This window comes from Perognathus longimembris, chromosome 25 (genome assembly GCF_023159225.1).
Source record: "Perognathus longimembris pacificus isolate PPM17 chromosome 25, ASM2315922v1, whole genome shotgun sequence".
NCBI classification, from domain to species: Eukaryota; Metazoa; Chordata; class Mammalia; order Rodentia; family Heteromyidae; genus Perognathus; species Perognathus longimembris.
The window spans coordinates 7,333,207-7,404,186 of NC_063185.1; the positions used below are offsets into that span (position 1 = coordinate 7,333,207).

Below are 70,980 nucleotides of genomic sequence, written 5' to 3' on the forward strand. Positions count from 1 at the left end.
AAAATCATGGCTCAAACCTGTAATCCTACCAGCTCAGGTCACTGAAATCTGAGGATTGCGGTTTGAAGCCAGCCTGGGCAGGAAAGTCCATAAGACAATTTTTAGTGAGTGCCGGGGGTGGGCTTGGACTTAGGGTGCTATGCTCATGAGTAAAGCTCTACTACTTTCTGTGTTGTTGGTGGTTAGAGATAAGAGTCTCATGGACTTTCCTGCACAGGCTGGCTTTGAACCACAATCCTCAGATTTCAAGCCTGTCCCTAGTGCCCGAGGCTTTCCTTGGAACTCTTATCTCCTTTTAACCACCAAAAAAAAAAAAAAAAAAACCCAGACAGAAGTTGAGCTATGACTCAAGTAGTAGAACCTGTTAACCTTGTGGGGGGAAGAAAGAAACTGAAACAAAGTAGCCATGCCCTGAGTTCAAGCCCCAGAGCTTCCACAAAAGAGAAAGAGAGAGGGAGAGAAAGGAAGAAAGACACAAAGGCAGAAAGAAAGAAAGAAAGAAAGAAAGAAAGAAAGAAAGAAAGAAAGAAAGAAAGAAAGAAAGAAAGAAAGAAAGGAAGGAAGGAAGGAAGGAAGGAAGGAACGACGGAAAGAAGGAAGAGAGAAAGGAAAAAAGGGGAACAAGGTCAAATCACCAAAGCCCCAGAAGCAATAGTAGAGGGCATCTATGGAAAACATGTGTCTTTTCTATCCAACTAATTGGATTCCTTTCTATTAATCTTGTGGGAATTGTTAAGTTTATTTTCTAAAAAGTTTGGCTAGGTGGTTTGGCCCTTGGTAGTTACATTTTGGTTACATCTCTTTAAAGGTGCACATTAAAGAAGACATCCTGTTTGAATCTCCTTGAGTTTTTGTGGCCTACTCTTATTTGAGGCATAGCATCCTTTACAGATGGAGCTGAGCTCAACCAATCTGAGCAGAGGGGCAGGCCCTGCTGTATTAGGCCCACTGTGTTAGGTTCACTTGCCAGATTTGGAGCCGATGGTGCATCCTTCTGTAGATTTGGAACTGATGGTGCATCCTTCTGTAGAAGTGGAGTCCCTTTTCAGTGCTTTATTCCTAGGCTACACTCCAAACACGCTGAGCTACTTCTAACAAAGGCTAACACTTTTTATGGTTATTCTATCTGAAAACATTTGAGTGAAAATGATGAAACTCTTGGCTGGGAGTGTAGCTTAGTGGTAGAGTGCTTGCCTAGCATGCATAAAGCCCTGGGTTCGATTCCTCAGTACCACACACACAGAATAGGCTAGAAGTAGTGCTATGGCTCAAGTGGCAGAGCACTCCTAGTAGGAGCCTTGAGCAAAAGCAGCTCAGGGACAGTGCCCAGGCCCAGAGTTCAAGACCCAGGACTGGCAAACAACAACAAAAAGATAAAACACTTAACATGACATAAGAACAAGACTTTTTTTCAAGTGAAAAGGCCTCTTAATGTGATCCGGACCTCATATCTTCAATTTTCTTTGCACTAATTAGAAGAGGATTGTATGACAAGATTCCTAATGCTCTTACCATAGTAAATGTACAATCGTTCTTATTCTTATATATTATGTTAATGAAAACATTTAAAATATGGTAGTAACATTCGTATCTCAAGCTAAGAGAGGTCATCTTACCTCTCCCTGTTGGATTGCTGATTCTTCTTTAGGAAGAACTAGAACACAAAACAGGCATGCTCTGTTGTGTCCAAAGTCTCAAAATGACCCCTCCCTCTGTATCCATACCAATTTGCTGAAATTAATTATTGCAATTTATGGAATCTAAATTATGTGGACGCCTGCATTACAAAAGGCTATTTCCAGGTGCTAGTGGCCTAGACATCTGTAAACCTAGCTACTGAGGAGGCTGTTCTAAGGATCATGGTTTGAAGCCAGTCTCAGTAAGGTCTGTAAGACTCTTGTCACCAATAAACTACCAAAAAGCCAGCAATGTAGCTGTAGCTCAATTGATAGAGCACCAGCCTTGAGCAAAAGCAGCACAAGGACAGCACCCAGTCCCTGAGCAGCACAAAATAAAGTAGTTTGTCATTTTTACTTTTTGAAATATTTGGGAAAACTTCACTAGTGCAGTTTGTATTGGGAATTAATATATATTATTAATGAAGAAATGATTAAAGACAAGGTATTGGATAGAAGATTCAAATACATGAACTGAATAATGAAATAATACTAAAATACAATTTTAACTTTCTGTTATAATTCAGAGAAACTTTTTAGAGTATTATTTTGAGACAATAACTAATCCAATTGAAGGGACAACACTGAATGGGAAATACTGATATACCATTTCCGCAGCAAATTAAGTTTCCTATAGTGAAATTATGGCAATGAAACCAATCTGCTACAAAAAAGTCTCTGCTACTTGAGGTTTAACAACTCAACAGAAACAGTGACATTCAGTACCAGGAAAATATGTATATGATCACATCACCATAGTAACAGTATGTCACAGAACTTTCAGATTAGATCACAATTCATGCTGTTGGGCCTAACACTGTATACACAGTATACACAAACTATACACAGTATAGTTTAGCAACGAAAGAATCTCTTTTAAGGCTGGGAATGTGGCTTAGCAGTAGAATGCTTACATGAAGTCCTGAATTCGATTCTTCAGCACCACATAAACAGAACAAGCCGGAAGTGGCGCTGTGGCTCAAGTGGTAGAGTGCTAGCCTTGAGCAAGAAGAAGCCAGGGACAGTGCACAAGCCCTGAGTTCAAGCCCCAGGATGGGCAAACATAAAAAAAGTATAAGAAGAGTGAGAGGAAGGGTGAGTAGAGGAGGGATGGGTCAGAATATTGAAAGGGGTGGCATTGAAAATATTGGTATTGTATTCATAAACTTCTTGATCAAATGGAAAATCCTTTGCCCCACTACTTAATGATACTCCTCCTCCTAATAATAATCATAATGATAATAAAATAAAGTTTTCATTGGTACATATTCCACAAGTGTTTAGAATTTTCTCTCTCCCAAAGATGTAATTTGGTTATTATATGCTAGATGAAATATACTCCTGACTTCTCAGATTCTCATTGTAAATCTGGACCTGAGCCAGTAAAGATGAGGGTATAATTATGAAAGGAAATGTGAGGGGATCCTAGAACCTGTTCTTCTCCAACAGATTAAAGGAAACATGAAGGGACAATCTGGATCATTGGCAGCTGCCTGAAGCTATAGGGGCTTCTGGGGCTATTTTATTTCTGTCATGGTCATGCAGACTAAAGTTTTGTCCAGGAAAACAGCTTAAGGCTGGTGCTTAAAGGAGGATCCGGTTGAGCTGACCAAACGCTATTGTTTCAGTCTTATTCTACAAAGCAAATTCTTGATTTCAGAGTCTTTTTGATTGCTCAATATAGAAATCAGACCAGGTTTCTAGTTTGTGGAATCCACAATATTAAAATCCCAGTGAGGCTGGGGATATGGCCTAGTGGCAAGAGTGAGTCAAAAGAATCTATTCAATTACTTGAGGGTATAAAGGACAGGAAATGAAGTGATGGGTTTTTCTGGACTGAAGAGGGCAAAGTCTTTCCTGGAGCTAAAATGTCTCATCCCAATAAAAGGGTGAGACTCTCTAGTATGTCACGAAGACATGAGTTGGTCCTGGGGCTTGAACTCTGTATCTATGTGTCTGATAATTCAGATTTGAATCAAAACCTGTACTGCCCTATGGCCAGCTGCCGTGTGTCAGCGGCTGATGGTGAGCATTCTACGAGGGCCTGTCACCGTAGGGATGTGGGGATGCCTTCCAACCCAACTGTCAGTCTGCTTTGAGCTTCCTAGCAGAGGCAGAGTTGAGGTGCTCTCAGAGGGATACCTACACTACTGTGAGATGGGAAACCTGAACTGTTGCTACAGAAGTATGTACATGCTGACTTTCTCAATGCTGCCCTTTGAATGGTCTAGTTCCAATTTACTTACCACATAGTCTTAGTGTGTTTTCATCCTCCCCAATACCAATTTCTCTAATGATTTTTTTTTCTTTGGCCAGTCCTGGGGCTTGAACTCAGGGCTTGAGCACTGACCCTGGCTTTTTGCTCAAGACTAGCACTCTACCACTTGAGTCACAGTGCCATTTCCAGCTTTTTCTGTGTATGTGGTACTGAGGAATTGAACCCAGGACTTCATGCATGCTAGGCAAGCACTCTACCGTTAAGCCACATTCCCAGTCCTCTCTAATGGTTTTTAAGTATATTTCTTACATTTATAATATCGCTCAATTTTTATGTTGATTCCTCTTTGATGGCAGCTGTCCTAAAATGATGTACATTTAGAAAAATGAACATTTTCTAATATCGATATTGCAGATTTTCTTTTGGAGAATAAACACAAAGGTGCACAACCATACTGCTTTCATCAACTCAAGAGAAGGTTGACAATAAATGTAGAAATAGATAATCCACGAGAGGAGAATCACTGGCCAAACTCTTCTGAATGCCAAGGTCAAAACCCAAATCTAGCAAGGTTTAGTGAATCAAGACTGTCACATTAACCACATGGGAAGTAGATTTGGGAGATTGTGTTTCAAGACCTGCTCACACCCTAGTGTCTGTCTGGAAACTGCTTCAATCCAGAGGGACATGCTGTGTTCTCAGTAACAGAAGCAAGGACAAACAGGAGGATCTAGGCCAGCTCATGTACAAGAGAGGCCCTCTCTCAAAAATAACCAAGCCTGGTAGATAACCTGATTCACAAACCTGGGCCACTGAGTTTAAAATCCCTAAGCTTCAGCAGTTACTTTTCACAATTCTTTTTAATTTAAATTTATTTATTATTATTTTTTTGCCAGTCCTGGGGCTTGAACTCAGGACCTGAGCACTGTCCCTGGCTTCTTTTTGCTCAAGGCTAGCACTCTGCCACTTGAGCCACAGCACCACTTCTGGCCATTTTCTATGTATGTGGTGCTGGGGAATCAGACCCAGGGCTTCATGTATAGGAGGCAAGAGCTCTTGCCACTAGGCCATATTCCCAGCCCTTTATTTTAATTTTTTATTTTTGTCAGTCACAGGCTTGAACTCTGAGCCTGGGTACTGTCCCTGAGCTCTTCAGCTCAAGTCTAGTGATCTACCTCTTGAACCACAGCACCACTTCTGGTTTTCTTGAGTTTCCTTGGAGATAGTCTCTCAGACTTTCCTGTCCGGGCTGGCTTGGAACCCTGATCCTCAGATCTCAAGCTCCTGAGTAGCTGGGATTACAGGTGTGATCCACCAGGGCCCAGCGCAACATCTACTCTTTTGTTTTTTTGGGTTTTTTTTGGTGTTTTTTTTTTTGGCCAGTCCTGGGCCTTGGACTCAGAGCCTGAGCACCATCCCTGGCTTCTTCCCACTCATGGCTAGCACTCTGCCACCTGAGCCACAGCACCCCTTCTGGCCATTTTCCATACATGTGGTGCTGGGGAATCTAACCGAGAGCTTCATGTGTAGGAGGCAAGCAATCTTGCCACTAGGCCATATTCCCAGCCCGCAACATCTACTCTTAATGGCACATCTGAACACATTTTCATTGTGTAGATTATATATTTCACTTTTTAGAAAACAATTTCATATTCCCAGTATGGTAATCTATGTATCTGATAAATTCAATTTTGAATCAAAACCTGTACTGTCCTATGGCCATGTGTCAGAGGCTGATGGTGAGCATTCTACGAGGGCCTGTCACCCTGGGGATGTGGGGATGCCTTCCAACCTAACTGTCACTCCACATTGAGCATCCTAGCAGAGGCAGTTGAGGTGCTCTCAGAGTGATACCTACACTGCTGCGAGATGGGAAACTTGAACAGTTGCTGCAAAAGTATGTACATGCTGACTTTCTCAATGCTGCCCTTTGAATGGTCTAGTTCCAATTTACTTACCACATTGTCCTAGTGTGTTTTCATCCTCCCCAATACCAATTTCTCTAATGATTTTTTTTCTTTGGCCAGTCCTGGGGCTTAAACTCAGGGCCTGAGCACTGTCCCTGGCTTCTTTTTGCTCAAGGCTAGCACTCTGCCACTTGAGCCACAGCACCACTTCTGGCTGTTTTCTATTTGCGTGGTGCTTAGGAATCGAGCCTAGGGCTCCATGTATATGAGGCGAGTACGAGCAGGACTGTGGTAAAGAAAAAAACAAAACTTCTGGCCATCTCCATTTTTTCCCTCAATGCAGCTAGGTCATTTTGGTGTATGGTTGGTTGTAAATGGAAAGCTTGTCAATATATTTTTGAGGGTTCATTTCACTATAAAATCCACATCCACAGGCAATACCAATGTAAAGTTTTACAAAGTAATCCGTTACCAATGCATTCTTTGTTTGTTTGGTTGGTTGGTTTTTGGTCGGTCATAGGGCTTGAACTCAGGGCCTAGTCACTGTTCCTGAGCTCTTCAGCTCAAGACTAGCACTCTACCACTGGAGTCAAAGCACCACTTCTGGCTTTTCCTGTGTATGTGGTGCTGAGGAATTGAATCCAGGGCTTCATGCATGCTAGGCAAGCACTCTACCATGGAGCCACATTCCCAGCACACACTGACACGTGTTACAGTGACAAGTAACACAAGATTCATCTTTTTTTTTTTTTTGCCAGTCCTGGGGCTTGAGCTCAGGGCCTGAGCACTGTCCCTGGCTTCTTTTTGCTCAAGGATAGCACTCTACCATTTGAGCCACAGCACCACTTCTGGCCGTTTCCTATATATGTGGTGCTGGGGAATCGAACCCAGGTCTTCATGTATATGAGGCAAGCACTCTTGCCAGTAGGCCATATTCCCATCCCCACAAGGTTCATCTTGATTGCAATTTCTGTGTATAGCCCCCAAACTTCCAGTCTCTAGGACACCTGGGTTAGATGGCATTCCTATCTACCTCCTGCCCAATCCCAGGAAGACTTGTGAGTTTGGAGGCTACTTGCTTGAAGTACATGTACACCCCCCCACACACACACATTTTCCACATCAGTAACCAAATGACATGGTAGTAAATTTTGCTAATGGCATCAGTTCATTGTTTTTGTTTTTTTTATTTGCTGTTTACCCACTGAGAATGGATTAGGAGGTATAGGGAAGAGAAAGACTATTGAGGTTTAAAACGGGTCTCCTAATAACTGTTGTCTTCGATACAAAGAATTCCAAATGAGTAGACAGATATGACAGTACCAAGCTAGTAGAAATTGGTTTCAGCTTCTGAAAGGGAAGGTGTTCATTGAAGCAGAGCATGCATTCTTTCCCTGCCCCATACCTTTTGTTTTGTCCATTGTTGGATTTGAACCCCAGGTCTGGACACTGTTGCTGAGCTCTTTTTTTTCTGCTCGAGGCTATCAATCTACCACTTTGAGTTACACAGCTCTACTTCCAGTTTTGTGATGGTTAATTCAAGGAAATAATCTCAAGGACTTTCCTGCCCTGGCTGGCTTTGAACTAGAATCCTAAGATCTCAGCCTCCTCAATATCTAGGACTAGAGGCATGAGCCACTAGTGCCCAGCTAGTGTGTTCTCACACTCGAACCCATTTTTCACCGATGAGGTTTCTTTGCTCTTCTCCTCAACCATCTTTCTATTCTTGACTCAAGTTAACGCAACTAATGATAATTGAATAATTTCAAGCAACGCTGTCATTGTACTGACCATCCACCTGTGTCTTCCTAGTAGCCTCTGAAACCACTCAGAATTCTCTTCCTCGACTGGGGACAAACGAGGATGAGCAGACAAAATCTGCAGTAAGTGTCGTGTCTTTGTGGGGAATAAAAGCATTGCTTCCTGATTTTTCTTTTTCTGTGGTAAAATTGTTTGTTTTTTGCCAGTCCTGGGCCTTGGACTCAGGGCCTGAGCAGTCCCTGGCTTCGTTTTGCTCAAGGCTAACACTCTGCCACTTTAGCCAAATAGGGAGAGTTGAATAGGTATCTTATGGAAGAGTAGGTGAATTATGGATGACATTTTCCTTACACACACACACACACACACACACAATGGAATAGCAATGGAGAGGTATTTTCCAACTGAGATCTGATTGGAGACAGCATTCAAAATTGGCCTCCATCATTTACAATGTATGTCACTATGAACTTTAATTAGAGAAGCATTTTTCTTCCAAACAAAGAAAGTGTTATCCATGGGCTGGGAAGGTGGCTTAGTGGTAGAGAGCTTGCCTAGCAGGCATGAAGTCCTAGGTTTGATTCCTCAGCACCACATATACAGACAAGGCTGGAAGTGGTGCTGTGGCTCATGGTAGAGTGCTAGTCTTCAATAAAAGAAGCTCAGGGTCAGTGCTCAGGTCCTGAGCTCAAGCCTCCTAATACTCTCACTTTGCCTAGGTCAAGGATATCTTGTGCTTCTTTGCAGCAGTTGTTTTACTGTGAAATTTTGGGTTGTCCTGCCTTGATCTCTTTCTCATCTGCTCTTTGATGTCACCAAATGCACACACCTGTGCACAGGAGACAGCGCAGTCTTGTGCTCACAGGCACGGCTTTCTTGCCATTGCAGGACGACGCAGGAGGAAGTGGAAGTGACAGTGAGGATGGACTGAGTCATGTTCAAAAGGAGGACATGGATGGTGAGAGACGTAGAAGTGTCTGGTCTCTTGGTGCGCCTAGCCATGCTGATCCCAGATATTTTTAGCCATATATTGTTGCATATTAGGGAGAGAGAGGTGACATGAACTCGGAGGACGTGCTATGGATTTAGAGGCTTTCTTGTAATTAGTGTGCATCATACTCTGGAGAATGAATAAACACCTGGTCAAAGGACATAAATCACCCAGGTGACAATCCCACATGGCACTAAGAACTGTGTGAGGCCTTACTCGTGAAAGGTCTCTCCAACTCCCAACATTGTTAACTCTCAGGAAGAAGACCCCAAAATGTGCCAGTTTGGGCCCAAACCACATCCAAACAACATAGGGCACATATACTATAAGGTGGTCTAATGTAGAATCAGCGATTGACTTAGTGTCTCTAATAAATTTCTACCAACCGTTTGGGTCTCCAAAGCCTGGGATATGCAGGAATATGACTGGACTAGTGACGAGGAAGACTATTCAGGTAGGGAAACTCCTTAACAAAAGACCCAATGGTAAAAGTTCCTAGGAAGTATATGGTTTGCAACTGCTCTGAAGACCAAAGCAGGTAGAATGGAATGAAAACAAGAAGTGTGTACCCCCTTCATAATTAGTGACATAGTAATAACTACCAGATGATTACAGGTATCCAACATTCTTTCTCAATGCTTCTCTCTACACAATCATGTTCTCCACAGCTTTCCTCTTCCTGCCTCCTCTGCCTCTGGCAAACATGACAGCATTTGGATCGACATAGCTTGGGATATTCTTCCCATGATGGGATGAGTCTAGTGGAGCAGGCTTAGTTCTAAGATTCAGGGCCACCAGAAGTTTTCTTCAGTTCTGTCAGAAAATTGAGTAACAAGTCCATTTTTGTCCTCTGCATTTTCAGGCCTCAGAGCATCACTTCCTGTTCATTTTTTTGGGTGGGGGTCAATTGTGGGGGTTGAACCCAGGGCCTGGGTGCTGTTCCTGAGTTTTTTCACTCAAGGCTAGGACTCTACCACTTTGAGCCTCAGCACCACTTCATTTTCTGGTGGTCAATCAGAGGTAAGAATCTCCTGGGTACTTTTCTACCCAGGCTGGTTGAACCATAACCCTCAGATCTCAGGGTCCCGAGTAGCTAGGATTATAATTGTGAGCCGTCGGCGCACTGCTTAGAACATCCCTTTTGCTTCCACATTCTCTGATTGAAAAGACAGTACCCAGGTGCAATGAGATAGAGACCACTCCTAAGGGGCACCTGGCCACTTTGAGGGCCCCTTGGGAGGGGAATGGTGACACATGTGTTCTCCATTTACTTCCACTCTTGAGCCAAACCCCATCTCCTGGGACCAGGTGTAACCCCAAGGACAGGTAGGGAATTGTGATGATCTAATGTCTCCCCAGTCACTAGCCTCATCTCACACCCGAGAAAACTCATGCTACCTATGGTGAATGTAATTCCCCCCAAGAGAACAAAGTGAACCCAAGTCAATGGCAGTTACCCTGGGGCAAAAAGAATCTGAATAATTACAAAAGGAGGCATTATATCCTTCATTTTTCACTGTGTAAGTGAAACCTAGGAAGGTTCAGGATTGTAGAAGGAAATTCGTTAGGAAGGAGGAGAAAAGAGATAAGTATCCTTGGGGAGTGATGGACGGAAGTGAGTCACATCAAGATAAGTCCATAGAGTGTCTGCTTCTTCAAGCAAAAGAAAAACTTGCACACTTCCTACTCTGGTGGCAGAGTCTTACACTGGAAAAGAACCAGAAGATGCTAGACAATTTCCTTACTGCCATATAACCCAACTATGGCCTAGTGGCAAGAGTGCTTGTGTCGTATATATGAGGCCCTGGGTTCGATTCCTCAGCACCACATATACAGAAAATGGCCAGAAGTGGCGCTGTGGCTCAAGTGGCAGAGTGCTAGCCTTGAGCAAAAAAGAAGCCAGGGACAGTGCTCAGGCCCTGAGTTCACGGCCTAGGACTGGCCAAAAAAACAAAACAAACCAAAAAAAAGTAATTTGACAAAATTTAAATAAGATTTGATATAGTCATTTAGTAACATGCAATTGATATATTAAATAGAATTAAACAATGTTAGATTAAAATGCCAATACTAAAATTGTATTAACCTACATGATTAAATAAGTTAAATATAACATAAATATAACTTAATATAATTAAATGACCAAGTATAAATGATGCTATTAAAATATTACAACTTTGCTAATACTGAATTAAGAGTAATATTAGATATAGTAGAAATATAATTTAATAATATAAATATATATTTTATATATAAGTATATATAAATATATATTAAAATAATAAATAATGTAATAGTCTTTTTCTGGGTCAGTCAGGAGCCTTGAACTCAGGGTCTGGGTGTTGTCTCTGAGCCTCTTTCTGCTCAAGACTAGCAAATTACTAACTCAGCCACATCTCCACTTCCACATTTTTGAATGGTTATTTGAAGATGAGTCTCATGGGGACTTTTCTGCCCAGACCAGCTTCAAACTAAAATCCTCAAGATCTCAGCCTCCTGAGTATTTTGGCATGAGCCACCAGCATCCAGCTTAGCCATTCTTTTTAATCTTATACATCTGTTCATACATTATTATATTAAGTAGTATTCACTTAGTATATTTTCCTATTAAGATCTATTTTATAATATACAGTGGATCATAGGACAAATCTTAAATAGAACTTAGTTCATCACCCGAGTGGTGCCCAATGCCACCCAGGTTCTTCCACTCATTCTTTGTCTTCACTGAACATAGTAACTGTGTAGCTGGTACTATCATCTCTCCCCATGTCAGTGCTTTTCTAGGTGTCTTGTTAACTGAAATCTGTTTTCCAGTGGAAGCCTTCTTAGGATTAATATTCCCAAAGGTCTTGATGCAGTGTATTTCATGACCTTAGTATCTGACGCCAGCTCAGCTGATATCAAATCCTGATCACTTTGTCTTTTTTTGGGGGGCGGGGGGTGTCTCCTAAGTCCCTTCACCACCTAGCTGTTTTTTCTGAATGCGAGCAATCACTTTCCATCTTCTAGTCATTTGCTCTTGTGTTCTGACATCACAGGTTCTTTTAAGAGTATATGACTTTCTAGTATCTAACTTAGTAGATAGGATGTGTTATTCTTAAGAATTTGTTATTCATTTGTTACTCATTAGAATTATATTTGAAGATAACAGAAATATCCCAAAGATTAAAAAATATATATAAAAAACTTCAACCATTGGAACAACTGTAGAAATGGAGATATGTGTCTTGACACTATTAAAGTATAATTGAGATTTGTCCCATAGTTTCATAAGATTTACAAATTTACCTAAGATCTATTTGCATTATTTCTTATAACCACGTATGCATATACTATTATTTAAAAAAAAAAACAACCTAAAAGTATAATTGAAATAAAAAACCCTAACAACTCAAATCTTTTTTTTTTTTTTTTTTTTGTTGCCAGTCCTGGGCCTTGGACTCAGGGCCTGAGCACTGTCCCTGGCTTCTTCCCGCTCAAGGCTAGCACTCTGCCACTTGAGCCGCAGCGCCCCTTCTGGCCGTTTTCTGTATATGTGGTGCTGGGGAATCGAACCTAGGGCCTCGTGTATCCGAGGCAGGCACTCTTGCCACTAGGCTATATCCCCAGCCCCAACTCAAATCTTTTGTTTGGACATACTACCTTCTCTTTCAGTGGACAACCCTTCACCAATTCTTTCATTACTGTATTTGTAAAATATGTGCTTGCCATCTCCTGTTGTCATATTTTACTTGATGAAGTCCTTCCATGCCTTGGCTCATTTTCTGTAGGGTGTTTTCCTTATTTAAGAAAAAGCATATTTTCTAGAAATATACCTCACATCAAATCTCAAGTGCTCTCATGATTTCAGTGGCATTGCTCTATCCTTATGGTTTTCTGTTCCATTTTTGACATGAAATCCATCAGAGCTTTTCATAATGAGAACTTGTGCAGCTTCTTTTCTTTCTGTGCAATGATTCCACTTTTTTTTCCTGCAGTTTTGTCTGTGAATGTATCCCACTGTTTACTAAAACATCTCTCTCATCAGAACTTGTATCTTGTACGTATCATTTTACCCTTTTCTCATATCTTGTCCTTCTGCCCTGATATTTATTTGCTCCTTTACATCAGGCATCTCTTTAAGGAAACAACTACCACTGCAGTGGGGCGGCGTGGACAGCGCGGTGGGGGGGGGGGTGGACCGGCAGCGTGGACAGCGCGGAGTCAGCACGCGTGGCACCTGCGCGCGGCCATGGTGTCTCCAAAGGCCGGTATCCTACGGCGGCCGGCGTGACCGTGGGGTGCGTTCTTTCCTTTCCTGCGCAAAGCCCGGTGTGCACGCGCCCCACGCACGCGCACTTGCCTGAGAACACAGGAGAGGAAGCACTCATCCCTCCCTCCTTCCAGGCTCCACCCTGGCGTCTGGGGAAGACCCAGCCCCTGCTCCATCCTGGCCTCTGGGGAGGATCCAGCAGCTGCTCCGTCGTGGCCTCTGGGGAGGATCCAGCAGCGCTCCTGTCCCTGGGCACCTTGGCTGGGCTTGAACTCTGGCCCCGAGCTCCTGCTGAGCTGGGTGCGCCGCTGGCTGAGGCTCTCGTGGACCTTCCTGCCGGGGTTGGCTTCGAACCAAGACCCTCTGATCTCCGCCTCCCCGTCCATGCCATCTCATGGGCGGCCCGGCACGTGGCTTTGCCCAGTGGTCCACGCTTGCGTCCCCGCGCCTCAGAACGTAGAGGAGAATTCCGTGTGTCCCCCCCCCCCACCCCAGCACAGCCCAGGCCGCCCGGCCGCCCGCCCGTCCTCCCGGGTTTGAACACGAGCTCCACAAATCTCAGCTACCACCTCATTCCCGGTGAAGGCCATCGCTCTCCTCCATGCTCTGAGTTACTTGGTTCGACCCCAAGGCATTCTGCATGGAGAAGCCAGCATGAGGCAAGCCGAGCATGCAAACTGCGCGAAAATGAAAGATCACATTTTATGACACTCGCCTAGAGGCTACCCAGGCCTCCAGTCTTAAAGGAATTTGCTCAGGTTTTGTGCTAAGCTTGGTATTGGGGGTGGCGGGGGAGTCCTCCAGAGAACTGCTGAAAAAATGGAAGGCTTTCACTAAAAATCCCCTTTTACTTCAATCAAATCATACAGAATGGACATGTTGTTCTGCATCCGAATGTGTAACCTGAATGGCAGTTAAAAATAAGTTGCAATTATTGTGATTCCTCATTAATCAAAGACCAGATGTATATCATGTCTCTGCCATGCAAGCAATAACAAAAATATCAACATAGTTAATATACCCAGCATCAATAAATACAACTGGTGTCCTATTTTACAGAGTGAAAACATACTGCTTAATAGGAGTTTCTAGTATTTAGGCTTTATAAAAGTTTTGCTATCATTCTTATTGGGAACCCAGCAGTGTGTGTTAGCATAAGCCAGCCTTTGGATTCATCTGAGTTTTACTTTCGTGGCAGGTGTAACGTTCGCTGTTCCTGTGTATGCAATGCTTTAAACAGCACATAAAAGTTGTATGGTACTCTCCTGGTCAAGTTCACTTCACATTAAATACAGACTATTTTGATTGAAAGTGTGGTCTTAAATTTGCTTTTTAATGAGGAATTTTTTTAAAAAAAATCTCTTGTCTTCCTCTTCAGTTACTTCACTTTTCTGTCTCTTCAAGAGACCTGCTGAATAGAAATTATTAGTTCTAGTTTTGTTCTAGAATGTTTTACTCTCACCGTGTGCATCACCCTGTCCATTCCAATCCAACAGCTGGACATTCATGGCACAAAACTTTAATCCTAGTTATTTGGGAAGCTGAGATCTGAGGATTGCAGTTAAAAGACAGCTTGGGCGGGAAAGTCAACGAGACTCTTATCACCATGCAACCGGCAAAACCCCAGAGCTGGAAGTGTGGCTCATGGCTAGAGTGCCAAGGGAGGGACTGAGGCCTTGAGATCAAGCTCCTGCAACAACACCACGAAAAGGTAATAGAAGATCAAGACTGCTAAACCGTCTTCTTCTCCCAGCCTGTCACCACCCATCCTGTGCATTTTCTCTTCGCTAAAAATTTTTATGTCAGAGAGCTGAACCTTAGCTAACCAACATGGACATCAATAATGCATCGTGGGTGATGGATGTCATGCAAACAAAAACTTTCCATTAAATGAAGAGTTTTATTTTCTTGTTATTTCACTTGGGCTATGGCAATGGGCAGAAAGTGGGGCTCTGCAGCTTAGGTTTGGGGGTTCCTGATCTCCCGGGGCAAGCCGGGGATGGCAGGGGAACCCTATCACGTAGCCAAGCCTGTAAGGTTTGCACTAGGATTTACCTGGGCCCGGGACTCCCCCCGCCCCCGCCACTGGGCAATTCCCTGGCACACCCCCCGACGTTGCAGCTCTGCGCCATCTTCTCTAGAGCCCCCCCCCCCCAATACGTGCACGTGTCTGCTTCAGCAGCATCTCGTAGCGGTTGGAGGGCGGGTACGGGATGATGACGCCGTAATTCTTACACTCGGCCCGGAAGCGTTTGTCCAAGAGGACGCTGGAAAGGACCAGGGTGAAACAGACCCACTGAACACCCTGGTAGATAGCACCCCCCTTGCCTGGCCCCACACGGGGTTCTATCCACTGCCTTCTCTCTCCGCAGACCCTTAGATCCCGCCAGGAGCTCAGAACAGAAAAAAAAAAACAAAAAAGAATGTCCAGGTTACAGATGGGCCACTTGCCTCTTTTATTTATTTATATATCGTAACATGATGGAGTCTATGCTTAGTAACACCCCGGGAACATTCTAGATGCAGAGGGGCGGGCGCCGGTGGCTTACACCTGTCATCCTAGCGACTCACGGGGCCGAGATCGGAGCATGGTGGCTTGAAGCCACCCTGGGGGACACAGCTCCAGGAGACTTGCATTTACAGCTCCTCAGCAAAAAGCCGGGGGTGGAGGTGTGGCTCAAGTGGTCGAGCGCCAGTCCCGAGCGAAAGAGCTGAGCCAGAGTGTGAGGCTCCGAGGGTGTACATACACACAACGTTCACACACACACACACGTGTGCACACACGCACGGCACGGCATTTCCCATTCGCATTGTCTGTGTGCGCACGCACAGCTGGTGGCATTCACCCGCACTTCGGTGCTGACGGAAAAAATGTGAATTTGTCCTCAGGGTTCTTAAATCCCGGGAATTCACCGGGCGGCGGTGGCTCACGCCTGTCATCCTAGCTACTCAGGAGGCTGCGATCGGAGGATCGTGGTTTGAAGCCAGCCTGGGCAGAAAAGTCCTCGTGAGACTCTTAATCTCCAACAAACCACCGTGCTGTGGCTCAAAGTGGAAGAGCAACGGCCTTGAGCTAAAGAGCTCAGGGACAGCGCCCAGGCCCTGAGTTCAAGCCCCACAAGCAATGACAAAGAAAAAAAAAAAGGTCAGCAAATTACCTTGCAGTTACCTTGAAACCCTTCCTTCCTCCCTCCCCCTCGCCCTCCCTCCTTTCCTTCCTCCCTTTCTCCCTTCCTTTCCTTCCTCCCAGGCTAAATAGCTAAATGCATCATCAGTGCTGATCTCTTCCCCTCCCATCTCCTCGCAGTGCCCTCTTGTGGCTGCGGGCGGGACAACAACCGACACGAACCCCCCCAAACCAGGCAGGCAGGCAGGCTCTACAATTTTTGTTATTTCTGCCAGTGACTTTGCACAGGAAATCGCTTCTGCCTGCAGTTTCCTGGACCATACTGCTTTCTTTTCACACTGCCTTTCCAGCTCCGCTCCCCGTAATCACCTATTTACTGTTTCCCATAAGCCTTTCTTCATGAGACACTACAGAAACTTCCTTGCCTCTGCGTATCTTTGCTCTTGTCCGCTTCTCTCTGCCCCATGAAGTGAGCACCATTTCTGCCCCCTTTTCCTCGCCAAGGGGGGAGCAGGGAGCCATGCCTTCTAGACACGGTGTTGGGAAAGATGGCTGCCTTCAGCCTGGCTCTCCTACCTGCCTGCCATGGCCTTGTAGTAGGCAAAGATCTGGTCCGCCAGCTTGTAGACAAACTGATCAAAACACAGGTTCACCTGCGGAGGGAAGCAGGGAATGTCAACACGGCAGCGCCCGGCCTGCTGTCACACTCACTCGAGGGCCGGGGATTGGGCAGCTTGGGCCGGCATACCCCAAGAGTGTTCTGGGCTCCATGACAGCTTTGATAGAGAAAAGGGGAAAAAAGAAAAGAAAGAGAGAAAGGAGAGGGGAGGAGAAGAGAGGGAGGGAGGAAGGGAGGAAAGAAGGAAGGAGGAGGGAAGGAAGGGAAGGAGAGGAAAGAAGGAGGGAAGGGGGGGAAGGAAGGGAGGGAGGAAGGAAAGGAAAGAGGGAGGGAGTCTGTGTCCAGGCAAGTCCGTTTACCCCTTGTAATCACGGTGCTCAGTTAACAGATAGAGCAAAGTTCACGCCTGTCACCTTAGCTACTCAGGAGGCTGAGATCTGAGGATTGTGGTTCAAAGCCAGCCCAGGCAGGACTAAGTCTGTGAGACTCTTATGTCCAACAAACCACTCAAAAGCCAGAAGGAAAGTAAGTTAGGATTCAAGTGGCAGCACACCAGCCTTGAGTGAAAAGGCAAATAATGAGAGCGTGATGGAGTCCCTGAGTTCAAGCCCCAGGACTGGTGTGCACACACCAAGTCATGCAGAGCTCAATAAGGAACCAGCCCCTCCCCCTCCCCCGTCCCCCCCCAACCTCCCCCCTCGCCCTGGGTTCTGCTCTTCAGCTGACCCCTGACTCGCAGCCTGTGCGGGAAGGGATGGGAAGCTTCCCGGGCTGTGTACTCACTCACTGGGCTCGTCCCCTCCAGCTACCGCCTCCATCACTGCCCATAGACCATCTTGGTTTTTTTTTTTTCAACCCTGTTCTTTGATATTTGCTTTTTTTTTTTCACTTTGCTTTGCAAATCTGATTATAATGACATAGTTAGAAATATAAAGGCTCCTTTGGCCGCCCTCCCCATCAGAAAAAAACCCACCTTAGATTAAATAAACCGCTCTGGCTTGTTAACACCGGAGGTTTGCGTGGCGATCGCCGCTGCCTCCGACGCAGTGACCAAAGCCAGAGAGAGACAGTGGTAAGCTTTCCACAGACGGGGCCGCGGCTGCAGGGGGATGCAAAGGCACACTTGGGGGGGCGGGGGGTGAGATGGGGAGGGTAGGGGGAGGGTTCACCCCTGATTCTTTCCCTGTCAGGCCCTCAGCCCCAGAGTGATCGCCTTATGCAAACAGCACGAGGCCCTGGTGTGTGTGTGTGTGTGTGTGTGTGTGTGTGTGTGTGCATGTGTGTGTGTTTGTCTGTCTGTGATAATCATAATGATGATGATAATGATAACAGTGATGATGATGATGACAGCGATGACAAGGGGGCGTGGCTCGTCACTCGCCTCGGCCTCGATCACGTCGTACAGGAACTGCTTCTTGAACTTGGTCAGTGCGTAATAGGCGCTGTCGTTGTACAGGTCCAGCAGGTAGAGGACGTACCTGAGGGGGAGAGGGGGGCGGCAGTGACCCCACGGGACCCCCCGCCCCCCACGGCCCCCCTGGGCCCCGCCTCCGGGTCGCGAGGAATGACTCCAGAGACCCAAGGCGCCCAGCCAAACCACAGCCTGCAAAAATGGGCCTGGGATGGAAGGCTCAGGTCGGGGTCCTGCCTTCCTCCCCCGGGGGCTGACTATGTCCCCCGCGTGGCTGCCGGAGTGGCTGCCCGCAGAGCTGCAGACGGGCACCCGACCAGCGGGCAGACCCCAGTCCCGGAGCCTCGCTGGCCAAGGCGGAGGCAAAGGAGCCCGTTCTTCCTCTGCAGCCCAGGCCCTGCCCCAGCGGCCTGGGCCCCGCCCCCGTGGACCAGGCCACGCCCCTGCAGACCAGGCCACGCCCCTGTGCCAGGCCCAGCTCCTGCATCTTAGGTCCCGCCCCCAAGAGACAGGCCCCGCCCCCAAGGGCCAGGCCCCGCCTCCTGCATTTCAGACCTGCCCCGCCCCCGCAGCCCAGGCCCCCGCCCCCCGCAGCCCAGGTCCCGCCTCTCACTCCATCATGGAAGGCTCCTTGGTCTCCAGGATGTGGTCTGTCAGAATCCAAGGCATGGACATTTCGATGGGGAACTGGATGCGCCGGCCCATGGTGAGCTCCAGGAAGAACTCTCGGAACCAGAGCTGGGAGAGGTCACAGCACTGCTGCAGCGCTTCTGGAACACAGGGAGGGGTGGGGTGCGGGGTCACCTCGGGGAGGGCACTGGAGCCATGGCTCCCGCCCGCCATGGGGTGCTGGGTCCGCAGGCTCTTCTCAGATCCCGGTCACTGGTGCTTGAAGGCACAGGGCAAGCCTAGCACCCTCAGGGGGCACCCTGCACTTCCGAGGTGGCAACAGGGCCTGGGGGGGAGGGGGGCGAGGAGGGGGGGGCTTGTGGGATCATTCCCCCCCTCCCTTGTGTATAAAATGCATCTAGAGCCAGGCGTGGTAGGCCACGGCTGTAATCTCAGCTCCTCACGGAGGCCGAGATGGGGCCAGATGAGGAATCAAGGCCGAGGCCCAGGCCCAGGTGAGCAAGACCTCATCTCAACCAGGAAGCCGGGGGTGCTGGCTTCCACCCAAGCACGAGGCATAGAGGACGGCGGTGGGAGCCGGCCTGGGGAAAAACGGCGAGGCGCCTGGGTGGTTAGTCAGCCCACTCTGCCCTGCTTGACCTCTAGCTTGGTCCCCCGTTCCATCCCTCCTCCCTGAGGACTTCCGGATCCGTTCGCCATAAATGACTCCCGGACAGATCCAGCCCCAAGGTCCAGATTCCACCTAGGACCTCGGGGGTGTGCGGGCGTGTTTTCTGGGACTCACCGCTGATGTTGAGCAGATGGGTGAAGAAGAAGGACTGCTTGTGGAAATCCTCGATGGCCAGCACAATGGGGCCGTCCAGGCTGCTCCGCAGGGTCTTCTTGGAGCCGCTCTTGTCCACGATGAGCGACTCGAGCATGGTGCGCACCATGTACAGCTTGAAAGAGAGAGAGAGAGGACAAGGTCAACGTCAAGGTCGAGGCCCAAGGCTGGGCCTCCACCCTGGGGAAAGGTTTTTTTTTTTCAAGGTTATTTGTATGATCTGACGTCCTGTCTTTCCTTCCTTCCTAAGAACTGTCTAGGTGGAGAAGTGATCTGGACGTGTGTGTGTGTGTGTGTCCACGCGCGCTGTCCGGGGCCTGGCGCCATGGGGGATGGGCGCCACACCGCAGCCCTTGTGAAAACCTCCAGGAGGGCCACTGGCCAGCTGGGAAGGAAGTTCTTCTTGATGCCCACGCAGCTCGAGGCAACACTGCCCGGCTTGGCCCCGTGGTGGAATCAGGGGAGACCCCCCGTGGTCTGTCACTGTGGTCACCCCTTCCTTCCCTGGGGTGACCCCATGGGGTGGAACACTGTGCTGGGAATCAGAAGACCTGGGTTCAAGGCCAGGTGGTCTTCCCGACTTGCTGTGTGACCTTAGAGGAGTACAGGCCTCTCTCGGGGCTCCAGTTGTGTCAGCTAACGAGCAAGGAGGTGGACCAGACGCCATCTCAGATTTTCCCCGATGGGGTAAGATCACAGCAAGAGTGGCACCCCTCCCCCCTTCAGCCTCCCTCCCCTCCACAACCGACCAACCACCGCCGGTTGCCAATCCTGCTTCCTGAATGGGCACGTGAGTGACAGCGCCCCCCGGTGGCCTGGAGCCACAGGGCACGGCCTGCCTCCCCGGTGTTCAATTGACACCAGTACTTAGCACCAGTACTTACACAGGACACTACTAGACAGACAGGGAACTCCCGCTTTCATACAGCACGCCCGGCGTGCTCGGGGCACGGGCGCAGCGGGAGACTGTTCTCTCTGCTATGATCTACACCTTTCCACACACCATTGAATCTGAGGGCCGGAGGGGGGGGGCGGGAGGGGGCTCCATTCTGCTGCCCCCCCCCCAGTGGGGACCCGACCCAACCCCGCCAGCAGGCCGTAATACCAGGGATCGGCAGCCTCTTCGGCCCTGTGTGCCACCAGTGGGGTGAAACAAAGCCCTCGGGGACCACTGGCAGGCCTAAGACACAACGGGAGAGGAGGAAGGGGGGGTGGGAGGAAGGGCAGGAGAGACAGGGACGAGGGAGAGAGAGAAAGAGAAGAGAGAGAGAGAGAAAACCAAGAGGCATTGTATACAACGGGAAGACGTCGCCATGCGGGTGGCCCGAGACTCTCCAGCCGCCCAGCGCTCCTGCACCGCACCGTCCTGCCTGCCATCTCTCCATGACGCCCGGGGGGGGGGGGGACACGCTGCCCGGGTGGGGGGCTCCTCACCGCGGGGAGAGCCCACCCACTGGGCCTGTGGAGCGAACCCCTGTGCTAACGACGGAAACGCTGGCTCTAACCTGCTGCGAGCACTGACCGACTGGGACCAGGGCGGGGTCGGCCTCTCCCCCTCCACCTGTGCGCCAGGGCAGAAGGCAGGGAGCCCCCGGGGAGTGGGGGGGGGGAGAGGGCGGAGCCCCGGGCGGGAGTCAGGAGACCTGGGTTCTTGTCCCACTCCGTCCGGACTCACCTGTGACTCGGACAAGTCACCTGCCCTATCTGGGCCTCGGTTTTCCCATCTGAGAAATGGGGTGACTGTACGCTCTCTCTCTCTCTCTCTCGGGGCAACTCCCGGTGTGGCAGAGCTCATGGAGCACATCTGTGCCTTCCTAACCTGTGGGGGGGGGTGCTCCCCAAATGGACCTTCCCCACTGGCAGCGTCCTTACAGATCTCCCCCCCCCCTTTTCTCTCCCTTGCCATCCTCTCCTCCTTCCTCCCACCCTCCTCCTCCTCCTCCTCCTCCTCCTCTGCCTCCTCTCCCTCCCAAGATGCTCTGATTCTAGGATCCCCACAGGACTTGGGGTTCAGGCTATACTGGTTCACACTGGCTGGAGGCTGGACGCCAAGGAAAGCTACGCCAAACCTGCCCACCGCACCCGCCCTGCCTGACACGAGCACACACACACACACGGGGGGGGGGAGCACCAGACAGGCTCACAGAGAGAGGCTTAGAGGTGTCATCAAGTGGGGTCCCCCCGCACACGACCCGGGGCCTGCACAGCCGGAAGTCCCTGCTTCCCCAAGCCCCACAGAGAGCGCAGGGACCCTGGACCCCCAGACGAGGAAGGAATTCAGCTTTCCTCCTTGGAGGATGAGAGACTTCAGTGGACGTGTGTGTGTGTGTGTGTGTGCGCACGTGTGTGTGTGTGACAGTCCTGGGGCTTGAACTCAGGGCCTGGGCGCTGCCCCACCGCTGTTTTCGTCCAGGGCTAGCGCCCTACCAACCCGAGCCACAGCTCTGCTTCCGGCTTTGTGGTGGTTGCATTGGAGATAAAGAGTCTCATGAGGCTTTCCTGCGGAGGGGGTGGCTTTGAACCCTGATCTGCTGCAGATCTCGGCCTCCTGAGTATGCAGGGCTACACCTGGCTGATCATGTGACTTTCTTGGTGGGGTGAAGGGCTGCGTGTCCCTGTGGCTGAGGGGAAGTTGGGGGGGGGAAGGCAGCAGCAAGCTGGTAACCAACGAAGACAGAGCCCAGAGAGGCCCGGGCGTTCGCCCGAGACCACACAGCGCCTCCGGGCCACGCAGGGAGAGGGGCACATGGAGATTCCCCGGGGCGGTGGGGGAGGGCGGGGGGGGGTGGGCCTGTCAGATGTAACACTGGAAGCGGTGTAAACCCCATGGGTCAGACCGGACAACTGAGGCCCGGAGAGGTTGTGCAACATGGCCAAGGTCACACAGGAGGTCGGGGACTAGAACCCAGGTCTCCTGAATCTCAGAGCAGCGGCGTCCTTTCCTCTATGGAATCCAGCATTGGTGGAAGGGAACTGGTGGGGCGGGCCAGCCGGAGCTGCTCACCTGGGTGCTGGAGGGCCCGACGGCTCGGCGGGGCACCTTGATGTCGAAGCCCCCTTTGGGGTCCTTCTCTCCTCGCAGGCAGGGGTCGTTGGGGGGTTCACGCCCGCCCTCCCAATCGCAGATGGTCTTGCGGATGGCCTGCAGAACGCTGGGGGGCGGGGGGAGGGGTCTCAGCACCCGAAGGAGGCTGGGCGGGTGGGGCAACTTCCTGTCCCCTCTCTCCAGAGATGCTGCCCCCCACAGGGGCCCCTGGGCGTCGGGGGCGGAAGGCGCTGCGGGGAGCCCGGTAAAATGTGTGGCACTGGTGTTTCAATGGCGCCCATGACCCCTCCATCAAGCCCCGGGGTGATGGGGGACCGTGGGGAGGGAGGGTGGGGGCAGGGGTGCCATCATATCCATTTTTTTTATTAGTGGGGGGGCTCGAACTCAGGACCTGGGCTCTGTCCCTCAAGGCTAATAATGCTGTTATTTGAGCCACAGCTCCACTGATGGCTTTTCTTGGGGGGGGGGTTAGTTAATTGGGGATCAGAGTCTCGTGGGGTCCCCTATGCAGGCCGCCTTGGAACCGCGATCTTCGGATCCCCGCCTCCTGAGCGGTGAGGATTCCAGGCCTGAGCCACCAGTGCCTGGCTTCATTGTACCCATTTTACAGACGAGGGAAACCGAGGCCTGGTGGCGGGGGGGCACCTGACTCACGCGCACGCAAGCCAGCGCTGGGAGCGGGGCTGTGTGGGGGCGCAGGTCGGCCGGGACGCTGGCTGTCTGGCGCGCCCCCTCGGTGGAGGGGTCCCCGAGACCCACCTGATAAGGACGTTCTTCTTCTTGCGCACGGCTTGCCTGAGCGGCTCCCGCAGGGTCACCTGCGCGAAGTCCCGCAGGGCGGCGTAGATGGTGTTCCGGATTGCCTGGTTGAACACGCTCTCCATGCGGCCCATGAGCACCTGCAGGCCTTTGATCATGGCGATCACCTGCACGGGCACGGAGCGGGGTGAGGCCCGCCGGATCCCCGGCACCCTGGCCAGCCGCTGCCCACCACCAGGCCCCCAGGCGGGGACAAAAGGAGAATTGGCGTTCTGCTCCCTTCTCTCCACCTCCATCTCCACCACCATCACCACCACCATCACCATCACCACCATCTCCATCAATACCACCACCACCACCATCACCATCATCACCACCACCACCACCATCACCATCACCACCACCATCACCACCACCATTACCATCACCACCACCATCACCACCACCACCATCACCACCACCATCACCATCACCACCACCACCACCATCAACACCACTACCACTATCACCACTACCATCACCCCCATCACCATCAACACCGTCACCACCACCACCATCACCACCACCATCACCATCACCATCATCTCCATCAATACCACCACCATCCTCAATACCATCACCACCATCACCACCATCACCATCATCACCACCACCACCACCATTACCACCACCATCACCACCACCATCACCACCATCAACACCATCACCACCACCACCGTCATCACCACCACCATCACTGTCAACACCATCACCACCACCACCATCACCACCACCACCACCATCACCACCACCATCACCACCACCCACCACCATCATCCACCACCATCACCACCATCACCATCAACACCATTATCACCACCACCACCATCACCATCATCACCATCACCACCATCACAATCAATACCATCACCACCATCACAATCAATACCATCACCACCATCACCACCACTATCACTATCACCACCACCACCACCACCACATCACCACCACCATCATCACCACCACCACATCACCATCACACCACCATCACCATACCACCATCACCACCACCACCATCACCACCACCACCATCACCACCACCACCACCATCACCACCATCACCATCACCACCACCATCACCACCATCATCATCACCACCATCACCATCAACACCATTATCACCACCACCACCATCACCATATCACCATCACCACCATCACAATCAATACCATTACCACCATCACAATCAATACCATTACCACCATCACAATCAATACCATCACCACCATCACCATCAACACCATTATCACCACCACCACCATCACCATCACCACCATCACCATCAACCACCATCATCACCACCACCACCATCACCATCACTACCACCATCACCATCATCACCACCATCATCACACCATACCACCACCACCATCATCACCACCACACCACTATCACCACCACCATCATCATCACCACTACCACCATCACCACCACCATCACCACCACCACCAACACCACCATCAACACCATCATCACCACCACCACCACCATCCCAACATCACCACACCATCATCATCACCATCACCACCACTACCACATTCACCACCATAATCAACACCATCATCACCACCACCACCCTCACCATCATCATCACCACCATCACAATCAATACCATCACCACCACCACCATCAACACCACCACAACCATCATCACCACCACCACCACTACCACTATCACCACCACCATCACCACCAACACCACCACCAACAACAACACTGCATCACTTCAAAAGCGCTACTTGGGGGCTGGGGATATGGCCTAGTGGCAAGAGTGCTTGCCTCGTATACTTGAAGCCCTGGGTTCGATTCCCCAGCACCACATATACAGAAAACGGCCAGAAATGGCGCTGTGGCTCAAGTGGCAGAGTGCTAGCCTTGAGCAAAAAGAAGCCAGGGACAGTGCTCAGGCCCTGAGTTCAAGCCCCAGGACTGGCAAAAAAAAAAAAAAGCTACTTGAGAGGACTCCAATACACCCAAGAGGCCACAAGTGTTCCATGCGCCCCGTCTTAGCATCTTATCACTATCTTATTATTATGCACTGGGTGGACCCCATAAATACGTGCAACTGCTTGTGTCAAGGAATAGGAAGATTGGGTGCCAGGCGCCGGTGGCTCATGCCTGTAATCCCAGAGACTCAGAAAGCGGAAGTCTGGAGGATCACAGTTCAATGTCCAGCCGGGCAGGGAAGTCCACGAACCTCTCACCGAGCCACGAATCTCCCAGCGAACCAGCACAAAGCCAGAGGAGAAGGGGTGGCAAATGTGTCTTTGCCTGAGGAGTTCAGATCTGCTTCAGCTACTCGGTGTTTCTTTTTGCTGCTGGTTTTCTTTCAGCCCATTTTTCCAGTAGAGTAAATAACATCTATTGGGTTTTTGAGGACCAGATGAATCTCTAATTGTTTCTGAATAACAACTCTGTGTGTGTGTGTGTGTGTGTGTGTGTGTGTGTGTGTGTGTCCTGAGGTTTGAACTCAGATCCTGGGCACTGTCCCTGAGCTTTTTGTTTTGTTTTTTGCTCTACTACTTGAGCCACAGCTCCACTTCTGGCTTTACTGGTGTTTCATTGGAGGTAGGAGTCTCAGGGACTTTCCTGGGCAGGACTGGTTTTGAACTGTGATCCTCAGATCTCAGCATCCTCAGTAGCTTAGAGGACAGGCGGGAGCCACCGGCGCCCGGCTTGAGTGACGGCTTTTGACCAAAAGAGATGACGCTTGATGGACAGGGGACAATGCCGTCGCGGTGGGCGGAGCACCGAGGGCCGTGGCCTGTGGCCAGGGTTCGGGGCCGGGTCGGCGCCTACCTCCACGAAGGCGAACTTCTCCTCACTGGTGTAGTTGTAGCGCGTGGCTCTCTCGTATTCCTCCGCCGTGCCCGGGCAGTCCTTGTTGCAGAACTTGTCTGTGGGGTGAACCAGCTTCCAAGAGTACTAGAGGAGAGGGGGGAACCACCAAGGGAGCCTGTTGGTGCCAGGCGCGAGACAAACCCCGTACCGTGGAATATTACCAGCCCCCCAAAAGGAAAAGGTCCTGAACCTTGACTGAGGGAACTACAAGAAGCCAGGTAGCCAGGCACCGGTGGCTCACACCTGTCATCCTGGTGACTCAGGAGGCTGAGACCTGAGGATGGTGGTTCAAAGCCAGCCCGGGCAAGAAAGTCCGTGAGCCTCTTATCTCCGGTGAACCACCAGAAAACCAGAAGTGGTGCGGTGGCTCCAAGTGGTAGAGCGCCATGAGCAAAAGAGCGCAGGGACAGCGCCTAGTCCCTGAGTTCAAGCCCCACGACTGACAGAAAGAGAAAAGGAAGAAGCCAGGTACGAAAGACCACACACCACACAATCTTATTTGTAAGGAACGCTGGACGTCGAGAGCAGAAGCACCAATGAGCCAGCAAAAACCTGGGCTGGAGGCGTGGCCCCCCGGGGTAGAGCACCAGCCATGGGCAAAAGGGAAAAGGACCCCAACCTCTACCTCCATGACCCGGGCCTCCACCTACCACCTCCATGACGTGGGCACTCCACTTGGATAGGAGCTGCAGGCCCCGCAGCGCCAGGTCGAAGAGCTCCCGGTACTCCTCGTCCGACTTCTGGCTGTCCAGCCCCGAGCCGGTCACCACCTGGGAAGCAGGGCAGAGACCCTCAGCCTTCGCCAACCGCACGCGCGACGCCTGACCTCAGCAGGGCCCGGGCACCGTGTCCGGGCTTTATTCTTTATGTGGTGCTCAAGGCTCGTGCTCTACCCCTGGACCCACAGCTTCACTTCTGGCTTTTTTTTTTTTTTGGTGGTGCACCGCAGATGAGAGGCTGGCAGACTTTCCTGCCTGGGCTGGCTTCGAACTGAGATCCTCCGGTCTCAGCCTCCTCGGTCGCTAGGATTGCGGGCGTGAGCCACCGGTGCACCGGCGGCAAATGTGGCGATCCAGCGAATCCCGTGTCTTGGTTCTCCTTCCTAGCAAATGCCCATCGCAAGCCACGACGGTGGATGTCACACAAACCTCTTTTGGCTTGTGGAATATGCCGCAATGAAACACGGCCACGTACGTGGCCCCCACGTGGCAGGCGGTCGTCCCTCGCGATGCTCGCTGGGATCTGTCAGTCTTTACAGACCGGGTGAGACTCTCAGCCCTCCTCCCGCGCGCAAACGCCCCGCGCCCATGGGCTGGCACACCGGGCCCGTGTTTGTGCTGCTGAGTGGTGAGTTCACCATACACAATGGCGCCCACGCGCAGGGACGGGGTTACACTGCATGTTAGCTGAACTTCTCCCACGCGGTAGTTACAGCAGCTCTGCGCGTGCAGTAAGTCAAATACGTGCGTGATTTGTTACACATCCTATACAACGCACATTGCAGCACAGAATTCTATATAAGCAACATGTGGCATACATTTAAATATGCATGGTGACACATTATTGCTCGTGCTGCTTATTAAACACACTACGATGTGTATTGTATGTGTTATTTCGTTTACAGTCAAGGGTCTAAGTGCACACGGAGGCAAGGCTAGTATCCACGGGGGTGAGCACAGCCACCTGGGGCTCGTGGGAGCTCAGCCCGCTTCCTCCCTGCCGAATGCTCGGGGGCTCGCCCGTGTCCAGTTGGGAACCGTTGCAGGATCAGAACTCCCGCCGGGACAGGAGGACCGGGCTTCTGAAGGCGCTCCCTACATCCGCTAGCCCTCACTAGGAAGCAGCCGGCCCCGGCTTGCGAGGTCAAAGCGATCAGGGCCGTATGGCGGATGGACACACTTGCTAAGAAAGCTGAAGGCTTGGGTCTGGGGGCTTCACTCGAGTGAGGAGGGGGGGACCTGGGGCTTGATCCCTGGAAAGGAAGGGAGGAAGAGAGGAGGAAAGAAGAGAGAGAGGAGGGAGGGAGGGGGGGAAGAGGATAAAGGAAAGGGAAGGAGGCGGGCAGGGAAGCACGCAGGCAGGCTAGCAGTAGGTGTGGGCCCCTGGTTTGACCTCCACCCTGCCGGCATCTGTCGGGCCGACCCCATTTCAAGGTCTGTACCTTGCTTGCTCTATGATCAGACAGAAATGCCCACCGCTGGCCACAGGGTGGCAGCAGTGAGCGCGGGGGGGGGGGGGGGAGGGGGGCCTCCGCAGTCAGGGGGCTGAGGAGGGGCTGTTTATCCATCAACAGATCAAGAGAAGAGCCAGAAGCCCAGCAGGCCTGAGCGCCCAAACTCCAGGCGGCTGGGCAGGGCCAGCTTCTCCTTTTGCAGAGCTACCTTATCTCTTAGGTTTGCGGACTGATCTTGTTTCCATAGATAGATGGATGGATGGATGGATAGATGAGAATCTGAGGATCCTGGTTCAAAGCCAGCCCAGACCAATAAAAAAAGGGGGGGGGGCTATGAGACTCTTATCTCCCATTAATCAGTGAAACGTCCCAGGCACTGAGTTCAAGCCCCAGGATACACACACACACACGCACGCACGCACGCGTGCAGACCGTGCGCATTCAAAGCGGTTTCCCTGGACACGCGGGTGGGGACAGGACGGTGTCCCCCGGCTCACCGTGTGCCAGTGACCAGGCCCCGGCCCGGCCCCCCCCCCGACCCCCCCCCCGCGGCTCCCCCCCCCCCCCCCCCAGCGCCCTGCTCACCTCCCTGTTGCTGTAGCGGGCCAGCTCGGAGATGAAGCGGATGTGGTCGTCCCGGATCTGCACCATCTGCTCGCAGATGTTGTACTGGGGGCTGATGCTGCTTTGGGTGCAGGTCCACCTGGGGGGGAGACCGCAGTGTTGGGGGGGAACCCCTCTCCGAGGGGGGAGGTGGGCGGCCACCCCAGCAAGCGCTTGCCCAAAAGACTTCCAAGGAGGGCTCGGCTCGCACCTGTAACCCGGCTGCTCGGGGGCCGAGAGTGAGGATGGCAGCTGAAGGCCAGCCCGGGCACCAGCGTCTGCGAGACACACACACACGCACACACACACACACACAGCCCGTGCCCTCTCCCTCCTCCCCTTCTCTTCCCGCCACTAACGAAGAGGCTGTGCCTCAGTTTCCCTCCCCGCTCCTCCTGCCTGGCCCTCGTGGGGCCGCCTGGCGTCCGCCCCGCCCCCGCTCCGTCAGATGGACGCCCAGCTACAACGCGCCCGTTCCACACAGAGCCGAGGGGCGCGCGTGTGCGTGCGTGCGTGCGCGTGTGCCCGCGTCGTACTTCCTAGAGGTGGGAAGAGCTGGCACTGGAGCAAGGAGCCCAGGTGGGCGCCTCCTGCCCGCCCCCCTCCCCCGTCCTCCCCCTTCCCCGCGGGAAGATGCCACTAGGAAAGCCAGGCTGAGCAGCAGAAGGACGGGGTGGGGGTGGGGGGACAAGGGGCCCCTCGCTCCCCTTCCTCCGCCCAGTGCTGGGGTCCGGGCCCCGACAGGGAGCGGGGGAGAGCCCAGCGCTCGGCACCGAGGGGCAGAGCGGCCAGGGACTTCTTTGCACTTGCACGCTACTTCTGTAGGGATGGGCACACTCGAACCCGCGTCTCCGGGCCTGGCTGCAGGTGGCCCGGTAGCCAGGCAGGGAGAGGGCGGGAGGGGGTCCCGGCTCCTCCACAGGCTGCCAGCCCCCCCTGTCCTGGGGTCCCAGCGGCAGGGCTCCGGGCTGGGGGGGGGGCCGAGACCCCCTGCGAGTGTCTTTAGTTCCTTTGCTTGTGCTGGTTCTGGGGCTTGAACTCGGGGCCTGGGCACCGTCCCCGCGCTTTTGTGCTCGGAGCTGGTGTTCCACCAGCGGAGCCACGGCGCCGCTTGTGGGTTTTCCTGAGACGAACTGGAGATAACGAGTCTCACGCGCGTTCCTGCCTGGGCTGGCTTTGAACCGCCCTCCTCAGATCGCAGCGTCCCGAGTGGCTGGGATGACGGGCGTGAGCCACGGCCGCTCGTGTCGGGGGGCGGGGCGGGGCCGGGCTTCCTCCACCCGAGGCCCGATGGAGCCGCCCCGGCCGGCGGGCACTGGGGCCCCGGTGCCCGGCGACGCCCCCACCCACGCGCTACCCCCTACTTACTGCGTGGCCACGCAACCTGAGCCGGGGGAGGGCGTCTCTCTCTCCGATGCCCCCCTCCAGGGCGCCCCCCGGGCGCTGAGCGGGCCGAGGGGCGTGGCCAGTGCTCCGAGCCCTTTAGAGCCGGGTGGACGGCAGCGGGCAAAGGAGTCGGAGCGCCTGGGGCTGGTCGCCGCCGAGCCGGTGGCGGTGCCGGGGCTCTGGGGAGGAGGGGGGGCTGAAGCGGCCCCCCGGCCCCCGGCCCAGGGCTGGGCACTGTCGAGGACGCCGAGAGACATTACGGCACGCACTCACTTGGATTTGTTCTCCTCGTAGTGAGCACTGGTCTTAATGTATCTGGCCAGCTCGATCTGCATGTCCCCGAACAGAGGCACCACCTGCAGCTGCTGCAAGAGAAGCGAAGGCGGCGGTGAGACGCGCCCGCAGGCCCGGGGGGGGGGTGGGGGGGACCCCCACAGGACCCCCGGCCAAGTCCTTCCCCCGGCTCCAGCCCGCCTCGCTCATCTAAGCAGCCCGAGCCTGAACCCCGAAGCCCCTCGCTGGGCAGCGGGCGGCTCGCACCCGACATCCTAGCGACCCAGGAGGCTGAGATCGGAGGATCCCGGTTCAGAGCCAGCTGGGGCAGGAAAGCCTGGGAGACGCTCATCGCTACCACACGTCTCAGAAAGAGCCGGAAGTGGAGCTGTGGCTCAAGTGGCAGATGGCTAGCCATGAGCAAAAGGAGCTCAGGGACAGGGCCCCCAGGCCCGGAGTTCAAGCCCCAAGACTGACAAAGGAAAGACAGGGCGGAGCAAGCCGAGGTGAGGAGGGAGGCGCCGGTGTTCACCCCCGGCCTCTCCAGCACTAGAACCTGACCCCCCCCCCCCAACACCCGCTATCCACACCCGCTCAGGAGCCCTGGGACTTTGCGGTGATGCTGCGAACCCCCTCGCATCAGCCGCGGATCCTTACACACGCTTTCTGGCCAGAAGCAGGATTAGATCTCTGGGCTCACACCGCAGAATCCTGCTAAATCTGGGGAGTACTGGGGAAACTGAGCTCCAGGGAGATCTAGAGCTTTGCCCAAAGCCCCCGGACCACTGGGCCCCCGGGAAGCCTGGCCCTGTCTGTGGGGAGTCCCCCCCCCCCCAGTGCAGGCTGGAGAAATGGCAATGTTCTGTCTTGAAGAACAGCCCGGCCACGCCACGCCGCGCCCCACGGCTGCTCGCCCGGTGACTCAGAGCTGTAGCGAGGCCCAGGCTCGGCCTCCTGGCCTCCAGTGCCTTTGCACCCCAGATCTCCGTGCCAAACCAAGCCCGCACCGTGTACAACCCTCCAAGGTTTGCTTGAGCCGCTTCTTCTTCTTCTTCTTCTTCTTCTTCTTCTTCTTCTTCTTCTTCTTCTTCTTCTTCTTCTTCTTCTTCTCTAACGATCTGGGGTGAGGAGGCCAGATCTGGGGGCGCCGAAGCTGATGGTGTGTGTGTGTGTGCCCGTGAGGGGCTTTTGCCACCTGGGATTTGAGTTCTAATCCAGTCCTTGGCCCTCCTCCCAAGAGCTCTGGTTTCTACCGGGCACTAGCGCACGGTTCCCTGGAGGTGGGCAAGGACTTCCGGCCAGGGAGAGCGGGAAAGGCGGGAGCGGCAGTTAGACGCCCAGCAGAATCCAGCTGCGTGCCGAGGCCTTCGTGGGCCGGTGATACCCCCTCTGCCTAGGGCAGCTCCGATACACCCCTCCTCTCCCCTCCCCTTCCTATCCTTCCCCTCCACCCCCTCTCCTTCTCTCTTTCCTCTTCCTCTCTTCCCCTCCCCTCTCTTCCTCTCCTCCCCTCCTTTTTCCTTTCCTCTCCTGCCCTCCCCCTTCCTTCCCCTCTCCTCTTCCTTCCTCTCCCCTCCCCCCTTCTCTCATCTCAGCTCTCCCCTCCTCTCTTTTCCTCTTCTTTCCCCTCCCCTCCTCTCCTCTCCCCTCCCCTTCCTGTCTTGAGAGTGCCTGTCCACCTGACAAAGCCCACAATTTCCCCAAAGGGGTCCTGGGTGTGACCGGGCCGGCCTGTCCATGGCCCCGGCTAGTGGCTGACCTTGAAGAACTTGTCGATTTTGCTAAGGTTGATTCTCTTCTTGGCATCCAGCTTGTAAATGTTGCTGACGTTCCCATCCATCAGATAGAGGCCGAAGCCCATCACCTAGGGCAGGATGGGGCAGAGAGCAGATGCCGTCATCGCCATGGGGCTGTGAACCCCCTCCTCCCCCCCCGACACATTCTATGCATCCTCAAATAAGGACAGGAAATGCCAGGCTCCTTCCAACTGGAAGTTTAGCACATCACTATGGTGCCCATTTCCAGAGCCCTAATCACTGGGCCAATGACTTTAGAACAAGCATCGTCTCTTGTGAGTCAAGTTCAAAGCAAGAGCCCCATTCTACAGACGGGAAGCCGAGACACACAGAGGTTCCAGAGCCTGGCCAAGTCACACAGCTGAGCCTCAGCGACGGTCACTCGACAGACCCAGCGCAGGGTCTGTGCGCCAAATGTGCCCATCTAGGTCCTTGAGAGGAAGCCCCAAGATGCCTGAGAAGTGTGAGTGTGTGTGTGTGACAATTCTTAACACTTCAGTCCCTTTAGTTATCCACTGAAAGAGAACTCGTTTTTCTAAAACATTTTTTTTTTTAAACGCAGAGCTCAAGTGTGGAGGGTCCGGCCCACTATGGGGACGTGGGAATGTCACGTCCCCACGTGCCTCTGTTTCTCGGGGGACACTTGAGGGGCGCGGACAGGAAGCTGTAAGGATCACTTCCTGTTTGGCCCGGGAGCATCTTGCTCTGCAGGACCAGCATGGGGACCTTTTTGTTTAGGGCTTGGCGCCCCCTGCTGGCATAGGAACTCACTACCAGGAGCCGTAGAGGTGAAGGAGACCAGAAGGAAGGGGAGGAGGGAGGAGGAGGAGGGGAGGAGGAGGAGGAGGAGGGAGGGGGGGGGGGTGAGGAGGACGTGGCAGGGACCCCCCCCCCCCCGCCCACCTTGAGCAGCATGTGCTTCTCGCTGGGCGTCAGGTACATCTTGTTCTCGTAGTAATCCACGCAGATGTTCACGATGTCGGCCAGCAGCTCCTCGTAGCCCGGGATCACCTCCAGCTGCTGGTGGAGACACTGGACCACAGCGCCACCCTCCGGTGAGACGGGCCCGGCATCCCCCCCGCTCGCACCCACGCCCAGGGCTGGGCACAGCCAGCCAGCCCAGGGTACCCACGGCTGTGTCCCCCCGGGGGAACCGGAGCCCGCACGCCAGCCCGCGCCACCCACCCGCCCGTCAGGCCCCTGGTCGGTCCCCCCTGGGCCTTTGCACACCCAGCCCTGGTTGCGATGGAGGACGCAGGGCGGCACTCGCCCCGCTGGGAGGATGCACACGTGCTCCCCATCTCCTCTAGGTCTCCTCAGGCCGGGCCGTGTGGGGAGCAGAGGCGGCTGGGGTCTCCACCCTGCCACAGCCCCACAGGGCAGACACAGCTCCTGGGGGGGGGGCAGGGTCTGAGGTGCCCCCCGCCGCCCTTCCCGAGCCCTTTGGGTCAGGGGTCCGGGCCCTCAGAGCCCCAGAACTTGCAGGACGCCCCCTCCCCGCCCGTTGGTTTGGGGGTGCGCAGGTAGACCTGAGGGTGCCTGCCTGAGGTGAGGTGACACAGGGCGGATCGAGCTGGGCGGGGCAAAACAGGCCAGGGGCGGCCGTGCGGGCGGGGCCCGGGAAAGGGGTGCCGGAGCACACCCCGGTTTCCTGAACCGCGGGGCTGGTCAGCCTCACGCAGCCTGCCGGATACGAGGCCGATTCTCAGACCCGCAGAGCCAGATGGGGGGGCCGAGGCCCCGAGGTTGCCTGTGGCGTCACGGTGGGCCACGAGGTTGTCCTGCTTGGACTCACGCTCTACAGGGCCAGGGCAGGGGGCCTGGGGCCGGGAGGGAGGGAGGGCGGGAGGGCGGAGGAGCTGGCCGGGCCCGTGTGCCCTCACCTGGGTGATGCGGTTGTGGTTGGCCAGGAACATGGAGAGGTTCTGCGATTCCTGGATGGACTGGGGGTCGGCCATCTTCCTCAGGAACTGGGCTGCCCTGAAATGCGGGGGGGTGGGGGGGGGAGGGCAGGGAACTCAGAGCCCAACACCCAACACTGGGCGTCGGTCTGAACCCGGCCTAGGTGACCCCTGCGCCCCGGCGGCGGTGCGTGAGGAAGGTCAGGGCGGCTCAGGGCAAGGGGAGATTTGCTATATTGGCTTTTCTTTCTACCTAATTTGTTTTCCTGCTTTTTGGGGAGAACTTGTGGAATCCTTTCTCAGTTTCTGTCTACTTTTTCCTGCTGACAGGAATTAAAACATTTTTTGGTGAGAGAAATGAAAATCTATAAATATGTGATTGTTAACTTACCTATTTAATAGTAAGAATCGAACTTAGGTTTCTGTTTCCTTGGCGGTGTAATTTCCTGTTGAAGTACTTGTTACTAACTTCTTTTTGAGCCTTATTACTTTCTGGTCAAATTGTGACCACTTGGCTGAGGAGTTTTCCTGGTCTTTCCCCACAAAAGAAAACAGACTTGCGTCTGCTGTCACATTGCCCTTCCCTCACTTAGAACTTACCAGTCCTATTCCTGTCTCACAGATATATATCTTATTTGGATCCCAGGAAAAGGAGAGACTGTTATCCCTCCCTTTGTATATGGTACTTGGATTTGAACGCAGGCCTTGTGCTTGCAAAGCAGGCATTCTTACCATTGAATAGCCATACCTCCAGCCTAGTTTTGCTGTGATTTTTGAGATTAGGTCTCGTTTCCTGCCTGGGTATTTCCCTGGGTATGTCACCTGTGTTTGGCTTCTTGTCTTGACTTGTAAAACTGCATTGAACTTCCTGTTGTAACTATGCTACCCCACCGGCCTCAGCAGTCACTGAGAAGGAGTCGCTTGAACTTTTCTGCTCAGACCACCCTTGAACTGGGATCCTCCTGATCTTAGCCTCTGAATTCGCTAGAGTTGTGTGAGCCATTAGAACCCAGCTTCTCCTCTTTTTTTTTTTTTGAGACAGAGTGTCACTATGTAGCTCCAGTTGGCTTTGAGCTCGTCTGGCTGCCTCAGCCTCCTGAATGTCAGAATTATAGGAATACACTTAACCCCCTGCCCAGAAACTGTCCTGCTACTTAAAATGGTGCCTCATGTTAGTAAAAGGCAGAAAGCTGTTTGGAATATTTGTACTGCATTTTCTCATTGAATTAACATTACCATCGTCTTAGTGGGGATTTTTTTCTGTTCTGAGACATTCTGCAAAGCTTTGATCTTGCTGAGAAATAAGAACCTCATCAATCCATCAAGTTTGCTGGAGCTCTTCTTTGAACTTCTTCGTTGCCATGATAAGCTCCTGCGAAAGGTAAAGAGCAAAGCATTCCTTCCTGCATCTCATTCTGTCCGGTAGCATTCGGAGGCCCTTGAACTCTACTTTACGTTGGCTATAATTAAGAATAGTTTCAGTAGACAAAAGCTCCACTATTGTGTGCATGCAATATGGTATTCGTGGCTAATTACTGAGTGCCTACTGTATACCAGATACTATTCTTGGTTGCTGTGTATTAATTTGTTTATTCACAAATACCCCACAAAGGGATGATGGTGATTGCCATTAGTATTTCACAGATGAAAAGTCTGAGGAACAGAGATGGAGTAACTTGTTCTGGGTTACACAGCGCCTCTGATTGGCTGTCAGGCTCCAGAACCCAAGCTTTCTACAACTCAGTCAGGGCATGAATACTCATTCTATACCCTTCTGCACAATAAAACTAGCTTTTGTTATTAAAATTTATCCATGACTTTAAGTTTACCTGTATAAAACCAGGAGCTTGAAGGCTTATGAAACAAAATTTCTTGTGGTGCTGGGAATCAAACCTAAGGTCTTGTACTTGATAGGCAAGCACTCAACCACTGACCTATATCCCAGCCCTGTGAAACAAGCAGGAAGAATTAGTTCACTTTCATTAACTTAAAAATGGTTAGCAAAGTAAGAGGAGACGAGTACTACATTAGAGTCTCTTTGCTTCTGGGCTGAGCTTCAGGCTGAAGGTGGTAGATGGAACCTGTGCTACTTGCATTCCCGGAATTAACCACATTCAGTTCGGTGCTCAGTAAATGGAGTCACTTTCCTTTTTTAAAAAAATCTGCATTTACCTTATTTTGTTTATTCATTTATCAATTAATAGACATTTTGGTTATTTCTACTTTTTGGCCATTGTGATTGATGTTGCCATGAATATTTGTATGAACACTGATGTGGAAATGAGTTTGGTTGTTTTTTTTTTTTTAAATAAGGGTTTCATACTCTTTGGTATATAAACTACTCATGCAATTACTGAGTCATAAGGTAATTCTGTGTTAATCTTTTGAGAGCAGTTTTTCCTTTCTGGCTACTTTTTGTTTCCTTGTTTGCTTATTTTTGGTCTCTGGTGGAATGAAAGTGGATGAAATTGAATCTTGTACATTGCTCTAAATTTAGCATGGTCAGATTAGAGTTGATGTGTATGTTCTGTTTCTTTTTCTCAGACTTTATACACACATATTGTGACTGACATCAAGAACATAAATGCAAAACACAAAAACAATAAAGTGAATATAGTAAGTGCCTTCTGTTTTTCCTGTTTGCTGCATTGCACAGCAAGATATTGTATTATATCAAGTCTTCTCTTTCTCCTGTTGTTCAGGTGTTACAGAATTCATGTACACCATGCTAAGAGAAAGCAATGCCACTGCAGCCAAGATGTCTTTGGATGTGATGATCGAACTTTACAGAAGAAACATCTGGTAATAGATACATCCATTTTCCTCTTGAGAAATGGATCTCTCTCTCTCTCTCTCTTTTTTTGCCCAGCTCTGGGGCTTGAACTCAGGGCCTGAACACTGTCCCTGGCTTTTTTTTTTTTTTTGCTCGAGGTTAGCATTCTACCACTTGAGCCACAGTGACACTTCCAGCTTTCTCTGTATATGTGGTGCTGAGGAATTGAACCCAGGGCTTCCAGGGCTTGCTGCATGCTAGGTGAGCAGTCTACCACTAGGCTACATTCCCAGCCCCGGCTCTTTTTTTTTTTTTTTTAATTAATCTTGCACTCTTCATTATACCTCTGTCATAGATTAAATTAGAACTAAAACTACAGAAAACTAATAACATTGACTTGCATTTCCTGAGCAAGTACTGAGATGCTCAGTACCTCGCGTCCTAGTACCTTTGATGTATACTTCGTAGTACCTTGTCGGCCTTCAGAGCAAGTTGAGAACAACTGTCTAGAATCATTCCATTTTATAAGTAGCAAAACAGAAGGGAAGTGAATAGAATAAGAGTTTAGCTATTAGTAGGCAGAGCTGAAATTCAAACCCAGATTTGTCTAACTCCTAACCTAACCTTGTATTCCTTGGCCTGCCACTTGGGAGAGTTTGAAGTCAATTCATGCTGCTTGTATAAAATAGCATGTGGTGTTTCTCATTGGTACAGTGCTCTGCCCCAGGTCTTTTGCTGTTCTTACTAACTTTTCTTACTGTGAGCAATCTTTACTGTTGCAGAATAAGTAGAGACAGAAAAGCTTTAGTAGCATGTGTTAGTAGTAGAGGGGGTTCATTATGATAATCTGCAGGTTATCACACAGAGTACATGTCGTGTACTTTGAGTGATTCCCTCCCTCGGTGAAAGCCCTGTGGCCCTCCCCCCCTTTGCATGTAGTATTTGATGCATTTCATTATGCTGCTTTTGTGCATATGTGTAGTGTACGTTGATCTCTTCACTGTCCTAGAAAACCTTTTTTTTCAATTGCATATAATCTCCACTTAGAGGTAATTATCATTTAAAAAACACTTTATGGTGTTTCTTCCTGTTTTGTTTTTTTCCAGTACTGGGTTTGAATTCATGCCTTAACCTTAGGCAGGCACATTACCGCTGAGCCACGCGTCCAGCGCTTTTTTACGCTGGTTATTTTGAAATCCTAATATTCCCTTCCCATTGCATGTGGGATGCCGGGCGTGCCAGCTGGCTCCACTTCTTCCGTTGAGATGGAGTCTTGTTGGATGTTCTGCCTCCGTTGAACTGGAACCACCGTTCTCCTGCTCTCAGCCGCCCCCCTTGCTAGGATCGCAGGTGTGAGCCACAGTGCCCACCTCCTTCCTGATCTTTTAGTTAACATACAGTAACTATGCTTTGAACCAGTTTAGAGGCTGAATTTTGCAAAGTTGTCTTCCTTCTATTGTGTTAAATTTTTTCCCATGTACCTTGAGTGGGAGAAGGTATTCTTTTAAATCGTTAAATTAATTCTTCATCTTAATGGCTATACATTTGATGTGAGTGGGCTAAAGTCTAATTAAATGCTCCACTTGTGGTTCATTGATTTAGCATGGGGTTGGGAACATGGCCTAGTGGCAAGAGTGCTTGCCACGATTTAGCCATCTACGATGTTAATGTCAGTATTTCTTGTGTTACTTTGTGTCATTGTCTGCGGCTTGGCTGGCAGTATGAAAGAGTGAAAACTGACTTCAGAACGCTCATTGATTCCCTCCAGGAATGATGCCAAAACCGTGAATGTTATCACAACTGCTTGTTTCTCAAAGATCACCAAGGTGAGCCCACGTGTAAGGTGCGTGGAAGCACTGGCTGGTCAGTTGCTGGGGCTGGGAGGCGAGGGTGTGGAGGAAGAAGCGATGTGGGCATGCGCAGTGCTCACTGATGCTTGCTTGCTTCCTTTCTACTGTGCTTGCCTGAGTTGTCAGTATTCTTGAGAAGTCAGAATTATTATGAGCCCCTAAACGCTGTGTAGGTGATAGCTGCTGATGTTTTGCCTGTGATTCTTCACGCTTCTGTTGGGCGTGGGCACAGGTAAATGGCTATATGGACTGTGTTTGATCTTTGTATTTGAAGGATTCCAATGTCTGACTTTGGGGAATGTGGAAGTTGACAGTCGACCTTAAGGATGATTATAGAACCTGGCAAATTTTATGTAGTTAAAAATCTTTTGGGGGTTCTAGGAATGTGGCTTAGTGGTGTAGAGTGCTAGCCTTGAGCAAAATAAGCCCTAAGTTAAAGCCCCAGGACTGGCAAAAAAAAAAAAAAATTCTGGTAATGTTGGAACTTGAGCACAGGACTTGTGTAAGTTAAACATGTGCTTGACTAAGCTATACTATCTAACCGTGAAGATTTAAAGGACAGATGACACCATAAAATGCTTATCTAAATTAAGAAGGAGCAGAAACCATAACACCCTTGAATTTCTTCAGTTTCTAGCGAATATATGCATAAGCTACCAAAAAAAGTATTTGTCCTGCCTGTCACTGGTGGCTCACGCCTGTCACGCCTGTCCTCCTAGCTACTCAGGAGGCTGAGATCTGAGGATCCCAGTTTGAAGCCAGCCCAAGCAGGAAGGTCCCTGTGAGACTCTTATCTCCAATTAACATATCTTCTTCCCCAGGTACCCCTCCCCCCAAGGAAAAAAAAACAAAAAACACCGAAGTGAAGCTGGGAAAAGTGGTAGAGCATGCTAGTCTTGAGCAAAAGAGCCTCAGGGCCTATGTTCAAGCTCCACACCTGACCCAAAAAAACAGAAAAGAGATAAAACATATTTGTTTTTTGATAGAAGCTGAGTTAAGTAGACTTTCCGGTTATCTTTAGATATTAGTGGCTGCTTTGACATTCTTCCTTGGGAAAGATGAAGATGAGAAACAGGACAGCGACTCAGAATCTGAGGTTGGTTTAATCACACAGGGATCTTTTGACATTTGCCAGTTCTTCAGGTTTTCCTATTGTGCTGAGTTTATGTTGTGAAATCTTTAGCTGTTCAAGTAAAAAAAAACTTATTTGTCTCATTTTTTTTATTGAGTTCTGCTTCAGTTTTGGATTCATAATCCCTTCAGTTTAACTGGCTTTATGTAAATTTAGAATTATTGCTACCACCATATTATTAAGGTGGTATTGTGTCATAGAAATAAGCTCACAGTGTGGAAAGAAAATGAAATAATGGTAGCTTTAAATTGACAAATCCAAGATTTAAGATATGATCAGGGGGCTAGGAATGTGGCTTAATGGTAGAGTGCTTGCCCAGCGTGCATGAAGCCCTGCATTCAATTCCTCAGCACCACATAAACAGAAAAAGCCGGAAGTGGGGCTCTGGCTCAAGTGGTAGAGTGCTAGCCTTGGGCAAAAAGAAGCCAGGGACAGTGCCTAGGCCCTGGTTCCAGCCCCAAGTCTGGCAAAAAAGATATGGTCACACTTTTTAGAAATATTAGAAGAAAGATTTTTTTATAGGTATAAACTTACCTTGTTGTGTTATCATTTTACTAGCTAGATCCAGACAGATAACATCTTTATTGTGTTAAGAGCAATGTATATTGATGCGAAAAATTCCAGATACTGTGACTTTTTTCGCCCTATATTGTTTCCTATACATTTTATATGCACATATGTCCATAAATTCTTACACTTACACTTCATTTAAAAACTGTATATATGAAGCTGGTGCCCATGGCTCACACCTATAATCCTAGCTGCTCAGGAGGCTGAGATCTGAGGATGGCTGTTAGAAGCCAGCCCAGGCAGGCAAGTCGTGAGATTCGTATCTCCAATGAGTCACAGAAAAAGCTGGAAGTGGCGCTGTGGCTCAAGATAGAGTGCTAGCCTTGAGCAGAAGGAGCTCAGGGACAGTACCCAGGCCTGAGTTTAAGCCCTAGGACTGGCAAAAATAATAACCGGATTGTATGAGTGATGTGTGCTACTGCTTGCTTTCTTAGTGTCAGTATATGTAGATGTACTCACGCATTTAGATCTTTACAAAAACCACTACATACTTTAGAACAAATGTAGTTTTGGAAGTATTCCCCTGTTGATAGATGAGGACACCATGCATTGTTTCCGTGCAGATTTTCCTTGTTTCCAGTTTTCTGAAGTCCTTTTCTTCTTTAGGATGAAGGACCCACAGCAAGAGACCTGCTGGTTCAGTATGCCACCGGGAAGAAGAGCGCCAAAAACAAGAAGAAGCTGGAGAAGGCGATGAAGGTGCTTAAGGTGAGACTGGAGAAAGGACAGGGGACTCATAGTGTATGAAAAGCTCTCCAGCTTTTGAAGGGGCAGAGGAGCAGTATTAAGGTTTGAACTCGGTTTCTTGCTTTCTGCGTAGGAAGGTAGGTACTTACTGCTTGGGCGACCCAGCTCTCCCCTTCCTCACTTTTTTCAGTGCTAGTACTAGGGCTTGAACTCAGAGCTGTGAGTTCTCCCTTGGCCTTTTCATTCACAGCAGTTGCTCTGCCACTTGAGCCGCACCTCCACTTCCGAGCTCTGGCTTTTAGACTTTGAATGATGTCTCAAAGGTTGTTATCGAGCCATGAGACATGTCTAAGCACTAATTTTAAATGAATAAATAAACTTACCCTGGAAAAACTTGTGACTTAAAAAAAATAAATTTGATTAAGTATACTTTTACTTGTTCTGATCACAGTAGTTTCTTTTATGGTGTCTTTGTTAGACCTGTCCTATTTGAAGGCTGAAGTATGTGGGCTGGGAACATGGCTTAGTGGTAGAGTGCTTGCTTAGCATGCGTGAAGCCCTTGGTTCTATTCTTAGGCACCATGTAAACAGAAAAAGCTGGACGTGGCACGCTGTGGCTCAAGTGGTAGAGTGCTAGCCTTGAGCAAAAAGAAGCCAGGGACAGCAGGCCCTGAGTTCAATCCCCAGGACTGACAAAAAAACAAAAATAAAATTTAAAGAATGAAGTACATGTGATATTTTATTACAATTACTCCAAAAAGCACTCATTTGTCCCCATGTGTTTTGTTTGTTTGTTTGTTTGCCAGTCCTGGGGCTTGGACTCAGGCCTGAGCACTGTCCTTGGCTTCCTTTTGCTCAAGGCTAGCACTCTGCCACTTGAGTCACAGAGCCACTTCTGGCCGTTTTCTATATATATGGTACTGAGGAATCGAACCCAGGGCTTCATGTATATGAGGCAAGCACTCTTGCCACTAGGCCCCATTCCCAGCCCTCCCCCCCCCCGTGTGTTTTTTTAATGTTTGTGGTTACAAATTCTTGTAAGTCTCAAAAGTACTGATGGCTAGAACATTCCCAAGGTTTTTTGTTTGGTTTTTTAAAATTTTTTTTCTTTAGACAGGGTCTTCCTATGTTGTAGGTTGGCCTCAAACTTGCAGTTTTTCTACTGTATCCTCCCAAATGCTGGGATTTCAGGTGTTATACCACCAGGCCAGCTCTGAGGTTTTATCTTAAAAGATAAAAACCATCTTAAGTTTTTCCAATTTAGATTATTTTTAGATCTAGGATTTTTTTTCCTTATTTTCTTTTTTTGGTGCTGGGGATTGAGCTCAGGACCTTCTGCATAATAAGCATATATTCTACCACTATATATACCCTAGTCCTTTTTTTTTTATTTTAAGAAATTATTTTTGTCTGGTTGGTTTTTGGTTTGGTTTGTTTTGGATGGTAGTGCTGGGATTGGATTGAAGGCCTTGTACTTGCTAGATAACTAGCCCACTATCACTTGAGCCATGCCCTCAGCCCTGTTTTTCTTTTAAGTAGCCTAATAGACTCACTTGCAGCCTTTGTTAATGCATTGCGTTCTATAGCATCACCGTCATTTGGATTGGAAAGCGTTTTCTTATTCTTTCTTTCAGAAACAAAAGAAAAAGAAGAAGCCAGAGGTGTTTAACTTTTCAGCTATTCACTTGATTCATGATCCTCAAGGTAGAGAGAATTGTGACTATCCAAGTTCCTTGTAGAACCTGTGCCTGTTTCGTTCCGCTGCCAGGGTTGTCAGGGCACTTAATAAGATCCTCAGCGCTTAATAGGAATCAACAAATGCTTAGCTGTTACCACTGGGTTATGACGTAGAAAATTAATGTTGTCAAGGAATGATTTCCAGTCTATATCAACATAAGGATGAACAGGTCTCTGATTTGTGTTATTTTCAACACAAAAGTAGTAAGACATTATACTTCACTGCCAATTGATAGTCTCTTGTTAGTCTTTTCTTTCACTAGTTTGTGGAATCCAGAAGTTTGGGAAACTCGAGTTTTCAAACAAGGCTGCCCATTTGAATTAGCTAGAGGATGTATAAATCTGAACTGAACCCCAGGATTGTGATTGGGTTGGTGTGGGGTTGTGGGTGAACATTGAGATTTATGCGTTGTCTATACATTTGCTAACCTGCTCTCGGTGTTTCTCAAATGTGTATGTGCCCACCAAACACCTGGGGACCCGGGTCAAGTGCCCATTCTGACTCAGTAGGCTTGGGTGGCCTGAGAGTCTACGTGTCTGTGAAGGTCTGGGTGAACAGGCTGCTGCTGGTCTTCAAAGCACATTCCAGAAGCAGGACCACCTAGCATCTGTTGTCAGTCTCGGTGGTGATGCTGAAAACCTTGACACGCCTTGAGGTGTGTTTAGTGACTGGGCACCGGTGCTGGTGGATCACTTGGGTTTATTTCGTCACCCACCCCCTGCTTGGGCCATGCTGTATGGACATGGACTCACCGAGCACTTCTGTGATCTTGTCTTCTCCAGATTTTGTGGAAAAACTCCTGAAGCAGCTAGAGAGCTGTAAGGAGAGGTTTGAAGTGAAGATGATGCTCATGAACCTCATCTCCAGATTGGTGGGGATTCACGAGGTTTGGATGCTTTGCTCCCCTTGTGGGGTGTTCGAAGTCGGTGTGGGCTTGATGAAAGGGGAGCCCTTCGTGTTAGGTGGCACAGCCCCTACACTGCCCATCCCTGTACAGTCCGCAGAACAACACAGCCTTCCCATCTGTGGATAGTCAGTTTACGGATTACTGTTTTATGTTTTCTGTATTTATTTCCCATATCCGTTTTCCTGGCCCATCCAGTCTTCACTGACTTGTACTGCATTGCCCATTACTTAACCCTCCAAAGCCTTCCTGACTTTCAGATGTCTCTGGCAAGAAATTAGGTTTTCAGAGCTGAATCCTTCCTTTCTCTCCTCTTAAATTAATTGCTAGAGCTCCTTTGTGGTGCGTGCGTGCGTGTGAGGTGTGCACATGGGCCCCACACTGCTTTTACACTCACTGCCATTATGGGAAAAAGGGATGGCAGAAGGCTACAGGCCAAAAAGAAACAGCTAGACAGGCTAGTGCTGCTTGGAGCATCTGCAAACATGTGGCTTCCCTTAAGCTTTTTAAAATAACAAAAGGAAGGGGGCTGGGAGTCAGACTCTGGGGCAGCTGCTTACCATGCCTGAGGCCTGGGTTCCCTCCTGGCATTCCCTGTCCCTTTCCCTTCACTCACCTTGCTTCCTCTGAAAAGTAAGAAAGTCGGCTAGTAAATACACACATCCCAGTTTAAAGTGAAAGCACACACAGGAACATGGTTATTTCCTAAGAAAAACCTACCTCTTCACTGCTTTTTCTCTATGGCTGTAGTTCCATAAGGGTCACCAGGTCAATGTATGCAGTTATTTCAGTGCAGAACTGAATTTGAACTTGATGGGAAAGCAAAAGTGATTGGTGGTTTAAGCGTAGTTTGAAGGAAATATTATTGGAGTTTTAACAGCTGGATATCCATCTTTATATTGATCCATTAGAAGAAGTATCTAATGACCCAACCGGGTTTTGTTTTGTGGCTGAAGTGGAAAAAATAAATTTATTTCCATATGAATAACATTGAGAAAGCATAACCAAGGTTTCATTTCTTGAAAATAATCGTTTCCATTTCCTTTATAACTGGACTCTTGTGACCCTTACGTAAGTAGGCTCCAAAGTGAGTATTTTCTCTTTAAAATATGGAGAGCAATTCCTACAAGGTAGCTGGACTAGTAGACAATACAATCAAGACTGGCAGTGTTTTGGTGGTCAGATTATGTTAGTGCTATTCAGAGTTGATTTTTTTTTCTTGTTCCTTTTCCAAAAGTAATAGGGATTGAACTGAGGGCCTCATTCCTGCTAGAGGCTCTCTCCAGCCCTGTGGTTTTGAAATAGGGTCTGCTCCAGCCCTTAACTGACTAGTAGTCTGACATTTAACTCTTGCTTCCATCTCTAAACTAGCCGAAATGACAGGTGTTCAAGAGTGTTGTTTTGGTTAACTCTGCCTTTATTCTTCGTTGATTTACTTTATTCTTTTTTTTTTTTTTTAATTTGCCAGTCCTGGGGCTTGGACTCAGGGCCTGAGCACTGTCCCTGGCTTCTTTTTGCTCAAGGCTAGCACTCTGCCACTTGGGTCACAGCGCCACTTCTGGCCATTTTCTGTATATGTGGTGCTGGGGAATCGAACCCAGGGCTTCATGTATAAGAGGCAAGCGCTCTTGCCACTAGGCCATATCCCCAGACCCTATATTTACTTTTTTCTTCCTTTAGATGGAAAAAGAACAGTATTGGATCAGTTGAGAGAGTTCCTGCTCTTGGTTAAGAAGACAAATTGAGTCATCTTTTTACATGACTACTTACAGAAACTGAAGAAAAGTGAGAAATAATTCCCAATTAGTTGATCTTGGTGATAGAGTTCCATTATGGAAACGTGAAGCCATGTCTCCGTTTCATAAATAATGAAGTTTGTGTATTTTTTTGCCCGCAGCTTTTTCTCTTCAACTTCTATCCCTTTGTGCAAAGGTTCCTGCAGCCCCACCAGAGAGGTAAGGTACCCACTTGCCTGTTCTTTTAGTGGCCCTCACATTAGAATACCATCTAGTCTGTTACTTTGGACTCACTAACGAGTTAGGAGTTCAGCATTCCTGTAGCATTCTTTCTAGAACTGGCCGTGGATTCGTTGTTCTGCTCATTAACTGTAAGAAACTATTGGTTTTCAAAGTAGTAGCAATGAAAAGTGGATGTCTCTACTTGTGTAATATAAAAAATTATAGAAGTGGGGCTGGGAATATGGCCTAGTGGTAAAGTACTTGCCTCATATACATGAAGCCCTGGGTTCGATTCCTCAGTACTACATATATAGAAAAAGCTGGAAGTTGCGCTGTGGTTCAGGTGGTAGAGTGCTAGCCTTGGGCAAAAAGAAGCTCAGGCCCTGAGTTCAAACCCCAGGACTGGCAAAAACAAAACAAAACAAAAAATTATAGAAGTATAACAGGACACCCGTGGTTTGTGCCTGTAATCCTAGCTACTCAGGAGGCTGAAATCTGAGAGTTGCTGTTGAAAACCAGTCTGGGAAAGTCCATGAAACTCTTAACTTCCAGTTAACTACCAGAAAACCAGAAGTGACACTGTGGCTCACGTGCTAGAGCATTAGTTTTGAGCAGAAGAAGTTGAGGGACAGTGCCTAAGCCCTGAGTTCAAGCCCCAGGCCTGGCAGGAAAATGATAGAAGTTTCACCTTTTATCATAACTTGATCATAATTGTTCTCATCGCCCTTACATGTGTAGCAAAGCCAATTAAAAACATCAGAGCAGGAAAAAAGATGCTCTTTGCCTTTAGACTCTACCCAGGTTAGGAAAGCAATGGACATGAACCAAGCACTGGACTAAGTATTTTCCATACTTCCTCACATGAATGCTTTGGAGTATAGAAAGAAAAAAAGAAGAGCAAGCTACTCACTAAAAGCTACTCTCTTGTGCTAAATAGTAACTCTGCTGCCCCTTTGAATAGAGAATACGTGTAAATCTTGATTTGCACTTATTCGTTCATTCACCACTGAGTGACTTCTCTGGCGCACTGCACCAGACTAGGAACTGCACAGTGACTTTAACACAGAGCCCTTACCCTTGTAGAGTTGATGTGCTCGTGCTCTGTATTAAGAGTGTGTGGTGAGGAAGGGACATTGCTAAGGTAGGGGCTTGAGGAGGCTCAAGGGAGCCATGCAGCCAGGCAGAGGAAGCCGCAGTAGCAATGGGTTGGGTCCTGAGAGACAGCCATTACAGCACCCCTTCTTCTCTTTTACGTTTTCAGAAGTAACAAAGATCCTCTGTTTGCGGCCCAAGCCACTCACCAGCTTGTTCCCCCAGAGGTGAGAACTGCTAACCTGACTTGGGGACCTAGTCCACACAGCCAGCGCCATGCCACCCCTCCCCCTCCCCCTCCCCCAGTAGTATTGGGGTTTGAACTGAGGCCCTTGAACTTGTCAGACTGGTGAAGGACTTCTGAGCTATGCCTCCAGCTGTGTTGTTTTTCACTAGGTATTTTTAAGGTAGAGTCCTGTTTCTCAACTGAGTACATGCCTGAGCCAAGATCTGTCTACTTTAGATTTCCTGTTGTTAAGAAGTTGGGTTGTGCCAGGTGCCGGTGGCTCACACTTGTCATCCTAGCTACTCAGGAGGCTGAGAGCTGAGGAGTGCAGTTCAAAGCCCAACCGGTCAGGAAAGTCCCTGAGACCCTGATCTCCAATGAACCACCAGAAAATTGGAAGTGGCACTGTGTGGTAGAGCTCAGGGACAGCACCCAGGCCCTGAGTTCAAGCCCCACGATTGACAAAAATTGAAAAAGCTCATTTGCACAGTTCATGGAAAGTTAAATTTCTTTTGAAAATTCTGACTTGTGCAGTGACAATGTTAGGACCAGAAGAGGTCATGAATATTATTAAGGCAGGAGTGGCTCATGCCTTATCACAATTACTTGAGAGACAAAGATTAAGGAGATCAAAGTTCAAGGCCAGCCTGGGCAAAAGGCTAGAGATCCTATCCAAAATGGGGGTTGGGGTGGGGTAGCGTGGCTCAAGAGATAGGGCAAGTATGAGGCCCTATGTTCAAATACAGTTCAAAAACTGTGTGTGTGTGTGTGTGTGTGTGTGTGTGTGTGTGTGTGTTTACAGTAATTATTTTTCAAAGCTATCATTCCTTCTGTTGAGTAAGAGCATTGGAATATAGGAGAGTAGGATTTAACCTGAGTGTGACCCTGGAGACTGAACCCCAAGGAAACTTTTCCATCTGTGATGCCCTTGGGTTTGATTGCTTCCAGCTCTGGAACTGAAGGCAGGTGCTGTTTCTCCAGCCTCGTCTTTGGGCCCAGGCACGTCACTTGCACTCACTTCTTCTCTCGCTCTCATGCAGATCATTCAGTCGTTGCTCATGACTGTGGCTAACAACTTCGTCACTGACAAGAACTCAGGGGAAGTCATGACTGTAGGGTATGTAGAACAACATGGTGGGCGTAGTAAACATGTAACACACATGCGCTGTGGTTTGAACTCAGGACTTGCACTTGCTCTGCTGGTGCTCTATCACTTGAGCCATGCCTCCAAACCAGTCTTTTCTGATTTTGTTTATTTTCTCATTCTTATTATCTTTAAGTAGTTGCATTAAGGGGTTTTAGTTGTATGTCACTTTGTATTTTCTGATTATTTTGGAGATGACATCTAGTAAACTTTTCTGCTTGGGTTGTCTTCAATCCTTAAGTCGCCCACATCTGAGTAGCTAGGATTACAGGCATAAGCCACTGACATCTGCTTTTATTATACTGGTCAGAATTTTAGGAAAGAACCAGAGAAGGGCACTTTTCCTACTAATCAGCTATTTGTCTTTTTACAATTTTACTCTATATGAAGAATTGTTGGACAATCTAAGTATTTTTCTCTCCTCTCACTATGAATATATCTTACGTGTCACAAATGATTTAATAGTGAATCACTGTGATTTGAGGGCAGTTCAGTGGCCTTTCTGATTAATTCAAAACCACTTACAGAGTAAGTACTGCTGGGCACCAGTACCTCACACTTGTACTCCTAGCTTTTCAGGAGGCTGAGGATTCTGTTCAAAGCCAGCTTGGACAAACAAGCCATGAGACTCTTTTATCTCCAGTTAGCTACCCAAAAAGCCAGAAGTGGAGCTGTGGCTCAAGTGGCAGAACGCTAGCTTTGAGCAAAAACGGTCAAGGATAGCGCTGAGGCCCTGAGTAAAAGCCGCAAGACTGCAGAATAGAGTCAGCCCGATTCAAGGATCATCTAAACTGTCCTTAGGAGAAAGTGACACGTTAACCAATTACATTTTATGATCCTTGGAAAAGCTTGAAGACCTATAATCCTTCTTACCTGACCTAGTCCTTCCCTCCTTCGGGCTAGCAGCAGATGCTGCCTTGCCATTTCACAGTGTACCTTCCTCTGTGAGAAAAGGTAATGGCAGTCACTGCCTGACTAAAAGTTTTAGGCTACCACTCTCACATTCTTCACCATGCTGTCATTTTAAAACCCAACTTGTATTCCCTTCGCTTTCATTTTCTTAGGTTAAACCACATAGAATTGCTCTCTTGTTATTTTTTTTAATTCAGTTTTCCTTTTCTAGAATCAATGCTATAAAAGCGATACAGCTCGATGTCCTCTAGCCATGACTGAAGACCTTCTTCAAGACCTGGTTCAATATAAGACACACAAAGATAACAGTAAGTTGTATGTTACTTTCAGTAGGCCAAGGATTTCCTTGTGACTCATTTTTACCTCACTATGGTCTTTTTGCTCCATAATTTCTCACCAAAAGTGTTATTTTATAGATGTAATGATGTCTGCTAGAACTTTGATTCAGCTCTTCCGGACACTGAATCCTCAGATGTTGCAGAAGAAATTTCGGGTAGGTGAGACATCCTTCTTTTGGCCTAAAGGATACAGTCCCAGCTAGGTGCCATGGCTCAAGCATGTAATCCCAGCCCTCCTAAAAACAGAGATCTGGAGGATTGCACTTTGAGGCCAGCCAGCACACACAAAAAAATGTTAGCACGACCCCTTTTCAGTGTGGCACAAGGTGGCATGCACCTGTCATCAAGCTACGTGAGAATGATCACGATCAAGGCCTGCGTAGGCAAACACATGAGACTGCCAAACTAAAGCAAAAGAGGCCGGAGGTGTGGCTCGGCAGCAGAGCACCTGCCTAGCAAGCGTGAAGCTGTGACCCTTACATGTACCTCAAAAGCTTTTGATGCTGCTAGCAGACCGGAAGCCTGCATTGACCACGTCCCCAGCCAGCTTCCATCTCTATCAAACGAGGAGGGTAGATGTATGTAACAGAGGTGATATTTCATTCCATAACTACAAATGTCTGAATTTTGATGAGAAAAGAATGAGGAAATCAGTGGACAGCATTCCAGATGGATTTAGTTTGGCCAGAGACATAAGCAGGCTTCTTATAATTTGATTGCTTCCATTTTTTTTTAATGACTATCCTCCCAGAATTCAAAATTCTAGACACTACTACCAATGATTACATGGTTTGCCCTCCTTCTTCCTTTAGGGTAAACGTACAGAAGCCTCTGCAGAAGCAAGAATACAGGAATATGGAGAATTAGATGCTAAAGATTACATTCCAGGAGCTGAGGTCCTAGAAGTTGACAAAGAAGAGAATGCTGACAATGATGAAGGTTCATTTTCCTTTGCTTTCCTCTCTCTCCTGTTCTTTTTCCTTTCCATTTCTGTTCCTTTCCTTCTGTACTGCACCTTCAGACCCTGAAGGCATACTTTATCTCACTGTTACATGGCAAACCTAGACACCCTGTCAGGCGTAGTTGTAAATAGACCGAAGAGCAAACAGCTGCTATTGCACTGCCTTATGGGTCACGGGGAGCCACTTTATTGAGGTGTCTACAAGGCTCTTTGACACCCAGAATCTTACACTCAGTTCTCTGAATAACTGAAACTCCTTTCTCACCTAAATCTAAATATATTTGGATGTTAATCAGATACTTGCTACAGTACAAATTCAGTACACAAGTGCAATTTTGGTGGGTACCATTGGTTCAGCGTCATTTAGCTTTGGGAGTCTGTTCCTTTTTTGAGTATCAGGACAAATGACTGTAAGGTTTTGACTGACAGTCAATATTTGTCAATGCTTGCTTAGTTCTCCTTAAATTTAAACTGAAATGGTGTGGCTTATTTAGCAGCATTGCTCGGTTGTTGGTCAGTGGACTCGGAGTTGTCACTTGTGTGAGTGTTCAGCAGAGAGCGGCTGCGTGATTGAGCCCCTTCTTCACGCAGATGGATGGGAGAGTGCCAGCCTCAGTGAGGAGGAGGAGGAGGAGGAGGAGGAGGGTGCTGATGGCGAATGGGTTGATGTCCACCACTCTTCTGATGAAGAGCAGCAAGAAATCGTAAGTCGTGAGGTCACTCACGTGTTGACCGAGGCGGGACTTTTGCCGGGGCCCTTGGGGAGGTTGGGTTGCTGGAGCTCAGAACTCTCACTTGAGCCAGGGCTCTGTGACTTGTGTTTCATGAAGACCAAGAAGTTGAACAGCATGCCCGTGGAGGAGTGCAAGGCCAAAGCCGCAGCCATCAGCACGAGTCGGGTCTTAACTCAGGAAGACTTCCAAAAGATCCAGATGGCGCAGATGAGGAAGGAGCTGGATGCCGCCCCCGGGAAAGCGCAGAAGAGGAAGTACATCGACGTGTACAGTGACGAGGAGTCCAGGTAACGCGCATCCAGTGGGCCTCCAGGCAGCACACCCGCTAACGAGGCACCCGCGGGGACAGGAGTTCCTCCATGCCACATAATTAATTCCTTTTCCCCCCTCACAGAGGTGAACTCCTGTCTCTTCAGGACATTGAGCGCCTTCATAAAAAGCCAAAGACTGACAAGGAGACGAGACTAGCAACTGCCATGGTAAGTGGGGTTGCGCTTCCTCAATCCTTACACAGAAAACATACAAGTTGTACCCGTAGCTGTAGAGCTGTAAAAGTGGAAGTGAATACACATGTGTTTGATGTTGTATTGGGTGAGTTTTCACAGCTACATGTAGCCATGCACCCACAAAGCAAGATACAGCGCCCAGAAAAGGAACAGGACATACTCGCCCCGTCAGGCGGCTTGGTACATTTATTAAAGTAATAGAAATGTTTACAATCAGAGTTGGCCTCTGACGCTGTGGCTGTTCGTGTCTGCATCCTGACTGCATTGCTTCCTACACCTTTCCTTATGCACCATTCCACGGCTTCCCTTCACCTTCTGCAGTCCGTTTCTAGATTCTGAAACCTGTCTATGTAATTGTACACACCCCAGTTCTTTCTCCTCCGTTTTTCACCCACTGTGCCGCCTTCCTGGAACACCACCCTTCCTTCCTTTGCCACACAATGTGAAACGAAACTGCTTACTTGGCTGCAGAGAGCCCCTCCGATCCCAGTGGTCTAGATTATGAACTCCCCGCACTCAGTCACAGTCATTGCGGCCATTTGTCGGCTGAGTCCAGGGAGCAAGGACTGTACCTAGCACCCACTGAAGGAATGTACGTCTGCACCGATTAGTGAACTTCTCAAGTGTGTTAACAAATGTCCATCTTTTTGTGCTGATAGGCTGGAAAGACAGACCGGAAGGAATTTGTGGGGAAGAAAACCAAAATAAATCCATATTCCAGCTCCACAAATAAAGAGAAGAAAAAACAGAAGAACTTCATGATGATGAGATACAGCCAGAATGTTCGATCAAAACACAAGAGTTCCTTCCGAGAAAAGCAGGTGAGTTCAGCCTGAAATGTAGATAGCAGGAGCTGTAAGAGCGCTTGACCTTGGACACCGCCGTGTCCTCTGAGCCCCATGGGGCCTTGCACTCTCACACACGAGAGCTGGGGGTAGGAAGCACGCAGCCTGTACCCAGCAGAGGTGGGAGTCGTTCGAGGTGGCCGTCGCTCCTGTGACCAGAGGCAAGCAAGCTAGATCCCTGGGAGGCTCCTTTGTGCTAACTGGCTGCCTTGTGGTCCATGAACATACGGGGATTGACCAATGTTAAAAAATTAGACCTAGCTTTGATACCTACTTTATGAAACGCAGTTCTCTTGTCCTTTCTGTACGTGTCCTTTTGCAAAACCTTCCTGTGTCTGTCTTGAGGGCTTCGTTTTGCTTGTCGGGTTGGGTGGGGTGGGGTGGTGGTGATGGCACTTTGACACAGAGTCCTATGGTGTCATTCAGGCCCGCCTCCAACTTCTGACCCTCCTGCTACCTGCCCAAGTGCTGACATCACATTAGACCACTGTTGTGCCCAGCCTCCAAAAGAGATTTAAAATTCTTTTTATTGTTTTCTCTATTTCTTTATTGTGATGCTACAGTTTGACCTCAGGGCTTCTCACTTATTAGGCAAGTGCTCTGTTTTTTTGTTTTTTTGTTTGTTTGTTTGTTTTTGGCCAGTCCTGGGCCTTGGACTCAGGGCCTGAGCACTGTCCCTGGCTTCTTCCCGCTCAAGGCTAGCACTCTGCCACCTGAGCCACAGCGCCCCTCCTGGCCATTTTCCATATATGTGGTGCTGGGGAATCGAACCGAGAGCTTCATGTGTAGGAGGCAAGCACCCTTGCCACTAGGCCATATTCCCAGCCCAAGTGCTCTGTTTTGAGCTGTGCTTCCGGCCCTTTTGGCTCTGGTTATTTCTGAGATAGGGTCTCCCTTTTGCCCAGACCAACCTGGAGTGAGATCTTCCTATTTATATTTCTACTGTAGCTAGAATGACAGGTACACAAACCAAACCCAGCTTCTTCTGTTAAGATGGGTTCTCATGTATTTTTTCCAAGCTAGTCTTGAACTGTAATCTTCTCAGTTGCCATTTCCTCTGAGTAGAGTAGCAGATATGAGCCCCCAGGACCCCATGCGAAAAAAATTTAAGTAAAAGTTATGGATACTGTGTTGTTAAACTTGAAACACTAAAGATTTTTTAACATTTTCAGGACAAAGAAACTAGTGCGTGGGAATTAATAGACTAAAATTCACATCTTTAAAATCTACAGGTCAGGCTGAGTGTCTGTGGCTCATGCCTGTCATCCTAGCTACTGGGGAGGCTGAGATCTGAGGATCAAGGTTCAATGAGGTCAGCCCAGGCAGGAAAGTCTGTGAGGCTTTTATAAAATTCCAGTTAACCAGCAGAAAACGGGAAGTGGTGCTGTGGCTCAAGTGGTAGAGAGCTGGCCTTGAGCAAAGAGCTCAGGGACAGGGTCGAAGCCCTGTCAGAGTTCAAGCCCCAGGACTAACCTATCTTTTGAAAATTTGAGTTTATTCTTGAAAATTTTTTTTATTTTTTGCCAGTCCTAGGCCTTGGACTCAGGGCCTGAGCACTGTCCCTGGCTTCTTCCCGCTCAAGGCTAGCACTCTGCCACCTGAGCCACAGCGCCGCCTCTGGCCGTTTTCTGTATATGTGGTGCTGGGGAATCGAACCTAGGGCCTCGTGTATCCAAGGCAGGCACTCTTGCCACTAGGCCATATCCCCAGCCCGACTTTTACTTTTTTTTAAAGTTCTAAAACATGGAAAAATGAAGATTATACATAATCGCACTTTTTGGATTATGGATTTTTTTGGGGGAGGGGGCAGTCCTGGGGCTTGGACTCAGGGCTTGAGCACTGTCCCTGGCTTCTTCCCGCTCAAGGCTAGCACTCTGCCACTTGAGCCACAGCGCCGCTTCTGGCCGTTTTCTGTATATGTGGTGCTGGGGAATCGAACCTAGGGCCTCGTGTATCCGAGGCAGGCACTCTTGCCACTAGGCCATATCCCCAGCCCTTGAATATTTTTAATATTTTGGTTTGGGAGGAGTTACTGAAAAAAATCTTGACGTGGTCTGTATATACCTCTGCTAGTGGAATGTATGTGATCTTAAAAACGAAAAAATACTTGTAAAAGATCTACTTTCCTGTTTGATTTAGACAGCCTATCAGCCCATAGCACCAAGATCCTTCCTTACAGACCAGAGAAATATGTTTGTTTTCTTCTTCCAGCTGGCGCTTCGAGATGCACTTTTGAAACAGAGGAAAAGAATGAAGTAATTTCAAGCCCGTCTTTTTATCCCAGAAAGACTTAAGTTTGTAATCTTACTCTGAATTTTTATAAATCAAGAACATGTGTTTACATTAAAAAGTTAAGAAGCAGTATATTGTGAAACCCACAGTAAGTCTAATAGCAATTGATGTTTTTAATTTGGAAGATAGATGACACGTGAATGTTTAAAATGTAAATAGTCGTGGCTTTCGTTTAACATTTGTACTGTACGAAGAACTTAGGAAGTGCCTGCGGTTGTCACTGTGAGTCTCATGAGCCCCCTCGGGCCCTTCACAGGTGGTGGAGGGCAGGTGTGTATTGGAGAGATGATAGTGCCGTGTAAATAGTTCTTTGTGGCGCGGGCCTGTGTCTAGGATGATAGACACGGACTGGTCTGCAGGGGGAGGAGTTGTATAGTCTCTTAAAACAAAACAGGACAGTGTTACAAGAGTAAGAGGGTCTTACTTGTAAATAGGCTTACCTGCTGAAAGCAGGTTTCTGCTGTACAGATTTTAGGGAGACACCAGCTCTTTTAGTTGATCCAGAAGATTACAGTATTGTACTTCAAAAATGGTATGTAAAGATTTTTGTGTAAGAGTTCACATTTAAATTGCCTTAACTAAATAATAATTTTGCAATGTCTGTTTTGTCATTTGAGCTTCCTGGTCTTGTTGTGTGTGTGGCTTGGAGGTTTTGCGATGTGTTACTTTGGCAGTGCTGGAGATCGGAACTCTGGGCTTTGTGTGTTAGGCAGATGCTCGGCCATCGGGCCCACCCCAGCCCCGGGCTGCCCCCTCCTCCACTCTCCTCCACACCCGCTCTTCCCGGTTCCTAGTGTCAGCACTGTAGTGCTGGAGTCCACCCCAAGGGACCACAGGCAAGTGGTTGCATTTAAAAGTGGGAGGCCCTTTGGCCTCCCACTTTCCTTGATGGTCTTGTGATAAATGAGAACATTGCTCTGCGTTGCTTCAAATTAAAGGACAGTTTTCCTCTGAGAATGAGGAAGCAGCTTCTAAAGTTTTTCTTCTTACTCCCTTTCTCCTTCCTTCTGTGGAGGTGTAGTTTTAGTAGACATTTTGTGACTTTGCCTAAGGTGCCCCAGATCACGGAGCGGTCCATTATCCTTAGCAACTTACTTTCTCACAGGTAGGAGCCCATGCAAAATTTATGTATTTCAGACACGAAGCTGTTCCTCCTCCTTTTTTGAATTCTTAAGGGAGGTGTTTCTTCTTCATGAGTCCAGAAAGCGAATAAAATTCACTTAGGAGCTAGGCTCCACACTTGTCTGTATGTTTGTGCTGGAAGTTTTTTCTCTTGCCCCTAGATTTCCACTCAGCAAGAAGCCAAAGTCTACTCCTTATTCTGACTCTAGTTTTTAGACTGTGGCTCCAGTGCTCTTAGCCTGAGGATTATAATGCAAAATAGAAAGATACCTGGCTTAAAAAACTACATCTTTAGATGTTTTAGTTCTTTAACCCCAGTCTCTTATTTTTATCAGATTCCTTTTATCACTTTACAGCTGTTCTCTTGAGAATGTTCCTGCTTGCTGTTGAAACACCCAGTTCTCCAGCCAGGAGCCTGGCTCGTGCCTCTTAGCTCTAGTTGTGAGGACTGGGCTCTGAGGACCAGAGTCCAGAGCGATCCTGGAGACTCTGATCTCCACACGAGAAATGCAGCCCTGGAGGTGGGGCCCGAGTGGGGATCAGAAGTGCCGAGCAAGGGTCTTTCCCTCGTGGGATGATGGGGATGGCCCTTTCCCCACTCTGGAAGTCTTGCAAATCTTCCTACTTACTTTCATGGCTTTCCTTTCACCTTCAAATAAACTCACTCCACTTACCTTTATTTAAAAAAAAAAAAAACAGCCCGAGGCTGGGAATGTGGCTTAGCAGTACAGTGCTTGCCCAGCACCCAGCATGCATGAAGCCCTGGGTTCCATTCCTCAGCACCACATATATAGAAAAAAGTCAGAAGTGGTGCTGTGGTTCAAGTAGTAGAGTGCTAGCCTTGAGCAAAAAGAAGCCAGGAACAGTGCTCAGGCCCCGAGTCCCAAGCACCAGGACTGGCAAATAAATAAATAAATGAAGTTAAAAATGAGTCACTAAAAAGAGACAAATAACCCCCTGGACACATTCACATGCTCAAATGGTACAGTTTGGATAAAATTGGTTTAAAATATAGTATTAAAATATATTTTACAGCCATGAGCCAGTGGCTCACACCTAGCTACTCAGGAGGCTGAAATCTGAAGATCAGGAAAGTATCAAAACTCTTATCTCCAGGGGCTGGGGATATGGCCTAGTGGCAAGAGAGCTTGCCTCGTATACATGAGGCCCTGGGTTCGATTCCCCAGCACCACATATACAGAAAACGGCCAGAAGTGGCGCTGTGGCTCAAGTGGCAGAGTGCTAGCCTTGAGCAAAAGGAAGCCAGGGACGGTGCTCAGGCCCTGAGTCCAAGGCCCAGGACTGGCAAAAAAAAAAAAATAACAAAACTCTTATCTCCAATAAATTACAAAAAAATTAAAAATGCAAGAAGCAGAGTTGTGGTTCAAGTAATACAGCACTACCCTTGAGCAAAAGAAGCTCAGGAACAGTGCCCAGGCCCTGAGCTCAGTCCTAAGGACTGGTGTGTGCGTACACACACACACACACACACACACACACACAATTAGTCAGGCACTGGTGGTTCATGCCTGTAATCCTAGCTACTCAGGGGACTGAGATTTGAAGATGGAGGTTCAAAGCCAGCCCAGGCAGGAAAGTCTATGAGACTCTTATCTCCAGCTTACCACCAGAAAACTGGAAGTAGAGCTATGTCTCAAAATGGTAGAGTCCTAGCCTTGAGCAAAAAAGCTCAAGGACAGAATCGAGGCCCTTGAGATGAAGCCTCATGGCCAACAAAATAACTAAATAAATAAACAAAAATAATAAATCTTACCTATTTCTTACTACTTTTAAAAGCTAAGCACCAAAAGGCAATCATCGTTTGTGGAATCTAAGAGGAATCAGAAATAGAGAAAAGTGGAATCAGAAATAGAGATATTGGGGCTTGAGCTCAAAGCTTCCTCCTGGAGCAACACCAGAACCCTTTTTTGCTTTAGTAGCTTTTTTTTTTTTTTTTGTCAGTCATGGGGCTTTAACTCAGGGCCTGGGACTTAAACTCAGGGCCTGGTCACTGTCCCTGAACCTCTTTGTACTCAAGGCTAGCACTCTATCACTTGAGCCACGCACCCCTTCTGGCTTTTTCTGAGTATTTTATTGGAGATAAGAATCTCATGAACTTTCCTGCCCAGACTGGCTTCAAACTGTGATCCTCAGATCTCAGTCTGCTGAGTAGCTAGGATTATTACAGGCATGAGCTACCAGCTCCTGGCTATGAGTATGTTTCTTTTTGAACAATGTCACCCCTTCCCTCACTCTCTCCCATTTTTTCCCTCCCACCCCCACCCACAAGCAGAAGTTTATTTTCAACACAGTGTCTTGGGAGAATCACTGCTTCATTTGTTCACCCTTTGTCCCTCCATTTCTGTGCTGTCCCCTTGCCCTCCCCAAAACAGATAAACAAACAAACAAGACAAATGGAAAATAAAAACAGCAACAAAGAAAAAAATCCTCTTTTTTCCATTTCCTGGAGTTCATTTAGATAAATATTATTTTATATGATCAGATGCACATAGCTTTTGTACCTTTGTGATCCTCTCCTAAGAATATTCTCCTTTGGTCTCACTCTATGAATGTCTAGAGACCTGTGTAATTGATCATGTCTCAGTGTATTTTTTTCTTTTACCATTCAATGTGTTTATTTGTAGATTTATTTTTATTTTTGTGATGTTGGGCATTGAATTCAAGACTTTGTTGCCAGATGAGTGAGTACTGTACCAGCAAGAGATAGACAATGTTCCCATGTCAATCAAAAATAAAGTTTTAACACTGTGGAGATTGGGATGGAAGAATTACAAGTTCCAGGCCAGCCTGGGTTGGCTACACAGGGAGAAGCTGTGTACTTACTAATAAGTAAGTAGATAATTAATTAATTTTGAGGGGCTTGGGAGGTAGCTGATTAGTGTACTTTGCAGGCATGGAGCTGTGCATTCCTTTCTCAGCCGTGCCTAAAAATTTTCTTCTTGAAGAACCAGGATTTGAACTCAGGGCTTCCTGCTCTCATTCAGCGTTCTTGCTCATGGCTAACATTCTCACTTGAGCCATGCTGTCAATCAGTATTTTGCTGGCTAATTGTGATAGAGTCTCAAGGACTTTTATGCTCAGGCTTGCCTCAAACCTTGATCCTCCAGATCTCAGTCTCCTGAGAAGCTAAAAACAAACAAACAAAAAACTATTAAAGAAAACTTTGGATTTTGTATGTGGCTTGTACTGTATGGTGCTGCTGTGAAGAGCCCAAGGTAAGGGCAGAAGCTAGGGACTGGAGATCCTGTAGATAGGTCCACGTGACATCAACTGAGCAGGTTAAAGACAGAAGAAAGAATTGACTATTAGATGCATTCAGAAGTATGTTTGTGCCAGGCAACAGTGGCTCATGCCTGTAGTCCTAGCTACTCAGGAGGCTGAGATCTAAGGATCATGATTCGAAGCCAATCTGGGCAGGAAAGTCCCCATGAGACTCTTATTGCCAATTAACCACCAGAAAACTGGAAGTAGTGCTATGGCTCAAAGTGATAGAGTGCCAGCCTTGAGCAAAAGAACCGAGACAGCTCCCAGGCCCTAAGTTCAAGTCCCATGACCAAAAAAAAAAAAAAAAGTGTATTTGTCATACCTATAATCCTAGCTACTCAGGGGGATGAGATCTGAGGATCACAGTTCAAAATCATTCCAAGCAGGAAACTCTGTGAGGCTCTTATCTCCAATTAACCATCAAGGACCCAGAAGTGGTGCTGTAGCTCAAGTGGTAGAGCACTAGCCTTGAGCAAAAAGAGCTCAGGGACAGCATCCAGGCCCTGAGTTCCAGCCCCAGGACTGGCATAAGAACAAAAGGGGATTTGCAGACAGATGCAGATTAGATGCTTAACAGACCCTGCCCATTGAGCTGGGTAGACAGGTTGCGGTCCAAGAGTCGGGGGGGGGGGGGTCCTTTCACAGAAGAAGGAGGCTTCCTATGCCCCTGAGAGGCCACAAAAAGCTGTGTGCTGGCATAGGGGCAGCGTAACCCCAGGCTCTTGTGACAAGGGACTTTGGCCTTCTTCTTGGTAAGATGGGGGCAATAAGCTGTAGAAATAATTACAAAGCAGGTGTTCAAGGGAGGCCTGGAGTAACCCCAATGTGCAACCTGACCATTACCACAGAGCAGAAACCCTGAGCCAGGCAGGTGGGTAGGGACACACTTGCCATCCTAAAGCACCCCATTTTTCAGATGCTTCTAAATGCCAGACTGTAATACTGGCAATTATACCACAGAAGAGGGAAGCTTCCAGGCCTTCCCTGGGCACTGCCAAGCTAGGAGACAGATCTTGTGACTTGGCAGGATGCAATATGGAAGCAGGGTACTTTACAGGGCTGAGGCAGAATGCAGGAGCTAGGGGAACCCTTGGTCTAAGAGGGCCTACCAGAAGGTGGTCAGGAGGATGCTACAGCAGCAGAGAGGCTGGGAGTGGAAGCTACCCTGCCCACGGCAGCGCTGAGCTTTGGTCTCTGCTGGCACGTGATGCCAAAGGACCTCAACAGTACAGAACAGGTTAGCCTAGTGCTGAGGCAGGTGCACGGTAGATCCAGCATGAGTGGATTGCATAGAGAAAGTAGCCTGAGTGCATTGCTAACGACTCTTGGTGCCCACTGACATTTGGGTGATGTGTAGCCCACATCTGTTCCGTCTGTCCATTGGCACATCCTGGAGCCAAGCCTCCCCCACCTCTGAGCTGGAGGCCTCTCTGACCCGCTTTCCCTCCTTTCTTCCACTCTAGCTCCTCCATCCCTTCTCCCCACTACCATCCCAGGAAAGTTTTGAAAGTCAGTTGTACGCTGGGTGCCAGTGGCTCATGCCTGTAATCCCAGCTACTGAACAGGATGAGATCTGAGGATCGAGGATCAAAGTCAGCTTGGGCAGGAAAGTCCATGAGGTTCTTACCTCCAATTAACCCTCAGAAAATTGAAAGTAGCGCTGTGGCTCAAAGTGACAGAGCCTTGAGCTGAAGAGCTCAAGGACAGTGCCCAGGCCCTGTGTTGAAGCACCATGATCATCATCAACAACAGAAAGACAAAAAGGAAAAAAAAAGTCAGGTTGTGCCCTATCGATACCTCATTAAAACCTAAAACCTAGAGGCTTCTCCATAAAAAGAATGCAATTGTAAAAGCCTCTGCAGGAAGGAGCCCTATGCTCCTGACGCAACCTATACACCAAAGACAGGCTCATGGGAGTCACCCACGGGTCAAAGAATTAAGTGACAAAATTCACATGCAACCCACAAATACCCAAAGTGGGCCCTGAAACAGACATAGGCCCGTGTCTCCCCTGGGGCCTCCCTGGCCTCCCACATCTGAGGAGGTCCTCTTGGGTGCCTTAACTTCAGAGCCCGAGACTCCTCCTGAGCCCTTGCTAAGCCCCTAGTGCCCCCTGCTCCCCGCTCCCAGCAGTACCCACATGGGGACCTGGAGACTTGCTGGTGGTCCCCTTGCTGGTAGGGGTGACTCCCAGTGCTGTACCCAGATGTAGGCTATTCGCATCTGCACCTTCGGGTTTTGAGTAAGGAGAGTCCCCTGGGGGGAGGAGGGGGTAGTTCTTGGCCCAGGCTGCGTTCTGGTCTTCTCACAGTCCTGGGAGAGCATGCACACCCATCCATGCCTGCCAGCCAGGAGGACGGGGACCCTTCCACCAGCACCCTTGTGCAGGGCCAGCAGCAGAGCCACGTAGGACTCCATTTCTGATCTCCCCCATCTTTCACCTGGTGTCATCAGCAGAAAAGTATCTATATCATACTTTGATTCATGAGCAAAGTGATAGAAAATTATGTTATGAGGAGTATCTGGAACATAAGTGAATGTGCTTTGACTTGGGTTCCATCCTCATGGTGCCTTGTTATGTGTACACAAATGTTCCAAGTTCAAGAAACTCCAACTGCAGTCAGTACTAGTGGCTCATGCCTGTAATCCTAGCTACTCAAGAGGCTGAGATCTAAGCATTACTGTTTGAAGACTGCAGGGCAGGAAAGCCCATGAGACTTTTATCTCTAATAAACTACCCTGAAAAAAAGGAAATGGAGCTATGGCTCAAGTAGTAAAGGGCTAGCCTTGAGTAAAAGAAACTCAAGGACAGTTCCTAGGCCCCGAGTTCAAGCCCTAGGGCTGATACCAAAAACAAACAAACCAAATAACTCCAGCTATGGTTCCAAGGATGTCAGGCAAGGGGACGGCCTGTAGCAGCAGTGACTGCCAACCTGCGCAGGCTGCTCCCACCTGGAGCCTAAAGGTGGAGATCTGCTCTCTGCTCATGTAGAGATGGAAACCTAGCAGCTACAGAGCTCTAGACCCTTGTAGAAGTCACACAGGGAGAAACATGGTGGTGAAAATGCCCCAGGCCCAGGCTGCGTGCACACACACACACACGTCCCCCATCCTGTACCATCATGTTCAAGTCCACAGAGGAGGAAGAAAGGAAGTATCAACACTTGCCTGCATGTGTTGGTCCTTAGGATTTTTATTTTTTGTGTTGGTCCTAGGGCTTGAACTTAGGGCCTGGGTGCTGTCCGTGAGCTTTTATGTGCTCAAGCCCGGCACTTTACCACTTGAGTCACAGCTCCACTTCCAACTTGTTTTGGTGGCTAATTGTGGAGATAGTAGCCTCACATACTTTCCTGTCTGAATTGGATTTGAAACATGATGCTCAGATCTCAGCTAACTCAGTAGCTAGGGTTACAGATGTGAGCCACCTGCAGGTGACTACTCATTGGTCTTTTTTTTTTTTTTTGTCAGTCATGAGACTTGAACTCTGGGCCTGGGCACTGTCTCTGAGCTTTTCAGCTCAAGACTAGTGCTGTACCACTTGAGCCACAGCACCACTTTTGGTTTTCTGGTGGTTAATAGGAGCTAGGGGTCTCACAGACTTTCCTGCCTGGGCTGGCTTTGAACCATGATCCTCAGATCTGAGCCTCTTGAATAGCTGGGATTACAGGCATGAGCCACCAACACCTGACTTCATTGGTCTTTAAGTCTAACTTCCTTCTCACCCAGGATATGGATCTAGTCTGATCTTTTATATGACAGGAGGACAGATGGCAGTTAGACCTAAGAAAGCACTTTCTGACTTTAAGAGACAGGATCCTGTCGTGGGAAGATAGGGTATGGTAGAGCTACAAAGCTAGGCCTAGTCCTGATAAGAGGTATGAGATCTTTCAGGCCCTGACTCGGATTCTCCATGACTGCTTGCCTCTTGAGATACACCTTGGAAAGAGTGAGGCCAGCCAGGACCTGGCCTTCTTGGGGCCTATGCCCCTGTCCTCCATGGAGAGGCAGGAGCCCAGGAGGCCAGAAGCACCCTAGAGAGAGACAGAGCACTAGGAAACTTTTCCAAGCAAGTTGCCAGTGGCCTGACCTACCCCCAGAGACATGGCCTGCTGTATCTGTGGCTGGGCCTCCCTTGGGGGCAGCACCCTGGGGAGAGGGGTACCTGTGATTGGAGCTGGACAGCTCCCCAGGGAGCCTCTCCTCTTGCAGGGCCCCTTCCCTGGAAGGGTGCAGACCCTGGAGTCTCACTTTCCAGTCTCTTCCCTCAGGGATCTGTTCCCTCCGGCTGGGGCCCAGGTTGCTGAGCAGAGGCCACCACAGACCCATGGGACAAGGAGAAGCCTAACAAATCCCCAAAGATCTGGAGTGCCCAGGGACCAGTTGCCAGGCCCCCCATCCACCTGGAGACAGAAGCTGTACTCCCCATGGTTCTGGGGGGCTCCCATGGGATGGTGAGAAGCCTGGATGGAAAATGGAATATTGGAAAGGCTGAAGCTGGTGAGAGATCTGAGAGCTTGCAGGTGTCTTTGAAGCACAGCTTAGAAAGGAGGGTGTTCTCCTTGGGGACCTTGGGACCAAGATGTGTATGCACCCTAGTGTATCTACCTACCTCCTCTTGGTGGTTGCAGCATCCATCCGCTCAGTTCAGCACCAACTCCACTGAAGATGGAGACAGCCCCTGATCTCAGGAGCTGACAGCCAGGAAACAGATGTCATACATGAGAGTGCTTTCCATGGTAACAGTGGCTACCAGACAGAGGCAGATCAAGGAGGAAAGGAGATGGGAGGGTGTGTGTGTGTGTGTATGTGTGTGTGTGTGCGCATGCACACACACACATGCATGCATGCGTGCACTGGTCCTGGGGCTTCAACTTAGGGCTTGGGTGCTGTCCCTGAACTTCTTTTGCTCAAGAGTAGTGTGCTACCACTTAAGCTACAGCGCCACTTGCAGCTTTTTACATGTGTGGGATTAGAGATAAGAGTCTTATGGAAGTTTCTGCTTGGACTGTTTTCAAACCATGATTCCCACATCTCTGCCTCCTTAGTAGCTAGAATTACAAGTGTGGGTCACCAGTGCCCAGCAGAGACAGGGATTTTAAAGAAGATAATGAAGGAAAGACTATTTGGTGGTGGTGGGGTGGTGAAGGGAACTCCTCCAAAGGCCTGCTGGATAGACTGAGGTCTAAGCAGGGGCAAAGGCCCTGTGGCCCGAACTGCTGTGGAATTCCAGGACTAGAAACCAAGTGACTTCTGAAAGGTAAGGAGATCTGAAGTGGCCCCATTGTGTTGGATGCTGGTTGATGTGTTTTTAATTGTCAGACAAGTCACTGAAAGATTCTAGTAGAGTGGCAGATGAACTCAGCTATGCCTTTGGAGCACTCTGGTCTAGAGGCTAGGAGAAATGGCTTGGAGGGGTGAGTGGGGTGGTGGCAATTGTCTAGTAGAAGAAGTTCAGGGCTCCCTGCAAGCCAAAGTGAGGGCACAGCTGGGCTTCTACTTCAGTCTGTGAAAGCAGAGGGCCGCCTACAGAAACATTTGCCACAGGGCCCTACTGTGCTGCAAAGCTAAAGGGCCAAGGCAACTGTTTGAAAATACTCTGGAAGAGAAGAGAAGAGAGCACACTCTTCCAGTCTGGGCTGGGCAGGCCAGGTGGAAGCCAGGAGACTGACCTCCCTTCTGTGCCCCGAGTGGAACGGGCCCTCTGCTAGAGCCGGTGGCATGCAAGCGGGAGCAGTGCCCACAGCGCCATCTCACCAGCGATCACCGTCTCTGAGATGTGGACTTGGGACGCTGGAGGTCCAGGGCCATCGCCAGAATGGTTCTGTCCCCATTCAAGGCAGGACATACCTGATGGTGAGTTCCAAAGAGAAAACCTATTAGCCAGGCACCCGTGGCTCACGCCTGTAATCCTAGAAACTCAGGAGGCTGAGATCTGAGGATGAAGGTTCAAAGCTGACTCAGGCTGGAAAGGCTATGAGACTCTTATCTCCAATTAACTACAAAAAGCCAAAAAGTAGAGCTACAGTTGAAGTGGTAGAACACCAACCTTGAGTGAAAAAGCTCAAGGACAGTGTCCATGCCCTGAGTTCAAGGTCTAGTACTGGCACAAGACAGAGAGAGAAAGGTAGGAAGGAAAGCAAGCAAGCAAGCAAACCTGCAAGAGATAAGGAAAGGAAGGAAGGAAGGAAGGAAGGAAGGAAGGAAGGAAGGAAGGAAGGAAGGAAAGAAGGAAGGAAGGAAGGAAGGAGAAAGGATGGAAAGAAGGAAGGAAGAAGAGAGGGAGGAAGGGAGGAAGAAGGAAGGAAAGGAGAGGGAGGAAGGAAGGAAGGAAGGAAGGAGAGGGAGGAAAGAATGAACGAAGGAAGAAGGAAATGAGAAGGAAGGAAAGGAAGAAGAAAGGAAGGAGAACAAGGCTTTCCTGTGGGCACCAGAAGGCCATCCCATCCCTGCTGAGGACTCTGGAAATCAGTGCATAGCATGCAGCCCAGGGAGGGGGACTTAGGCATGTCTGTATCCGCTCCTGTCACTGCTGACTGTGGACAGCTCTTGGGTCATTAGCTCTGCAGCCCTGAGGCCTTCTGGGCACATGGGCAGAGTCAGCTTTGGTGACCAGATGACAACTTCGGGCATGGAAGTGGAGGGGCTGGCAGGCACAAGGGAGGAGGAGAAGGGTGACAGTTCCAGCAAGACACACAGCCCAAGCCTTCAGCTCCTCATCTGTGGAACTGGGGGATGAAAGCGACAAGAAGTAGGAGCTGGGCACTCATGCCTGAGGTATTAGGTAGCTACTCATGAGGCTGAAATGTAATGATCAAGGTTAGAAGCCAGCCCGTGAAGGAAAGTCTATGAGACTCATATTTCCAAAGTCAGAAATGGAAATGTGGCTCAAGTGGCATAGCGCTTGAAAGAAAAGGCCAAAATGAAAGTTCAGGTCCCTGAGTTCAAGTCCCTGTACTGGTGAAAACCAAAAATGTGATAGAGGAAGGGGCATGACACTTTCAGCCCCAGCTCTTCAGGAAGCTGAGGCAGGGGGATCACTTGAGCATGGAAGGCAAGATCAGCCTGGGCAGCATAGAGAGACCCCATCCCCCCATAATGGAAAAGTGAGAAGCTCTGTCTCCAGAGATGACTGAGACCTAGTGACAGACCTAGTGTGCTTAAGAGTTGGACACCAGGGCTGGGATGTAGCTCAGTGGCAAAGTGCTTGCTTAGCAAGTGCAATGTTCGATCCCCAGTACCAAAAAAGAAAAGACAAAAAAAAAATGCAGTTAAAGAGTTGGACACAAGCCATGCTCCACTGTTTACCTGACAAGTATTTACGGAGGGCCTCATGCTGCCAGGGCCCGATTAGCAGCTCTTTGCCCTGTGGGACAACCAAGTAACAACAAATGACAAGCGTGGCAGGGTTGAGGAAAGCCAGATGGGCTGAGGGTACAGACACTCCAAAGGAAGCATCCATTAACCTTAGGAAGGTACCATGATGCAGACCTCTTCCCTGCCCACTGGTGTGTTGGGGAATCAAGTAGAAAGGATGGCCACTTACTAGTGGCTCATGTCTGTATTCCTATCCACTCAGGAGGCTGAGATCTGAGGACTGCAGTTCATAGCCAGCCCAGGCAGGAAAGTCTGTGAGACTTTTATCTACAATTAAGCACCAAAAGCTGGAATTGGAGCTGTAGCTTAAGTGGTAGAACACCAGACTTGGCCTTGACCAAAACGAAACAAAACAAAGAACTCACAGGGACAACCCAGACCCCAAGTTCAAACCACAGGATGGACACAAAAAAAAACTTTTAAAGTAGGAAGAAAGGATGCCTTGGGACTCTAGAAGGTCCCAGAGCAGGGAGGAGGTCACACTGTGGCCTGAGGCCAAGAGAGGGGATAGCACTCCTCTCTCATATTACCCCTGGAAAGTCTTGTTATTAATAGTATTGCTATAGAAAGTAGAGGAGGGTGGGCTGGGAATGTGCCTTAGTGGTAGAGTGCTTGTCTAACATACATGAAGCCCTGGCTTTGATTCCTCACTACCATATAAACAGAAAAAGCTGGAAGTGGTGTTATGGCTCAAGTGGTAGAGTGCTAACCTTGAGCAAAAGAAGCTCAGGGACAAAGGCGCTGGTGGCTCACATCTGTAATCCTAGCTACTCAGGAGGCTGAGATCTGAGAATCATGGTTCAAAGCCAGCCCTCAGCAGGAAAGTCCACGTGAGTCGCTTATCTTCAATTAACCACCAGAAAACTGGAAGTGGTGGTGTGGCTCAAAGTGGTAGAGCACTAGCCTTGAGCTGAAGAGCTCAGGGACAGAATTCAAGCCCCACTGCCGACTTACAAAGAAAAAAAAAAAAGAAGAAGCTCAAGGACAGTGCCCAAGCCCTGAGTTCAAGCCCCATGAAAGAAAGAAAGAAAGAAAGAAAGAAAGAAAGAAAGAAAGAAAGAAAGAAAGAAAGAAAGAAAGAAAGAAAGGAAGGAAGGAAGGAAGGAAGGGAGGTAGGGAGGGAAGAATGAAGGGAGGGAAGGAAAGAAAAAGAAAGAAAGAAAGAAAGAAAGAAAGAAAGGAAAGAAAGAAAGAAAGAAGAAGAAAGAAAGAAAGAAAGAAAGAAAGAAAGAAAGAAAGAAAGAAAGAAAGAAAGAGAAAGAAAGAGGGCAGGGAATATGGCCTAGTGGCAAGAGTGCTTTCCTCGTATACATGAAGCCCTGGGTTGATTCCCCAGCACCACATATATGGAAAACGGCCAGAAGTGGCACGGTGGCTCAAGTGGCAGAGTGCTAGCCTTGAGCAAAAAGAAGCCAGGGACAGTGCTCAGGCCTTGAGTCCAAGCCCCTGGACTGACAAAAAAATTTTTTTTTAAAAAATCTTTAATCTTTAGAAAGAGAGAAAGAAAGAAAGAAAGTACTGGGGTTTGAAATCAGTGCTTCATGTTGCTAAGCCCAGTGCTCTACTGCTTGAGACACACAGTCCTTTTCAATTTCACTATTTTTCATATAGGGCCCTCTTTGTTATTGCTGTTGTTTTTAGTGTTGATACTGGGGCTTGAACTTAAGGCTTTTTGTTCTGTTTGGCTTTTTTCTCAAGGCTGGTGAGCTTCCATTTGAGTCACAGCTCTACTTCTGGCTTTTAACTAGTTAATTAGTGATTAGAGTTGCACCAACTTTCCCATCCTGACTAGCTTCGAACCATGACCCTCAGATCTCAGCCTCCTGAGTAGCTAAGATTACACGTATAAGAAGCTAAGATTACACGTATGGGCCAGTAGCACTCAGCTGGAACTGGGTCTGTGTTTGAACTTGGGGCCTTACACTTGCTTGATGGGCATGCTACCACTTGAGTCACATACCAGGTCACTTCTTAAACTTGAATGTATCCTAAGAAAACTGTATCCTATGAAAACTACAATTGCAATTTATTTTTTTATTTTTATTATTATTATTATTATTTTGGCCAGTCCTGGGCCTTGGACTCAGGGCCTGAGCACTGTCCCTGGCTTCTTCCCGCTCAAGGCTAGCACTCTGCCACTTGAGCCACAGCGCCGCTTCTGGCTGTTTTCTGTATATGTGGTGCTGGGGAATCGAACCTAGGGCCTCATGTATCCGAGGCAGGCACTCTTGCCACTAGGCTATATCCCCAGCCCTTTTATTTTGCTTTTTATCCATGATATTTGGTTCTTTTAAATTTGTGTGATAATCCTGCCTTATATTTTTTTATTTGCATTTCTACCAACTGCATACTTAGGCTGCCATTTCCCTTAGCTAATTTTACTAGACTTTGAGCTGGAAATTTGGCCTTCCTACATGCTTTTAAACATACTGTTTGTCTCAATTCTGGAGAAACTCCTAATGGAAAATTCCTCTAGGACGTTTGCCAAAGAGGAAGGTTTTATAGCCTGAGAAGGCACTATCTCTATTTATGTAGTTAATACAATTTTGTTTCTAACATAAAGATAAAAAAATCCACCTCAGGTGTATCTGTATTATTCATACTTAATTTATATATGCACTGGGATTACACCAATTTTGAACTCCACAATTATGATTATGACGAACCAGTTGATTTCCATTATTGATACAACAACAGATGGTAATGGTTCAGGTTGAAATAAAAAGATCATTAAGCTAAGTATTTTAGCCTTCATTGGCTCCCTGATGCATAGAATTTGTTAGTGTGAAATAGAACCATAGCATTTCTGAACTAGAATTGTCCTTAGAGGATGCTTCATTTGACAAATAAGAGAGCAGAAAGCCCAGAGAGAAGGCTGCTTGCCAGGGCTGTACAGCTGGGAGCAAAGCTAGGCCCTGGAGCCTCACGCCTATTGTTTCTCAATTCATTGCTGATTCTACTACCATCTCTGTGTAAGATTTTTGAGGTACTCTTCTCTCTGATCACTGCCTGATGTCAGCCCCAATTATTCTAATCAGGTTCATATCTATTTATTTCTAGAACATATAGTTTCACCCTATTATAAACCTCACTTGGTTAAACCTTATATCTGGCTTTCTTTTAGGTTCATCTCAACTTACCTCTTTTCAATCTTGAAGTTTCCAAGATATACTTGGATCTATCTTTTTTCCTTTTTTTTTTTTAAACTTCTCTACCAAGCAGTGCATCTTCAATTGTGCCCTTGTTACAGCAGAGCTGCTTTTGTGTTTCCTAAATCCAAACAAGATTTTTTGTTGTTGTTGTTATTGTTGTTTTCTCTCCCATGAAGCCACATTGTTGCTTATTCATTTTAGTGGTGATTGTGCCAGCTGCTTTTGTTGGGAAGATGTCAATTTCAACCACATGGCTCTCCCAGAAGCAAATTAGACATCTGACGCCTCTTTTCCCCCAAGCTTTGAATTCTCAGCAAATTCCCACTCAGGTGATGGCGTCATCATAGCCAAAGAGGGCACCAGCATTTCTATGGAGTGTCTTCTCACAGTCGGTCCCCATGAAGATGTCCATTGGTACAACTCAAAAGGACAACAGCTGGATGGCAGAGGCAAAGTAATTGTGTCAGGCTATAATGTATCAATGTATCGGACTCCTTCATATTCTTTATTCTCAGACACATGTAGCAAGAAAACTCAAAAAACATGATGCCAGGATGAATAGCTTAAAGCTTCTTTTTTTAAACTTTATTATATGTTTAATTCTATTATGAACACAATTGTATACCTGTTTTAATATCTTCATGGGGGCGGGCGGGGACCAAATGATGACACAAAGAGGACTTAAAGCAGATTCCATCAGGATGTTATAAGTTTATGTATCAACAATGAAGAGAGAATTAAAAACAGCTGATGGGCTGGGAATATGGCCTAGGGGCAAGAGTGCTTGCCTTGTATACATGAAGCCCTGGGTTTGATTCCCCAGAACCACATATAAAGAAGATGGCCAGAAGCGGCGCTGTGGCTCAAGGGGCAGAGTGCTAGCCTTGAGCAAAAGAGAAGCCATCAACAGTGTTCAGGCCCTGAGTCCAAGGCCCAGGCCTGGCAAAGAAAAAAGAAAAAAAACCCAGCATGTATGAGAGGTTGATGTTGCCGTGTTGGTATATCTGCTGTGGAATTCTAATGGCATTGGCCGGTCCTTTACTCAGCCCAGGGTGTGACAGTGCTAGTAGTTGGGAAAGGCTGGGTGTGGGCCCCACTTCTTGTCTTCAGCTGGGACTGAGCGATGTCAGCCAGTGCGCTCTGGCTCTTTTCCAGA

At 48.9% G+C, this 70,980-nt stretch overlaps 2 protein-coding genes and 1 pseudogene across 2 annotated transcripts in view; 2 read left to right on the plus strand and 1 right to left on the minus strand.

The window, feature by feature from the left end:
* Positions 1–13,372: 13,372 nt before the first annotated feature.
* Positions 13,373–34,975, minus strand: LOC125341783 (cytoplasmic FMR1-interacting protein 2-like). The gene is made up of 17 exons (XM_048333875.1): positions 34,962–34,975; positions 34,212–34,308; positions 33,232–33,360; positions 32,292–32,396; positions 30,533–30,624; positions 28,856–28,973; positions 26,748–26,867; positions 26,056–26,181; positions 23,218–23,384; positions 22,417–22,564; positions 20,518–20,592; positions 19,374–19,527; positions 18,573–18,729; positions 17,879–18,026; positions 16,506–16,582; positions 14,963–15,069; positions 13,373–13,479 (listed from the first exon to the last, which is right to left on the minus strand). Exons 1-17 carry the CDS (start codon positions 34,973–34,975, stop codon positions 13,373–13,375), a joined length of 1,941 nt encoding a protein of 646 aa, XP_048189832.1.
* A 413-nt stretch (positions 34,976–35,388) lies between these two features.
* LOC125341785 lies at positions 35,389–55,067 on the plus strand (annotated as a pseudogene).
* Positions 55,068–69,674: 14,607 nt separating this feature from the next.
* LOC125341786 (microfibril-associated glycoprotein 3-like) overlaps positions 69,675–70,980 on the plus strand; it is a gene marked incomplete at its 5' end in the record, with an annotated part of 5,941 nt that continues 4,635 nt past the window's right edge. Inside the window, 2 exons of the mRNA XM_048333876.1 lie at positions 69,675–69,710; positions 70,099–70,273. Of these exons, the coding sequence (XP_048189833.1) occupies positions 69,675–69,710; positions 70,099–70,273 (211 nt within the window). The remainder of the gene's footprint in view (positions 69,711–70,098; positions 70,274–70,980) is intronic.

Excerpts from the sequence above, each read along its gene's own strand:
- LOC125341783 (XM_048333875.1), bottom strand. Across the intron at positions 18,730-19,373 it reads CCATCTGCTCAACATCAGCG|AAGCGCTGCAGCAGTGCTGT; the intron begins GTGAGTCCCAGA and ends CCTGTGTTCCAG. Across the intron at positions 16,583-17,878 it reads CTGTCATCATCATCATCACT|GTGAACCTGTGTTTTGATCA; the intron begins GTTATCATTATC and ends TTCCCTCCGCAG.